Consider the following 72089-nt stretch of genomic DNA (forward strand, 5'->3'; position numbering starts at 1 on the left):
CAGTCTTTGGCTTGTTTTTGTCGTTAAGCCAAATCAGCATATGTGCATGTGACAAACCTCGCTTCCGAAATTCGATCACGTGCATCACTGTTGAACAAAGTAAATATTGATAAAACATTACTTTCCCTTGGAATATCGAAGTAATAATAATGTTGCAACATAAAAAGTATCAGAAGAGCGACAAAAGAAATGTTTCTTTTTGATAATGTCTATTAGCTGGTCAAGTTTAAGTTTAAAAACTCGAGCAACCACGTCGGGAGCATCTGCTACATCCACACCAGGCAAGTATTTCATCATCTCTTGAATCTCTGGCCATTTTGTGTTTGTTGTCATTGTTAAAAAAAGTGAAGGATGTCCAATGCTACGGCAGAATGCCAGAGAATCTTTGAAATACTGGGACATATAGCGCTTACAACCAGTATATGAAGCCGGTAGTATGACACATTTACCAACATGTGAAGGATCATTGTCACCTTTACGGACTGCTGCCACAACCTACCACCAAGATGTGGTGTTAAAGCTGATAAGACATAGGATGACGACAAAAACAAACAATTATTTCAGAATGATAATATGAGATACCATTAAGGAAAACATTAGATTAAGTAGTGGTATGAATATATTGTTACCTTCGTTTCGACGAATCATCAACTTTGAAGAATAATATTCTTTCATTGACACACACTCTCTAATTTTCCGTTCATCACCAATGTCATCATCATCAACCGGTGGAGGCCTTCTTTTGTTAATATTTTGGAGCTTTATTTCGGTGTGATAGCCATCATCCCCCCGAGGGAATAAAAGAGGGAATTGTAGTTGCATGAAATAAGGATCAGTTACAAAGACTCGCTTGAGGTAACCTTTTTGAGTCTCCACAACAGTATCCCTGCATCCAGATGTATCTGCATCAGCATTCACTATCAAACCTGCAACTCATTTGAAGGACCCAGAATGTTTGGATGACCATTTTCAGCTTGTGATGATATGAGAATCAGCTTGAACTCTTCTTGATCATTGTTTTGAAACTTTTGACGCGCGCTGCGAAAGTACCTGACCAACTTATTATTTTCGTCTAGCATCCTTGTAAGACCTTCAACAATGACTGGATCTATGTCATCTGGATTAGAACCAACTGCTGAAATTCTATTTCTCTGCTCGTTTTCTGACCCCTGATTTTAAAACAAAACGGTGCTCCACCTTTGTTTATCTTATGGTCCACCTTACCCCCACTTGAACACATTGCAAACATGCAGTTATAGACGCGGATGTTATGACGGAAGTGCTTGGATCTCGTCCTAGGTCTGCATACCCCATCCACATGTTGGAAGGTAAGTAGATGTTCTGCAGCAGGTAAGAATAGGTGATCAAGGCATGCTGATGCATTTTGACCATAACTCATATGATTTCTAGGAATTTTTTTTTATTACGAGTAGTTGTAAATTCTTGAATCATGTCGCCAACATCATCAGTTGGCTGAAGCACTTCGTCAAATTGTTTTAGTAAATCCTTCACACCAGATGTTGAGGCTCCAGGTGATGGTCTAAATGTTCTGCGCAAATATGTTATTTCAAGATGATGGTCGACGGTCAGTTTATAAATTAATTCCATTATGTTATACTTTAGAGAAGTACTATGGAGTATGAGTATCTGTTATACCGGATTCTTCCAAATGTGATGTCACCGTCGAAGATGAAAATGGAGTATGAAAACTGGATGTACTCGTGTTAAAAGCATTTGTGCGAAGACCTAATGAATCTTGGTCTTGCTTCCTCCTATCTGAATGGTCTACCTTGACAGTACTCGATGGAGTCCCAGTATCTGGAATTTAAAATTAGTCAATAACATATACAATTCAATCAAAAATAAAAATGCAGCATATTGAGGATATGCCAAAATAAGCGTATCAGCATGATTGGTTAATTAAGATGTTATCAACACACTTCAAGAAATGGGACATGATGCCGAATAGTAACCTGCTGTGGAGACATTGGCAGGTGTAGACTGGACTTTGTTAAAAAGATTATTAAAACCGGGAACTCGGCCGCGTCGTTTCTGGCATTTTTCTACATCCGATCTGACATTGGAAGTGGTTTGAGGAGAGCTGTCCATGTCAATTTGAAAACCCGTTTACCATCATGCATGAGAAAACTACATTTAGTGACATTATAGTTTACTCAGAGCTTTACGATCCATTTAAACAAATTAGAGATTAGATGTTCACCTGCTGAAGTGCCACTGGAATTATCGGGTGTTGAATGAAGATTGTTTTAGATATTGTTAATAGACGGTCACGACCGCGACGCTTTATAACATTGACATGACCTGCCAAAAAAATTGCTTTTGTAAATGTACACTAACAAAGTAAAAGGTTATTAAATTCACTGCCATTTACAGGAACTATTGAAAAAATTGACAACGTAAGAGTACATTAACGGGACTGAAAGGACTCAGGCTGCATATACGGTGGATTAAATAAATTATATAGTAGTAGTCTTTCTAGTAAATAACCTACAGCAGATCCACCCTCCTGAACAGGTGCAGGATTTAATTTGTTAATGACACTATTAACACCCGGTCCACGTCCACGTCGCCTTTGAGCCCTGTCTTTTCATCAGAGTTATTGATTTGAGCATTCTCCTTGTCATTGCTGACGTTAGAATGACAACCGGTGTTGATATGTCTGAACACGTTATCAAAAGCAGGACCACGACCTCGATGGCCTGTACCTAAATGCATACTGGAATAATGAATGGTCACATAAACACACTTTAAAATACACCATCTACAAAGGAATACAAAAACCTTTTTTTGGAGATTTTCCGGTGGCTTATGAATGTCCTGGTCTACTTTCAACCAACGCAGAATCCACACTTATGATGTTTGTATCAAGCATGCCAAGAGGACTTTTTTCGGTATAAATAAGGGGTGAAAAAATAATACATATCATAAGGACAATGTACTGCCTCTGCCGGATACATATACACTGTTAACAGTTTGCAATTTATGTGAAAACTGGTCTTACCCATGCTGTTTTTTATCTTAGCAGCCTGCATATTATTCAGTCTATTACGAAGGAACTCGTTAAGCGCAGCACCACCAACACGTTTCTTTGCTCCTGGAATCAATACGTGAGAATATATAAACTCTGCTTTATAACACATACCCATAGAGACTGGTTTTGTAGTAACACGCTATGGCCTATGAGCACAACATTATAATACAGTTTTGAAAATAAAAATACCACATGGCCTGTGAATGCGCTTATACCTGTTGAGTCATCTTCTGAAATTGTATCCAGACCTCGCTTCTTTCCTGTAAACCACGGTATGAACTTAATCCAACTTTCAAAAGAACTCACAACCGGAGTCATATATCAAAAAAAAATGAATCAAGCAAAAAGAGTATATATTCATAACCTAACTCTTAACACAACTGATTAAATAATGTTAGCATGACACTATATCAAACACCCGGCGTGGATGATTGTCGCTTTTTATGTGATTAAAACCATACCTGCTGATTGTTTGTCTTGCACCGCGACAATATTTGAGGAACACTCCAACGAAACTAATTTGGCTTCTTCACGACTTTGATATTATCATGAATTCGATGACAACGTGTTCAAGTGAAAAGCAATTCATAAACACCTATGGGAATATATACTTCATGACTGATAAGACCGGCATGTTACCAAAAGCCAAAATCAAACATATTTACCACCCGGATGTACTATGTGAACATTATCGACATAGAATATCGTAGGCATGAGAACACCGTATAATTTCGAACTGCAGATAAGGAAACAGGAGTCAGTTTAGCCTACTATGACGCACGTTAGTTTTTGAAATTTAGTTGGAGTATCGGGCAAATCATCCAGGTAAAAAATATGGGTAAAGAAAATGGGTAAAATGTAGCCCTTCACTAGCAAGTATTAAGAGTATATTGATTAGTTAAGAAAGGGATATTAACATAATTGAAAATTTCCTTATAATAAAAATGCACAAAAAAGGGCCGAAATGGAAAAAAAACCTTTATAAATTCTTTAAAAAAATTTACACTTCTTTCTTACCTAAAATATTTACTCAAATGCCAATAATATATTATAAAAACATATATCTCAATATTGTCTCACCAACATGAATTACAAACTTGTTCAGCCGAATTTTAACAGACAAAATTCCAGGTAAAAGCTTATACCTACAACGCATAGTAACTGTCAGGACAAAAATCAATCGCGGAAAATATAATATCTGACATGAATATTGGTGAAGCTTAGAAAAATAGTTTTCAGAAAAATAACAAATACTACGCTTTTCATTTACAAGGACTTAAATTATGAAAGTGGTACAATTTTTTTAAAGGATCTAAAGCTTTTCAACGACTACCCATTACATTTAGCCTTCATAAATTAAGAATCCCAAAATAGAAATTATAATGATAAACTATAAATTTTAAATCGTTCAAAAGCTTATAATTCTAATTCAAGATACTAAATAAAAATGTTTATTATTTCTCTCCGCTAAAATGTTGAGTAAAACTACACACGCAGACACCGACGTTAATATTATAAGAGCAGATGCAACTACAACAAGTTTAGGTGTTGTAGTCTTTTCAGTTTGTATACTTATTATATCATATTACAGGATTCTGCTTTAACCTATTCCGTACCAGTTGCATGTTCCTACTATCCACCAGTTTATTTTCTTCCCAAAATTTGCTTTGGGCATGTTTATAACTATTCGTAAGACAGTGAACTTAGGGAAACACACATTATTTATTACTTGGAATATAACGTTCATCATTACATAGACGCGCATATTACAATTTCCAGTTCATATCAGAGGCTTTACTGTTCGAAGTCACCCTATGCTCTAAGGCATAGGAACTGGAACCTGCACTTTCTTTGTAAACCGATTGAAGATGCATGCAACCTCACAGAAAAAACACATCCCTGATTCCAACCTATTGTCTACAAAGGGTTGGTCATCAAGCATGGCATGAAAAGGACAACCAATTTCATTGGGCACTTCAGCTACAACAGCTGACGGGGAAATGGAAGAAAAAACCAGTTCTATACTCGATACAACATTACCAATCTGGAACCTATAATGTGGAGATATGTGCATGTCAACAAGGGCCTCAAGACCGGATATACTAGTATGACGGCCATACATTATGCTAAGAATAAAATGTCCAACCTTGGTAAGAAAATCCCCGTTGTTAGCTACGTGAGTAAGAACAACAAAGTTAGCGTCAAAATCCCCGGCCATGCGGATTAGATCACGGCAGCGTGCGTAGACAATGGCATCAGCTACTCCTAGATCAACCCTAGAACCAATGAAACGATGAAAACATGCAATATCATCAGCGGTTCCCACACTCCCATACTTGTACAAAGATCGAACATGAAGGCTGTCCAACAACCGAATGATCATAGAGGACCTCTCGCTTCGCGATCATGCTTTCAGGAATGTGTAAAAAAGCTGCAAACCTGGAAGGTAGGAGGAGCTTGAGCAACACAGCAAGAATGTCAAAAGGCATTGCTTGCAGACTATTAGAACCAGAATCCATAACACCAGTTTGTAAGAAACTGAGAGCACAATGATACAATGCATCAAACATTTATATATATATAATATTACCCAACTAATTACTGATTATTAAGACAGGGCCGTTACAATGCTGCTTCACGTTCCCAGGCAAGATGGAGGAAGACCAAGGGTTTGTTTTTATTTTAATAATTCGATCAAAACACCGCACAAGGTAACTCACTTTAGAAGTGTACAAGTATACATAAATATATTGGTATTTATGAAAAAATATATATATAACAAAAATGCATAACTGTATTTGGACAAGAATATATATACATTTATATATCATGAAATAAAAATCATCAAAACACCGCACAAGGTAACTCACTTTAGAAGTGTACAAGTATACATAAATATATTGATATTTATGAAAATATATATATATAACAAAAATGCATAACTGTATTTGGACAAGAATATATATACATTTATATATCATGAAATAAAAATAAATATAATTAAAATTAGCATAAAAAGGATAATTGAATGAATCAAATAAGTTTAAATTTTTTATTGATGTTGTGTACGTATTAATCAAGCACTTATATTTTAATGTATGTAATTATGTTAAAATCACATCAAATATACACTATTTTTGTTATAGAACTAAAAACGGGGGTGAGCGATTCGTGCTTTGGACTGGTCTCGGTGCGAGATGCCTACGTATCTTCTGCGTGGAGAAGAATCAAGTCCAAAACGTAGTTCTAGTTATGAGGGGTAGAGCCCTTTATATAGGCGCTTCGGAGTCAGAAGTCGGATGGAAGTATGATTCCGTGTATCAGACTTCTTATCGAAGTATGCCTCGAGGCAAGAGATAAGATAGAACTCTTATCCTTTCGTTGCTGATATTTATCCGAACTCCGGGATGTTTATTTGTTAGAATCAGATGTATTATAGAACTTGTACTTGTAACTGGACCTACAATTGGGCCTCTATTAATTAATTACGAAATTAATACTTAAGAGTCTCAGGCCCTGTTTAACTGGGCTTTAGTATCCTTGGGCCTTTAATAATAATATTATTTCTGACCCATATCATTTGCCCCCCAACTTTCGATAAGTTTTGTAAAACTTTTCAAAAGTTGCTGAGTTCTTATTGGCTTTCTGAGCTCCTGATTCGCATATCATGCGAGAAAGCTAACTTCTGCAAATTCCCATCGTCCAAGGTCTGAAGTTCCATAAATAGCGCAAGGATCTCACCGATCTTGACTACTTTGAAATAATTCGAGAGATGACTTGAATTGACTGTAGAGTAAAGATAGCTCTGTTTCGTATCCTTCGGGATCGTACTTCATTTTCGATTGGAGTACCGGAAGACACGAGTCTTTCTTTCGAGTCGTTTCCACGATACCACGAGTCAACAAGTATTTTTCAAAATTACGTTTGTAATGGTACTTTCGAGTACTTTCGTATTTTTCCTGGGCTAAATTCCAATTAATCGAAATTTTTATGATGAAATTCCAATTTTCTAGAATTTTTCGAGCCTTTAAATAATTTTCAAAATATTTTTTTGAAATTAAAATCTCAATTTAATGATTTTTTCATATTTTTTGTCCTTGGGGAAATCGCACCAATCAGGTGGCTCCCTTGGCGTTGGTAATCCACGCCAAGGAGGTATCAATAGATCCACGCCAAGGAGACCCAGTTTCCTAGGCGTGGCTGGTCTTACAAGACCGAACAAAGGAATGCTCCCTTGGCGTTGGTACACCACGCCAAGGAGACATCAATGGATCCACGCCAAGGAGACCATGCTTCCTGGGCGTGGCTGGCCTTGCAAGACTGATCAAAGGAATGCTCCCTTGGCGTTGGTACACCACGCCAAGGAGACATCAATGGATCCACGCCAAGGAGACCATGCTTCCTGGGCGTGGCTGGCCTTGCAAGACTGAACAAAGGAATGCTCCCTTGGCGTTGGTAGACCACGCCAAGGAGACATCAATGGATCCACGCCAAGGAGACCATGCTTCCTGGGCGTGGCTGGAAATTCACGGCTAATCAAGAAAATGCTTCCTTGGCGTTGGGGATCAACGCCAAGGAGACGTATACACATTCCACGCCAAGGAAATCTTGCCTCCTAGGCGTGGTTGGTCATTCATGACTCAACAAGAAAATGCTTCCTTGGCGTTGGTGATCCATGCCAAGGAGACATACACACATCCGCGCCAAGGCAGTCCTGCTTCCTAGGCGTGGTTGGTCGCTAACTTGATTTTGCCGGATCCTGTGGGCCAAGGTCTATGTCTGACAGGCCTATATGGCTTAATTTCCCTTTTCTTTTTACTTAGACATCTCCAGATCCTTCCAGAACGATCGAGGCACTTCTGAAAAGTTTGAATTTCATGGGCTTCCCGCCTGGACAAAGCCCATTCACCGGCTAGGGGCCCATTTGACCACAAATAGACGGTAACCCTAGAGTTTACCGGCTGTTGAACCGGTTAGAGCTCCCTATATATTAGAGTGCCTTGGAAGTTCATTTCCCTCATTCACCAAAATTTTCAAATCTCGGAGCCCAAACACTCTCCCAAGTTCTCTCAACTATCTATAGTTTTTAGACGAGTTTCCCGGCGATCTTCAAGAAGATCCCAGTTTCCGGCCGATATTCAAGCAATTTTCCAGTTTCTGATCAATCTTCATCTTTTCTCCATCATTTTCTGGGTTTGAAGCATTCATCCGAAGAGCATCAATGGCGGACTCCAGTTCTTCTCAACAATCTCAACTTTCCCAGCCCTCAACCGCTCATCCTCGCGCGAACCGAGGTAAAAAGAAATCTCTAGTCCATGCTAGTGTTTTTTCACTTAGGGATTTACTTTCTGAATTCGGGGAAGCTTTCCCTAATTTGTTGCATTTAGAAGCATATAAGTTTCCTTCGAAATATGATCAAAAGGCCGTAGATACTATAGCTGTAGCCTTTGGGATAAATGGGCCATACAGGGCTGAGGCTCCAGGCCCAAATGACAGGTCTTGTTACCCAAAGCCCGGGGCCCTTAGGATTTATAAGGAAACTCCTTATGCTGGTTTTAGGTTTCCTCCGCCCATGTTCGTCTGTAGGCTCCTAGCTGAGGCCCGTATTTGTCCTACCCAACTTCAGCCCAACGGGTGGAAGTTTATTTACTGTTTTCTAGTTCAATGTAGAAAGCATAATTTGGAGCCCAGTGTAGCTGTTTTTAGGTATTTTTTCAAATTTGTAAATGCACCCAATGATGAGGGCTGGGTTAAAATTCAAAATAGAAATGTGGCCCGTAGCATTTTTGTTCCTGACACGGCCCCTGACTCCCTCCCAAATTGGAAAAAACAATGGTTTTATGTTTATATGGAGGGGGCCAGTTGGGAGGATTGCTTCTTTTCCAACTTTAGTAAGGCCGAAGACGGGCCCGTTAGGTCCCTCAAGTTGGGCTTAGAAGAAGAGGCCGCGATCCGCATCTTGATGGGAGACAACCTTCACCATTGCTCTCTCCTACTTTCCGAGGCCTCACTTCAAGCACATGGGCTTAGCGATTTAGGCCCAAAGGGTATCCCCTTTAATCCTTATTGTTATTATTTTTTTACGAAATTGATCATGGGCCGTAACTTATTTGCTCCTTTTTTATTTGCAGCTCTTGCCACTTTGGGCAATATTTTCAAGAAAAGGGAGACGGCTGCTTCGAAGACCGTTCCCGTGGAAAAGGTCCGCACTAAGCGGCCCAGGAAGGAGGGCGGTTCTCCCATTGTGGAGAAAGTTCCGGCCTTTATGGCCGAGAGGCCCGTTGCCATAGATGAGGATCCAAATCCTTATGTGGTCCAATGGGGCCTCTTGAACAAAGACACCATCGTGGGCGACACTCGGGCCGCCGCCGAGTGGTCCAAAAACGTGGTTACCCCACGAGATAGGGCGCATGTGGTCGAATCTTCTGACGACCTACAGATTGAGCTTCTCGGAGCCCAAGCTGTCGCCTCGGTACGTCATTTCTTCACTCGTTCTTAAACTTTGTTTATACTTACTCTTCTTATACTTAGCGCATATTTTTCTATCTTTATAGGTCAACACCTACCTTCAGGCGGCCCTCCATAACTTAAGGGAGGTGAGGACCGAGAAAACAATCGCCGAGCGCGATCGCGACCGATACCTCGAGTCTTCCACCGCCAACTTTGAACGCTTTCGCGAGGTGGAGAAGGAGTTGGCGGCCGAGAAAGAGAAAGTTCGGACCCTGGAAGCCGAACTAGATCGAGTTCGGACGGAGGCCATCGAGGACTTTAAGAAGTCCAAAGAGTACGAGGACTTGATGGCGGCGGAGTACGACGCGGCATTTCCTGAGACTTTTAAGAGTTGCTGGGAGGCCATCATCGAGGAACTCGGCTCTAAGATCGAGGGGGTCACTTTGGAGAAGTTCCCCGTCCCCCCGATCCCGGGGAAAACCTCAGAATCCTCGGAGGACCTCGAGGAAACGGAGTTCGGGGACTCCCATCCACTCGAGACCCAGGAGGAGGAAGCGCAAGATGGGGTTGATTCCCCCATGGCCGAGGATGTGGAGAAGGAAGAGGAGGTCCCCGAGGAGGAGGGGAAAGCCAAGGAAGGGGACGACATCTTTGATGATGGTCTACCCTAGATTAGGTGTTTTTAGCCCTGCGTGGCTTTAGTTTGTATATTTATTCGAATATTTATGTCAACCCTTCGGGGTTTAACTCCTTTATTTATTTGTCAACTTATCTATCGAGTTAACTTCTTTTATATCATGCTTTTAGCTTCGAGCTTTACTTAGCACTTTCAACTTCGAGCTTTTATCCATATGGATTCATACTTAGGATTTCTATCTTTAAACATGTAAGTTCAATTTAGAACTTGTGAACCTTTCATCAAAGACAGCACAAGTATAAGTAAAAATAACTTGGACAAACAAGTTGGATAATCCTCAGGACTTTATTATTATAGTAAATGAAATAACTATTCTTGGAAATCGACTACATGGCAGTGGTCAACATGACCTTATTTTGTGGTAACTATTAACTTCTGTTATCGCAGAGTAGACATCAAATATAATATATCTTTAAGTTGGTTGCATGCCAACTTCTAGGGACTTCAACTCCTTCCAAGGTTTGAAGTTTGTATGAGTGATTTCAAGTGGGACCACCGCCTCGGCTCCATAAGCCAGCTGAAAGGGGGTTGCCCCAGTTGAAACCTTGCAAGTTGTTCGATACGCCCATAGTATAGGGAGTATCTCATCGGCCCATGTCCCCTGGGCCTTCTCAACTCTTTTCTTCAGTCCATCGAGGATTATTCTATTGGCCACCTCAGCTTGTCCATTAGCTTGAGGGTGAGCAACTGAAGTAAAGCGTAACTCCATCGAGTAGTCCTCACAATAACTTTTAAACTCAGCGTTATTGAACTGAGTCCCATTGTCCGTAACCATGACTCGAGGTATTCCGTATCTGCAAATAATATTTTCCCACACAAATTGAGCAACCTGCTTGGTGGTTATCTTGGCCAGTGGTTTGGCCTCAATCCACTTAGTGAAATAGTCAATAGCTACCAATAGAAACTTCCTTTGTGCGCTAGCAAGTGGAAAAGGTCCAAGAATATCCATCCCCCACATTGCGAAGGGGATAGGAGTATTGATCGATGTCAGCATCTCAGGTGGCTGTCGCACAACAGGTGCAAACCTTTGACAACGATCACACCTTTTCACATAATCCTGAGCGTGCTTTAGCATATCTGGCCAATAGAATCCAAGGCGAGTCACTTTATGAGCCAATGCTCTTCCACCAAGGTGTTGGCCACATACCCCTTCATGAACTTCTCTAAGGGCTTCTCTAGCCTCATCCGGCCTCAAACATCTTAAATAAGGGATCACAAACGACTTTCTATATAAGACCCCCTCAATGAGTACATACTTAAGGGCCCTTACCTGTAATTTTCGTGCTTCATCAGCATTGGGCGGCAGATGACCGCTTTGTAAATACAACTTAATCTCATCCATCCAAGTGGCCCCTGTGTCAATGGGGGCAACTAACTTCGCTTCGATGCTTGGGGTTCTCAAAACCTGATAATAAACGCTTCCTACAATCCTTAGATATTTCAGCATAGTCTCCTCACGGGCTTCAAACTCACCATTCACTTGGAAGACTACAAGCTTTGAGTCACCACAGACCTTCAAATTCTTTACCCTCAAGGTTCTGGCTAGACCAAGTCCAGCTATCAATGCCTCATACTCTACTTCGTTATTGGTGGTCGGAAAGTCTAGCTTAATAGCATATTCCACTATAAAGCCATCAGGGCTTTGGAGCACAAGTCCTGCACCACTACCTTTTGTTTTTGAAGCCCCGTCAAAAAATAGTGACCAATATTCTTTAGGTTTTTCTTCCTTAGTAGGTTCTTCTACCTTGTCTCCTTGCCCCCCGACTTCCTGGTTGCTAATGGTGCATTCAACTAGGAAGTCAGCTAAGGCCTGAGCTTTAATCGCCGTTCGAGGTTTGTATCGGATATCAAATTCTCCAAGCTCAATGGCCCACTTGATCAATCTTCCACTAGCCTTAGGGCTATGTATAACATTCCGGAGAGGTTGGTCTGTCAGGACTTCTATCTTATGAGACTGAAAGTAAGGTCTTAACTTCCTCGAGGCCGTAATCATGGCCAAAGCAAATTTTTCGATCACTGAGTAATTGAGCTCCGCTCCATGCAGAACCTTGCTCACATAGTATACTGGTTTCTGGGCTTTGGATTCCTCTCGAACCAGGACGGCGCTTAGCGCTTGTTCCGAGACAGCCAAGTACAGATACAGGATTTCGCCTTCTACGGGTTTCGATAATAGTGGTGGCTCTGCCATATATTTCTTTAGATGTTCGAAGGCCACTTGGCTCTCATCCGTCCACTCAAAGTTCTTAACCTTCTTTAATGCTTTGAAGAAGGGCAAGCACTTGTCTCCTGACTTGGATACAAATCTTCCCAAGGCTGCAATTCTTCCTGTTAGTTTCTGAACATCCCTTACACTCTTTGGGGGTTCCATATCTAGGATAGCTTTTATCTTGTCGGGGTTGGCTTCAATACCACGCTTTGAGACCATTAAACCCAGGAACTTCCCAGAACCGACCCCAAAGGCACACTTAGCTGGGTTTAACATCATCTTATGCGTCCTCAGGACTTCAAAGGCCTCTCTAAGATGTTCGAGGTGATCCGCTTTGTTCAAGCTTTTCACCAACATATCGTCTACGTATACCTCCATAGTCTTTCCAATCAGATGTTTAAACATCTTGTTTGCAAGGCGTTGATACGTTGCTCCTGCATTCTTAAGTCCAAAGGCCATAACCAAATAACAAAATACACCAAAGTCAGTGATAAACGATACCTTGGGTACATCGTCCTTGTCCATCCGGATCTGATTATATCCGCTGAAGCCATCCATGAAGCTCAGCATCTCATGTCCAGCGGTGGCATCTATTAACGTGTCTATCCTTGGAAGAGGGAAACAATCCTTGGGACAAGCATCATTCAGATCAGTGAAGTCTACACACATCCTCCACTTTCCATTGGCCTTCTTGACCATAACAGGGTTCGCCAACCATTCTGGAAATTGTATCTCTTCGATAAAACCTGCTTCCAACAACTTATCGACCTCCTGTTTAATGGCTTCTTGCCTTTCAGGGGCGAAGTTCCTTTTCTTCTGTTTAATAGGTTTCCTCACGGGGTTTACATTCAACTTATGTGTTATGAATGAGGGATCGATACCTGGCATATCAGCCGCTGTCCAAGCGAAAACATCACGGTTGCTCCTCAAGAACCTCACAAACTCTTGTTTCAAATCTTCCTGGAGTAGTGCTCCAACATAAGTGACCTTTTCGGGTTCTTCTGTATACAATTGGATTGGAACCAAATCTTCGGCAGGCTTGCCTCTCCTTTCCTCTTCTTCTCGGACATCAAGGTCCTCTATAGGTAATACTTGCCCCCCGGCTCCTCCAGATCTTAATGCCCCAATATAACAGCTTCGGGCCATTTTCTGATCTCCTAATTCTACTCCAATTCCGTTCCTAGTCGGGAACTTAATCTTCATGTGGTAAGTAGACGGGATTGCCTTAAAAGCGTGTATCCCGGTCCTTCCAAGGATGGCATTATAGGTAGACGAAGCTTTAACAACCAAGAAATTTATCATGCATGTGGCTTGTCTGGGTTCGGTACCCATAGTTACAGGGAGTTGGATCATGCCTTCAATCTTGGTTTCCACATTGTTGAAGCCATATATAGGCATATCCGAGAGTGTGAGTTGATTATCGGAGTATCCCATCTTTTCATAGGCATCATAGAACAAAATATCCACCGAGGCTCCATTATCAATGAGCACTCTTTTTACGGACGAGTTCCCGATCACTGGTGTAATTACTAAGGGGTCATCATGGGGAAATTTTACCTTCTCGAGGTCGACGTTATCGAATGCCATTGCATAGTCAATTTTTGCCCGCTTCGGGGGTTCTCCAACTATACTCATTACTTCCCTCGCATAAGCTTTCCGTGAATTACTTGAAGTACCAGCAGCTGTAGGCCCTCCGGAGATCACGTTAATCACAGGCCCTCGAGGCTGGGTTCTCTTATCATCATTGTCTCTTCCACGGTTGTCATTGTCTCGATAATTTTTGTCTCCATCCTTGGTGAATTTGGACAACTTGCCTCTTCGGATCAAGAATTCAATCTCATCCTTTAACTGCCGACAATCATCGGTCTTATGTCCTGTGTCTTTGTGGAAGCGACAATATAAATCTTTGTTACGTTTCTCCGGATCAGTCCTTATAGGCTTCGGCCATCTAACACTTTCATCCTTCTCAATTTCCAACAGGATTTGACTCCTCGGGGCGTTAAGCCTGGCATACTCAGTGAATCTCGGCCCCAGCTTCTTTTTAGCGGGCGATTTTTCCTCATCTTCCTTCCGGGAGTACTTATTCTCAGCATTATACTCCGTGTCATTCCCACGCTTCTTGAAGTTGGTATTCGGTCCCTGATTGTTCTGGGATTTTCTCAAACTTTCCTCCGCCTTTATATACTTTCCGGCTCTTTCTTGTAGATCGTTCATATTGTCCGGAGCCCTCTTGGCTAGAGATCGGCGAAAATTGTCATCGGTGGTGCCTTGTTGGAGTGCAATCATGGCTACCTTCTGATCAAGGTCTGGGACCTTCAAGGCTTCTTTGGTAAAACGATTCATATACTCCCGGAGTGATTCGTTCTTACCTTGGTGCAAATTCATTAGAGAGGCAGAGCTCTTGGCATGTGTTTTGCTTCCAACAAATTGTCCTATGAAAGCCCTGCTCAAGTCAGTGAAACAAGAGATAGAATTGGGGGGTAGGCGACTATACCAGTGTTGAGCCATCCCACTCAAGGTTTGAGGAAAAGCGCGGCACTTGATTGCTTCGGTGACGGGTTGGAGCAAAAGAGCGTTCATGAAGGTCCGAACATGATTAGCGGGGTCACCCGTGCCATCGTAAGCTTTAATGGTTGGGAGCTTGAATTTTCGGGAAATCCTTGCACCCATGATTTCTTGCGTAAATGGGGGTACCGGGTTATCAGGATCGCCTGCTGGTAGCAAGTGAATTTGATTCATCACGGTTTGTCGGGGGTTTTCATCCCTAGATTCTGGGGGTTGCATCCTTGCCTGGTCTCTTTTTAACCGTGCGATTTCCTCTTCGTGGGCCCGGATCCTTTCCTCATAGGTTATTGGCCCCCGGGGCTCATTAGTCTCTTGCCTATGGCGGCGTCGACGGTGCCGAGTATGATCGGTTTCTCTCCTCCTTCGAGGGGGGGTATCACGCTCTTGCTCCGACTCCGAGGAGTCGTAATCAGTTACGTGTACATAGTCATCACCCGTGCCTCCACGAGTGGTTGTCGTGACTGTTGAGTAATGCGTGCCGGCGTCGGTGACGGTTGCAATTACTCGAGTCAGAGGGGGCAGCGAGCCAAAAGTCAGGGGAGTAGTAGTTTGAGCAATGGTCGTACCAAGCGGGAGGGTGGTAGTTACAGGGGTTGATTCAGTCGAGACCCCGGTGGTGGTTCGACTGCGTGGAACATGGATTTCAGAACGTGGTCCGGTTGGGTTCGTCATGGTTGTTGTTGTTTTCCCACAGACGGCGCCAAATGTTATAGAACTAAAAACGGGGGTGAGCGATTCGTGCTTTGGACTGGTCTCGGTGCGAGATGCCTACGTATCTTCTGCGTGGAGAAGAATCAAGTCCAAAACGTAGTTCTAGTTATGAGGGGTAGAGCCCTTTATATAGGCGCTTCGGAGTCAGAAGTCGGATGGAAGTATGATTCCGTGTATCAGACTTCTTATCGAAGTATGCCTCGAGGCAAGAGATAAGATAGAACTCTTATCCTTTCGTTGCTGATATTTATCCGAACTCCGGGATGTTTATTTGTTAGAATCAGATGTATTATAGAACTTGTACTCGTAACTGGACCTACAATTGGGCCTCTATTAATTAATTACGAAATTAATACTTAAGAGTCTCAGGCCCTGTTTAACTGGGCTTTAGTATCCTTGGGCCTTTAATAATAATATTATTTCTGACCCATATCAATTTTAAATATACAAATTAAGTAGTGAATGAAAATTTAATATAAGTAATACATAAACTTAAATATAAAATAACATAAAATATCTCTGGTATTTATAAAAAGAACTCTCATTACAACCTTCCTTAGGACCATAATTTAAGTTGACACTATTCTCCATACCGAACCACAGGATTTTTTATAATAAAAAATAAACAACATACTAGAATAGAACATTTCATCGCTATAAAATTTGACAAGGAGGATAAATATATTGCCATATACTATCCTCTGTTGACGTAGGCCTGGGATTAGGTAGAAAGTAATCTACACTAAAAATTTATTATGTGCTCTTTGAATCACTTGACAAGGTTTTTTAAAAATTTTGACTTGCAACTTGGTTAGTTCAGTTTGCAGCAGGAGGTTACATACATAAATTTCATTGCACAAGTTCCATGAAAAGGAACACCGAGGGTGACAGAGGAAGAAGAAAGACCACCGAAGAAAAAAGACACGGAGGGAAGGGGTTTATCGAAGATTTCCAGGTTCGGACGCAGGTCTGGAGGGGCGAATATGTCTTTTTAAAATAAAAAAATTTGTGCAAACATAAATCAGGCAAGTTTGGAGGGGTAAATATGTCTATTTACGCTGAATAAATTTGCTCAGGTAAAAGACGTGTTCTCGTATGATAGATATTGTAGATTAATTAACACAGATATTAGGGATTTTGGATAATAATAGAATTAGTGATAGTTAAATACCCTATACACATGGATACTATATGATTAAGGAGTTAAATATCAAAGTGGTCACTGTAGTAGAGGTCATGTATCACTTCGCTCACTCATCTTAACGAGGTATCATCTCAATTATTAAAGTCACAACAAATATCAATCAAGTACCTCCAATTTTAGTTAAAGGAGTACAAATATTATTTATAGATTTTTACACATTGTTCTTGATTGCTACCACAACCAAGTAAAAGGTTATGACTTCTAATATTTATGAAAATATATTTAGATTTTATCAAATTTGTTTACTATTTATTTTTTATTAAGAGAGGGTGAGATGTTGTTAACCATTGTATGTGAAATGGTTATGTACAGGCCCTTATTCTTAACTTACAATCGTTATTAGGTTGGGTGGTTCATCTTGAATTAACAATTGAAAATTACATCTCCTTAATAAGATATAATCAGAACTATGATTAATGATTGGTTTAAATTTTCTGATGTCTCCCTCTATTTTGATAATGTCTAGGACTAAGACTATATACTTTAGAATATATGAACCAAGTCGTATGAGATGATCGATGTTAAAAATAATTATTTTTATGCCAAAGTCTGATCCAGACCAGTTTTCGGAGATCGGAAAATTAAATTGCAGAGTTCTAAAGTTAGGCTTTATTGCTGAATTCTAAAATTTAAAACCTTTGGATATATGAATCCGTTTGTGATGAGCCAATATGTTCTGAAAACCTTGAGAAATGCTTTATATAAGTTACTAGTAAACAAAGAATCAAGGATTCTAGGTCTGGGATGTGAAAAGGTTGCATCAACAGACATGGGAAAAATAGTTGCAGTAGACTAATGGCCGCGACATGGTGATTTGGAGATAGCTAATTATATGTTGACTATTTCTATTTAAACTCAAATTTTGTACCAAAGTTATTTAATATATATACTAACTATCTGCAAATTTAGGTGAGTTATTGTAATCTTTAATATCTTTTATGATTATTCGATTCATTTGTTTTTATTAATTTTGGAAGGAACTTTTATAAGAACTTAGAGCTTTCAACTGATAATTTTGACGAAGTTGTAGACAATGATGATATTTATAATTTTTTAATAGTATTCACTACAAAGAAAGGTTTTGGGAAGGCTTCTTAAGAAGATACATGTTAAAGATCTCCCGAAACAATGGAATATGTTTTTCACCACCATCTCACACATGTTTGAACCTAAGACTGGTGGATTTCTCAACACACTACCTTCAATCAAAAGATTGGGACTGCCCTTGCGAATAACTCGAGAATAAATCATGATCACCTGATCATGACGGAATATCTCAAATGCATTAACACTAGTAAAGGAGTGTGCATGGGTCCTAGATTCTTTCAACTCATTCTGAACAACCTCTTGACTGAACAGGAAAGGCATGCCTATGCAAACAATGAAGTCACTGACTCGGCATTTCTTACCACAGAGAGCTATCAAATGCTGGAGGGGAATACAACTAATGGAAATAGCAAGATTGTGGTACTCACTGACCACTTGGAATAATATTTCCAATCTCTTCAAATGGCAACACAACTTGGACAAGCTGAAGCACAACCTGAAAAAGTAATTCCTGATGAACCAATGATTATTGCAAAAGCTGTCCAGGAAGTTCCAGAGGAAGAAGCTATACCTGAGAATCAGCCTGAAGAAGAAGAGATAATTAAAATATAGGCCGAAGATTTTATGCAGAACAGCACTCCTGACTCTGGAAGTGAAACTCAATTGGAAGCTCAAACTCCACCAACAGGTCAACTAGAGAAAAATGTGTCTTATGATGATTTATTTACTGACACTTACACCCCAGGTAATCTATCAGTTAAAATTCATATTGATAATATCACTTTTGACTTTGTTTGGTTAAATGAATTGTTAGCTTATGAAAATCCTATTTCACATGTCAATGGACCTACAAACCCACAGGTTAATATCCCCAACACAGATCCAAACGTACACTTTCGTAGCAGAATCATCTAATCCCTTGAGCCTAAAAAGAATTTTTTTCTGAGAAAGAGGTAGATAGTGCCTCTAGTGCACTGGATAATGATGTTTCTAAAACTAAAACTCTGCCTCCTACTGAAACCAGGAGAACAAGAATTGAGGCAACTACACCATCTTCTTTTGTTACAGTACCTCCACTTGATATCATGCCACTGCACAGTGAGTTAGCGCGCACAACTGAGAAATTAACGGTTGCTAACAATCTATCGTCCATGTTAGAGAGATAGACGAGTGTTATAGATCCTATTAAGGATATAGAGGAGAATTTGAGAATAATATAGGAGAATTTAGGAGATGAATCATATCAAGAATTTGAAGTTTTAGAGTGAAAAAAATGAATCGATGGAGAAGTCTGATAGTTGATAGAGGTAGAGCAAAAAGATGTGCAACACTGTAAGTTAAGATGTATTATGTATACATCAGTACACATGTGACATATGAATGTAAAAAGAAATGAAAATAAAAAAATGGGAGGTCACGTGTACTACCTTTAATACCTGTCCATCCGCCACTTGCCATGAGTATGGTCGACATAACTAAAGTTAGTTTACAGAAGATGCGAGATGAAAGATGGGATTCACATATGGACAAATTCACATCTTTTGCTGTTAAATATAGTGTTGAGGTTCCAAATATGCAAGCAAATTATCTTGTTCCACGAAGGAGGATATATAGAGGTAATAGCCCTCAAGTAACACATTTTCATCATTTTCGAGTTGAAGTTTTTCAAGGCGTCAATCAGTTACAAGAACTTCAAAATAGATTTACCGAGGTAAGTAAGGAGTTATTAACTTGCATGTCTTGTTTCAATCCTACAAATCGATTTGCTGCATTCGATAAAAGTAAATTGGCACGGCTTGCAACACATTTTATCTCAATGAATTTTCAAGTACCGAATTGCTATACTTTGAGCATTCACTTGAAAATTTTATCAATTCTGTTAGAGAAGATGATAGATTTTGGAATTTGAAAACTCTTGTTGAACTTTCTATGAAACTTGTTAAGACAGGAAAATATATAACTCATGAAAGTGTCTACTTATTGTTGAAGTTAGTGTTGATTCTTCCTGTTGCAACAACAAGTGTTGAGAGAGTATTTTTTGGAATGAAACAAGTGAAAGAAAAATTACGCATTAATAGTATGGGAGATCAGATGTTAAATGATCGGTTGCTTACTTATCAAGTGAGGGATTTGTTTTTGAATGTGAAAATGGATGATATCGTAGATAGGTATCAAAACACGAGAAGTCGTAGAGAACAATTATAATTGTTTGAAGCATTTCTTTTGGTTATTCTACAAATCAAGCTTTTTCTTAATTTTATCTACATATATTAAATGTGTGACACACTATAGATGACATCCTATATCCATCACTGATCACATGTACAGTCTTATCAGCTCATTCTCAAACCACTAGCCACCTTCACCCTCGCCAAGACCACTAGCCACCTTCGCTCTCGCCAACAACAAATAACAACACCATCAATATCAAACCATCAATGACATACCTACACACAAATAATTATATATTGTATTTTTTTTCTTTGTGATATTAAATAGGTCTCCTAGAGACATTTATGTTAATTGAAGTTGATTTAAATTGTTTTTTAAGTTGTATTTGTATTTGCATATACGGATTTTAAGATTGCATATCAAAACAGAGAGTACGTTGAATTTTTCGTAAATATTACTCCCTCTGTCCCAAAATAAGGGTCGCTTTAACTTGTTGCATGCAATTTAAGATGTAAAAAATACATACTTCTACATATTATTTTTCAAATTTTCTTTTTTTTTAATAAAAATATAGATGCTAAACTTTTATTCAAAAAGAAAATTTTGAAAAATAATTTGTAGAAGTATGTTTTTTTTACACCTCAAACTACGTGGAAAAAAAAATCAAAGTAACACTTATTTTGTGACAGAGGGAGTAGTAGAGGCTTAGAAGTGCATGCTGCGCCTTTTTGGGCATTACCGAGGTTATAAAAATCGGAAATGGGATTGACTTGGTTTTGTTCCGAAGAAATGAGTACTCTAAAATCAGGGAGCACTCGGAATGATAATTACTCGAACGGCTGTTCAGATATTAATAATTTTCATGTTCTAAATTCATTTTCAAATCAAATTTTAGGATACAAATTACAAGTGTCTAAACTTGAAACTTAAGTATATTGATTCTTATATAAGAATATGTTATATATTAATAATAATTATCTAATATTATTAACAATTTATTAATAAATAATATTATTGACAACATATTAACAATAATTGAATTCACAGTTCAAGTATATATCATTCTCTTGATACTATTTCACAATACAATAAAAATAAGTTTTAATAATTGATGCATCTATGTTTCTGGTTATTGTCCGTATTTTACAGTAAAAGTCAACTCGAGTTTGACTTAGAGTACTCAGAATCAAATCGAGTTTTAACTGACTTATTACAAAATTATTACTCCCTCTGTTTCATAATACATGTCCACTTTTGAACAAATCACACATATTAAGAAAAACTAACTTTTGTAGAAAACCTTCATTTATTATTGTATTTATTGCATTGACGAAGTATAATATGTGGGATATATTTGATCTAGGAAATATAATTTGGTAAGATGTGGTATAAACTTCATCTAAGAAATACAATTATTGACTACATTGCATTGAAAGTTGAAAAGCGACAACTAATTTGAAATTATTTTTAGTTATCAAAAGTGGACATGTAATATGAAACAGAGGGAGTAGTATTCATTCCACCTAGGGCTGGCAATATCAGACACGACCCGAACCCGACTCGAACTCGACCCGAATTCGCAACCCGATTTACTGAGACAAAACCCGAAAGTGACTCGAAAATCACACGAAATGGACCCGACATGACCTGAAATTAGAATTTTGTTTCTAATAACTTCAATTTTCAGTTTTATTTAGTTTTAAGTGATTTTAATTTGACCCGAAATCAACTCGAAATCGACCGGATTGGTGACACGAACACGACCCGTTATCCGAAACCGCCACCCCCTAATTCCACCGTGGGAAAGAAGACAATGGACAACTTGCAATAGAAATAAAGATCAAAAAACGCGTCGGCTGCTCAAACTCTTAAGCACTCGAGTTAGTGTACACTTTTGACTTTGACCCTTAAAGCCTTCCGCAATAACTAGCCTTGTCCCATGGGGGCTGGGCCGCTGGGGCTCACTCATTTCTTTTGTTTTATTACTCCCTTCTTCAGTCATTTTTATACAACTTTTTATTAATTTATGTGTTTTTTAAATTTTTTATAAAATATGATAACTCTATAACTATTTTTAAAAAAATTTAATTTTAATAAATATTTAGATGGTAAACCAAAAAATTATTTCATAAAAAGTTTAAAAAATGATGCTCAATTCTTTGTTCAAAGATATACTTCTCGCCAGACAAAAGATATATCAATATCGATTTGATTACATCCTTCTATAAACAAATAATTAATCTTAATTTTTTAACAGAAATCAGTTAAAATATTCTATCATGTAATTTAAATAAAAAAAATCTACAAAAACTTATTTAAATTATATGAGAAATATTTTAACTAATTTTAAATTACTGAATTGATTTCTCGACGAGCCCACCACGAACTAATTCCGGTTACAGTTATTTGTACGTTTCTTTAATAATATGATTTTTCATCAAATCACAGACTCTCTCGATTTTCTTATTCAAGTAAGTCTATAAATAACAAACACATCTCCCTACCATTCATTCACAACCAAACAAATGCCTTATCTCACTCCACTTCTCTTCTCATTTTTCCTCTTCACATCTACATTTCTCTCCCCAACTTCTGCTGCATGCCACGTGGACGATGAAAGCGGGCTCTTATCTTTCAAGTCGGGCATAACATCCGACCCGTCGGGTCTTCTCACTTCATGGAAAAAAGGTACCGATTGCTGCACTTCATGGAATGGTGTGTCTTGTGATCAAGTCAACCGGGTCAATAGTTTATCGATTTACGGAGATCTCGCAAACTCAACGAAGTATTTATCCGGTACCATTTCTCCCAAACTCCGTAAACTCAAAAATTTATCCGCATTTTCTCTAGTGGATACCCGAAATATATCGGGTCCTCTCCCGGGTTTTTTGTTTCGGATACCCAATATCCAAATCATTTATATCCAAAATAATAAACTTTCCGGTCATATCACGAAATGGATCGGAAATTTGACCCAACTCGTTGCACTCGGATTGAACGGCAACCAATTTACAGGAAATATTCCAGTTTCACTCTCCAAGTTGACCGAGTTGAGCCAGCTTTTCCTTCAACAAAACCAATTTTCCGGCAAAATACCCGAAATTTTTACTTCTCTGACGAAAATCAGCTCTTTAAATTTCTCTTACAACAAATTTTCGGGTAACATTCCGCAAACATTAGCGCACTTGGCACCACAAGTAAGGTATCTAGACTTGAGTCACAACCTGTTGACCGGTCAAATACCTAGCTTTTTCGGAAATTTTAAACCTCTCGACACGCTCACACTCTCGCACAACGGTCTCTCGGGAACGGTGCCAAAAACTTTCGCGAATCTCACAAAAATATTTAATCTCGACCTCTCGTACAATCAGCTCGTTGATCCATTTCCGGAACTTAAAGTGATCGGAATCGACACGATAGATCTCTCGTACAATCGATTCAATCTCGTTCAAATTCCTAGCTGGATCACTTCGTCCCCAATTATATCATCCCTCAAGTTAGCGAAATGCGGATTAAAATTCAAGTTACAGGATTGGAAACCGAAGACAGTGTATTATTACGATTACATCGATTTATCAGATAATTTAATTTCCGGCAGTGCAGTGAAGTTAGTAAATTCCACCGAGTATTTGAAGTCATTTGCGGCATCTAACAATCAACTGAAATTCGATTTCGGGACTTTAAAAATCCCGAAAACGCTGAAATCGCTTGATTTGTCGAAGAATTTATTGTTCGGGAAGGTTCCGAAGGAGATATCGGGGTTGGAGAAGCTGAATGTGAGTGTGAATCATCTGTGTGGAGCTATTCCGGCGAATAAGTTTCCGGCGGCGGCGTTTAAGGATAACGATTGTTTGTGTGGATCTCCTTTACCGCCGTGTAAGAAAGTGTAGCATTGATTATGCGTTGCATGAGTGTTTGTTATGAATGGATCACTTTTTCACGTGACTGATAGTAATGAGATAAGATTTGAATTATGTGACTACCCGATCTTGAAGTTAATAATGGTGGTGTTTGGCCACGGCTTTTAAGCCGACTTCTGGGTTTATAAGTTAGAAACACTTATTTCGTGCTGTTTGTGTAATAAGTTAAGAAGCATTTATAAGAAGCTGAGAATGCTAGCTTTTGTTCATGAATTCTGCTTATTTCCCAAACACTTTAATCACTTGTAAAGTCTTAATGGATGTTTGGCAACATGGCTTCTGGGCTTAAAAGTCTGGAAGCCCACTTCTACTTTTTTGCTGTGCGTTTGGCTAACGATCGGAAGTACTTAAAAAAGCAAAAGAAGTTAGAGAAAATAAGCTAGGAAATGGAGCTTTTTTTCAGGACACAACTTCGGCTTCTTTCAACTTACTCCCCTTTGCTTCCTGCTTTTGTTTATTTATTTTTTCCTGCTGTTACTTTCCAAATATTTAAATGTGACACAATTTAGTCCTTTCGAATCATAATTTCACTTATTTAAATTATTGATCGTGAAGTCTGCTTAAATCTTTTCATTTATTTATGAATTATATCTTTAATACTATCTAAAGAAATAAATAAATAAACTTATAATAAAATAAGAGACAAAACAGACCAAAAATCTTTTTTTATACACAATAGATATTAATCTGATCTAATATTTTCATCAACTTTTCTTAATTTATTTCATAAATTTCAAATAATTTTATTACAAAACTACAAAACTATATCAACTTAAAAGTTAAGTTATCCAAACACTTAAAAACTTATAAGTCACGGTATCCAAACACTTATAATAGCTTTTAAGTCCCGACCAACTTATCACTTCTAATCCACTTCTTTACTTTAAGCAATAAGTTACTTCTTTTAAGTCCAGCCAAACGGCCACTAACTTGTTTCTAACTTCTATTTCACTTCTTTACTTTAAGCAAGAAGCAATTATTTTAAGTTCAACCAAACGACCGCAATATAACATCTTCATTTATATTTTGTCTCGCTGTATACTTGTGGAGTTGTGGGCCGGCATACTTCTCATGAAATCCAATTTACGAAATTTAAATTCTAAATACTATTTGAGATAGTAGTTTGTTACACTCGTATTAAAATATCGTTATTCTTCAATCTCTTTAGATTGTTAGGGTCTGTGGAATAGAGTTAGTGCACGTATTTTAAAATTTTTATGTAGTATAATTTCACAAATATTTTTAAAAAATTAATAAAAATTTCATAAACTATTTATTTGACACAGAAAATGAGATTAAATATGAGTTTCTGAGTACTAAATGTAATACTAGATACAATATATTGTCGTATCGCTTTTGATTTAAAAACATTTGTTTCACTTTCAGCCGGTCACTATCTATTTTAAAATGGCAAAAAATGAAAGATGAAAAGAAAATATAAAGTAATTCACACATGTTTACAAGTAGTTCATAATATCCCAATTTACGAAATTTTAATTCGGAATAATTGGGATAGTCTATTGCACACAAAACATTTTATTGTTCGGTCTTTTTAGACCGTTAACGTTTAGAAAATAGATCGTGCATGTTTTTTAAAACCCCTATATAGTATAATTTCGTAAATATTTTTAAAAAAATTTCAACCAAAATTTCACAAACTGTTTATTTGACACATGAAATGAGATTTTTTTTGCCACAAAATAAAAACACTTTCATTAATCAGAACAATACAGTCGAGACAAACCCCCAACTGCAGATACAATCAGGTTGAAAAACAAATAACATATTAGCTGATTTGTTTCTTGATTGTTTAACACATAAAATTTAAAAATTCTGAAAGTTAAAAATGAAATAAAAAATATTTCAACTAAGCGATCCAAATTGTATCAACATCACAGAAAGCGGCAACATCACAATTGACCTTATCATATAAAAGTCATTGTTAGACCAGTGTTCAGAAACCCTAATATCATAAATTGAGATTGGAAGAGCGGCACTCCAACTATCTACATGCCGGATACAAGCTATAGACATACCGAAAGTGTAAACTCCTAACGGATGAACAATATTTGATAAAATGAGATTAAATATGAATTTCTTCTATATTTAATTTGATATATTAGAGATATATGACTGTCAATATCAATATTATATTTGCACTCGTTATAAAATAATTACAGAATTGCCACCATGAGATATTTCGTTAAATAAATGATTAAGATGGATATATTAAAAGTCTTGGATGGGATCTCTCGGTTATTAAGGTTCTCTTAATAGCGAGGTTCTCCCTCGAATATTTCTCTCTCTCTATATATATAATATAATTATTTAAATAACATTAGCCATCACTTAGAAATTTATCACATATTCACTTAAAATTGAATATATAAGTATACATGTGTATATGTATATAGTATTATATATATATATATATATATATATATATATATATATATATATATATATATATATATATAGGGGAGGGTTCTGGTACAAACTTACAAACTTACAAACTTTTTTTGTTCAACACATATATAACTTGAGTTCAACATATTTTTAACATATTTTGTTGAACATCTATTAAAATAGTGGTGGAGAAGTACATAAACCAATTTTTAAATGTAAGAACTAAGGTAAACATGTTATATAACTAATATTTATGTTTCTAGTCCCTACCCAAACCCCAGAGGTATAGTTTAAACATCTTTTTAGGTATATTCAACACAATGATAATTAGTGTTCAACACCCGATGTTGAACCCCAGTTATAAATGTGTTGAAAACGCGATTTATTTATGCGTTATTTTTAAAAACTGTGATGTTTTTTGAAGAATTTTCAACATGGATACTTTATATAACTAAGGATTAACACGATGGAAGATTAAAAAAAAGTTTGTAAGTTTGTAACTTAAAAAGTTTTTATTTGATCCTATCCCTATATATATATATATATATATATATATATATATATATAGAGTCATGCTCCAGTGAGAACCAATCTTATGGTGAGATATGAGATCTAATCTCAGCCACTCATTTAAATACATTATATTCATCTCTCACCATTCATTTAATATTTTAATATTTTATCATCTTCTAATTCAACTACCTATCACCTTCAACCACCGCTGACCACCACCACCACCTCCGGAGACCACCACCACCTCCGGCGACCACCAGAAAATCACCGCCGGCACACATAAAATCACCACCAGAAAATATAAAATCACTACTGGAAAACTAAAAATCACCGACAGAAAACCAAAAATCAACGCCAGAAACCGAAAATCACCACACTTCCACCATCTACAAACCACCTCCACCACCCCCAAATCCGAAAAACCACCAACTATAAAATAAAATCACCACCAGAAAACTTAAAATCACCGCCAGAAAACCAAAAATCAACGTCAGAAAATTAAAATCACCACACCACCACCATCTACAAACCACCGCCACCACCCTTCAAATTCGAAAAGTCGCCAACTACAAAACAAAATCACCGTCGGAAAATCAAAAACACCACAAAAACCCCGAACTAATCTCAACCATACATACATCCTCCATACAAAATATCTCAGATTTGCTACATACATGTTGGAGGGAATGAAGGATGGATATTGAAGGTCGGAGTGGAGAATGAAAAGTAGATGAAGCTTGAGTCGGGGGATAAGCGAGAACCGCCGCGGTGCATGTACGGGGGAAGAGGTTGGAGACGAAGGTCGCGGTGGCGGCGGAGCTCGACATAGACGGGGGCGGGGGTGGGGATGGAAGCAAGGGCGCATGTATTTGAGATAACAAATCTGGTGTTTGACGGTGGGTGGGAGGGCGGCTGGCGATGAGAGGTGATGGAGGGGAGACAATCGATTGAGAGAGAGAGAGAGAGAGAGAGGAGGCAATGGGTGGGTGGGTTATAAAATATGTGGATGTGATTTAATTTAGGGATAAAAATGTGGGATTGAGATTAGATCTCATATCTCACATTAGTTGGGGTTCTCATTTGAGCACTAGCCTATATATTTAATCATATATGCATGTGTTTGTAATTGTATATACACAATATATACGTACACGGACGTCACTGATTGTCGTGAAATCGAGAGCGGAGGTTGTGGTGTTTAAGACTTTATTATTTTACTTTCTTTTATTTTTATTGAACATTGATAGGGTTTTGACTGTGTTATAAATTAGTAGGTGATTCGAAAAACTTAGCTAATCGACTGATTAGTCGACCGATCAGATCACAATTTCAACATTTAGCTAATCGACATAGTGAGTTGACATCTCTTTACCATTTCATCGGTTAGGCGTGACTAGTCGATCAAGATGACAACTATGAGTCAATATATCATAAGTATATCACCCAAAAAAATTTCAAATTGTGAATTTGGTCGAAATTTTAAAAAAAAATACCTTTTGTATTAATTTTCATTTGAGTTAAGTCAAAAATTTGAATTTTAAATTTACGATTTTTTTTAATAATTGATCAACTTTTGACTAATTATTGTTATGAAATAAATATGTGGATGACTTTTGGCTCTTTGATTTCTCCCATGACCTTTGGCTTTTAGTTTTCTCCCATTGATACTTGAAACTCTTGACCTTTCATTTGTATTCTAAAGGCCTATATAAAGGCACTTGTATGTATTGAGAAGGTGCAAGTAATACATAGATGTTATCACATTCTCTCCTCTCATATCATATACACTTCTCTTGTATTATTTACATAACACGTTAGCAGCACGATTTGCTCTCGTTCTTGTTACTTTGATGCCACTTCTTATGTTAAGAAGTCCAACACTACAACGTTTGTTTGTATCCAAATTTAAGTGGTTAAGGTTTGCTCTTGTACAAGATTATAAGGTATGACTTGTCCTTATTATCAAAAGATCGGAGTTCCCTTCTTTCATTTCAAAGTAAAGAGTTTTTGGAGTGAATTATCTGAAAATCGGCCATGACTATAAGATTATAAGATACACATCTTTATCATCTTCTTCCTTTTTTTAAAGTAATGTTTTCATTCCTTATGTTCGACTAGTGCTTGTTCATATTTCTCCTAAAATTCATATATTTCTTTAACAAAGAAATTGAATATTTTAGACTCCCCGAAAAGATCATTTGTACGTTTACCTAATATTTTTCCAATTCCTCTCTTTATTATGTCGAATTATGAAATAGGCTTAAGTTATTGATGTGATTTTGGAATTGGTACTGATTTTAAAAGTTTAAATTGCATTTTAACCGGGTTCTGAGTTTTATATTATTTTGGTATTCTGTAATTTATTTTATTGTGAGATGGCTACATCTTTGTTTTTGATGAATCTTAGCATTTTCAAAGATAAATGAGCTATTTAAAACTTTTGTGATTTGCATATTTTCTTGTAGATTATTTTGGATATTACATATTGTCCTTTTCATGCTTGGTAAAATATGATGTTATTAATGTACCTTGTGTTATTCCTGGAATATGATAATGCTTTGAGTTCAATACATGTAATTTTATTGGTGATGTATCTTAGCGAAAGTTTAAAATTTTAATGATGAAAACTTGTATTTGTGTGTTTGTTATTATACCTTGGTAGAACTCCTGCAATTTTTTATAATTGGTGTGATTTATGTTAGAATAATTCAACAAGAAATGTTTATGCACAAAATATGTTAGAATTGATTAATTCTACAAGAATGATTTATGCTAGATTGATTTATGTGATTTGAATGAGACAACTTGTGACACATTTACATAAATCTGTTAACTCTACCATTATACCTTTCGCACATGTTAGAATGTTTGTATCATGCATTAATCGAATATTTGTGAGATACTTATTTTTACTAATAAAATCAAAAGTTATTAGTGACTCACTAATCCAAAAGTTGTACATGATTAATAGATAGTAAGTCGTCCTAATCTTTAAAAGGTCATGAGTCATATGTGCTCCACTTTATCTTAAAAAATGATTGTTCTCAAGTCATTATCTATTTCATATGAGTTTAAATTGATAGTTAGCTTTATTAATGACTTGGCTAATTTTTTTATGAGAGAGATAAATATTGTTAGGTCCAGATATGATTGTAGAAGGGGGGGGGGGGGGGGGGTTGAATACAATCAGTACCAAATCGTCGCGGAAGTGAATCTGATTGAATATGATTTGTTAATCAGATTATAATTAATTAATATAACAATGTTTGACGTCGTTATATAATTAAAATGGTTCAGTTTTAATGTCCACTAAAGTTCGTAGAATAAATTTGACAGGGTATATTCTAGATTTAGTGATTAAAACAACCGGGTTATCAAAGCACAGAAAACTGTGGATATAACGATCAAGCAAGTTACGAACAACTTGAAAGCTTTACAAATGCTTTGATTTACAAAGTGAATGAACACTAGAAAATGAAGGATGCAATGCCATATTTATAGGCAAAGCATTTGTACTTGTAAGACAATTGAAAGACAAGACAATTGTAAGTAGCAAAGACAAAGTAGCAAGGGCAAGACAATTTCAGATTGCCTTGCAAGCACAAGACATAGCAGAAAGACAATTTTAAGCCTAGCAAGACAAATGAGAGCTCGGTCAGACAATCTCAATTCGGTCAGACAATCAAGGATTGTCTTGCTGAACTTCATTCGGTCAGACAATCAAGGATTGTCTTGACAGAATGCATTCGGCCAGACAATTTAAGATTGTCTTGTAAGCAACCAGTCGGTCAGACAATCTTATTGTCTTGGCAGAGCATTCTCGGGCAGACAATCAAAGATTGTCTTGCTGATAACCAATCGGTCAGACAATTGAGAATTGTCTTGTAAGCTTAGCTTCGGTAAGACAACTTGTATTGTCTTGGCAGTTGATCCAGGAACATTTCGGTAAGACAATTCTATTGAGATTGTCTTGCCGAATTTTATCAAGACAAAACAGATTGTCTGGATGCCAAAGTGTAGGTGATTGAAATGTAATTGTAGATTATATTTAAATAGAAAATTATCCACTTAATTAATTTAATCATATAAATTCATAAATTAAATTAATTCGAGAGTGAATTAATTTAACAAATAAATTACATAATTAATTTAATTATTTGAGAAGTGAAATAATAATCTATTAAATATTAAATCACCCCTTCTTCAGTAGAATTGCTTCTCGTCTTCTTTAAACATTAATAACTCCGTCTTGATCAGTCGAACGAACGAATCACCAACTCTGCTTGACTTCAAATATTCAATTTGAATAACTGATACACAGATGTACTGTCTGGTTCATCTGTATCTAGTTAAATCAAATACTCTTTGTCAAATAAACATTGAGAGATTGATTTGTTCGTCGAGTCTTCGTCTTGTAAGTACTTCTTCATTAACTGGAATCTTCTGATAAAATAAAGTATAGAAACTTTATATCTTCTGAACTCCTGGACGTGCCACAAAAGATTATTTGTGCACTGAGGCTTGAACATATTAATGAACTTCTTTCAGTGGTGTGCAGCAGCATCCTGGAATTTATCTGACATATAATTCCCATAAATCATTTGACTTTCTTCGTACGGATTCCGTTGACTTGCTATTTACTGAGCTTTCTTATCTGAATTGAGTTGTACCTCTTTAAATATAAATAGGCTGAACATATGCCTTTCAATCTCCCCCTATTTGTTTGTTAACATAACATGCAAATTTCCTAGAGGATAACTCAACTAACAGATAAGACAAAGATTTAAACAATGGAATGTAAATAGCAAAGGTTTATGGCTTGCATTGAACATTAAACCATATTCATAATAGATTACAAAAGGATGTTCCTTGAACATATCTAACAAAATATCCTAATCAATCTATTCACTCAGAACGAGTGACTTCTCCTTCTTCAGCATCTGAACAGTGAATAATTGGAGTAGAAGGCTCATTCTGAGTAGGCTCTTCAGCTGCAGTGGATTCTCCACGCTTCTTTCTTTCACGAGTCAATGAGAGATAATATTGAACCTCAATATCCACAGGGTCTTCGATGAAATCTGCTGGCTGAGATTGGTTGATATACTTCATCTTCCTGAAGTATTGCTGAATATTTCTCCTTGTACAGTAGTTCACAATCTCAGTATCAGCATCAGCTTTGGCCTTAGTAGCGAAGCCCTTGGTACGTAGAATAGTAGATACAAGAACCAACTGACTCACATCATACTTAAGAAGATGTTGGTGGTCCAGGTAGAAGGTTCCAAATTTTCTCTCGTGAATGAACTTGACACAGTAAGGCTTTCTGACAACTTGTGGACTGTTATGAATAGCACAATCCATAAGTTTGTCACGAAGGAGTTCATTCAGATTTGAACTGCGTCTGATCTTGTTACGAATCACCCAGATTTCAGTTAGAGATAGAAACTTGAATAAATCAATTGAAACCCTGAATGTTCCGTTTCTCTGAGTAGAAATAATGATCTCCCATTCATTGAGAAGATTCTTGACACCAATAGTTATATATTCTAACTCTAGAGCAAGAGCACGCATAAACATATCTTCATTAGGGTTAGCCTCTCTCAGGTCATAAATGAAGGATTTGAATTTACCATCATTGAAAGGTTCCCTTTGAGGTCCAGAGAGGATTTGCCTTGCAATATCCCAGCTTTCACCAACTTTCCTGGAGATATCCTCTCTCTTTTCCTTGCACTTAGCATCCCACAGTTTCTGTTTCTCCAGCTTAACCAACTCATCAGTTGTCCTCTTTTCATCTACCAGTTTCTGCAGTTCCTGAAGCTTTGCTTTGCTAGCTTCATGTTGAGCTTTGAACATCTTGACCTTTTCCATGTGCTCAGGATCTACAGACTGATCTTCATTGAAAAGAAAGCCTTCCTCGAAACGACCTTCTTCCTCAGCTTCAAAATAAGCAGAGTCAAATGCATCATCATCATCAACATCCTCAGGAATGTTGTCATAATCCTGATTAGTGAAGATGTTCTCAGTTTCAGGCATTTTGCCTTTAGACTTGCTGGCTTCAGAAGAGTCCTTTTCACTTGCTCCTTCTCCACCCTTATCACTCCTATCAGTATCTCCACCCTTGTCACCACCATTGCCACCACCACCAGCATTGCTGTCATCCTTATCTTTGTCATCCTTATCCTTCTCCCCCTTAGTTGAGGGATCCTCTGGAGTAGACTGAGATGTTGACGGATTGATCTTTAAGTGTTGAACAACTTGAGCCAAAGTTTGCTCCAAGTTGTCAAGCTTCGTCAGACAGAGCTCCTGAGTTGTATCAAATTTGTCCATCCTAGAGTGAATACCCTTGACATGAGCATCTAGGTCCTGTTTGAGGGAAGAGAATGAAGGATCAACAACCTTTTCTTGTAGAGTCACCAACTCTCCACTTCTGAATCTTGCGTTCTCAGCATTCAACCTTTCTATCTCAGCCCTCAGAGCAGCCATTTGTTCCTGTAACAGATCTGTGTTGGTGTGTGCACTCACCTCACGAACACTCAAAGATTTTTCACTATCCTCTCGTGCATGTGTTTCGCTCGGTGTTTGCCTGATTTCACTCGTAGTTTTCACACCGTCACCAGCACCTGTATATACAACCATAGTTCCCTGAGATGGAACTGTAGGAGGTGAAGAAACAAATTGTCCTCCGAATGCCTGTGAAGGCGGATGTACTTGCAGGTTGCCAAGTAGATCCTGATCCAAAAAGAAAGAGTGATCAGAAAGATTTTCATATAACATGTTTTGAAATTCTGTGCTCTCTCTAAGTGAAGAATCAAAAGACACAGGTTCAGTGTTTACTAGCGTGAGTGCCAGTTGTGTGCTTGACTCTTTACAGGATACCGCGGTCGGACGGCCAATTTCAATAAATGCATTCTGTGGAGAGAATGAATCTAGAGACAGTATATTTACCATGTCAGTGTCCAAATCCTTTTGGGAGGAAATGGATGCGGCTGCAGTTGTCTCCGGTTCTGCCACCCTTTGCTTCTTAAGAGACAGAGCTGCGGGTTCTCTCAGAATTGCACTCCCACTCCGTTTCCGGGCTACCTTTCGAACAACTGGTGTAGAAGTAGTGTTGTTTGAAGTGTTTGAAGAAGAATCAGTAGTTGAAGTGGAAACATCAGCTTGGATATGAACCTGGGTGTTGACAGGTTCAATGCTGGGAGTCTGGAAATCAAATCCAATATCACAATCAAAATCTGCAATATCAATATTAAAGGTATCAGTGAGATTAGAAAGTACCTGAGCTACCTGTAAATCAGCCCTGAAGTCCTGTAGGGCAGGATTGATAGCAGAATCAGCAGGCAGTGGCTGAGAGGTTGATTGAGGTTGAGGTATGGTATGTGTATGTGTAGGTGAAGGTGTTGGTTCAGATTGAGAGGGAAGAATGGAGGCTTGTTGGTCTGGGAAGAAGTTGTATTGTGGAGGGGATTGGTGTTGAGATTGGTGAGGAGAATTGTAATCAGATTGATGAGGTGATTGTTGTGGTGAATTGTAAGGAGGGTTGTAGGGAGAGTAATGTGAGGATTGGCTGGATGATTGGTAGTCTTGGAGGAGTTGAAGTGGTTGATTGATACGTGGAGGTGATTGTTGTTGTGGTTGTTCTTGTTGTTGAGCTTGTTGTTGTTGTGGTTGATACTGTTGCTGTTGTAGTGGTTCTGGAACTTGTACAGGCTGAAAAGGAACGCTGAATTGCTCGAGCATGAATGGAGTCACCACTAGTGGTACATTATCATGCTTTTTCTTGTTGACCAGCCTAGTTTGGATCTTGGCACATGTCCTCTGAATAGGAACAACAGGAGAATCGACGTACATGTGCCTATCATCAGCATTCATCTTATCATCCATAAACAACATCAGGAATCTGGGGTAGAAGCATTCAACTTTGTCATTCCTCTGAATTGATCTCTGTGAAACAGACCCCATCTTCCTTATGATCTCCCTCAGCAATATCTTCCCAAAGTTGATTCGACGGTTGTAAGCTATGCTGAATCCAAAGATCTGCAGCATTGAAGATATATTGCCAAAGTTCTTTCGATTAGTGGGAGCAAACACTTTGGCAAGGGTGTCGAAGAACACATCCCATTCAGCTTTCAGATTTCCCTTTGACATCTTCGGAAGAAAAATCTGACCTTGATAGTGAATATCCTGAAAGAACTGTCTCAATTCATCCTCAGAGGGATCTGGCTCAAAATTGTCCCTTGGAAGTCCTAAGATCCGGTTCACATCATCTACAGTGATTACAATCCTCTTCCGGTTAGGTAGATCCCCTATTATCTTGTAGTTTTCCAGGGTTGTAGAGTTGACAGCATTTGAGTAGAAGTCAAAAAGAGGTTGCAGCTTAATCGGAATATCTGCAGTCATTGCTGTACTGACTAAACTCTGTCTTGAAAGGAATCTGACCCAAGTCCGGAATCTATCAGAGCAATCATCAGGGTTGAGGCTGGCACAGTAGTTAGTCTCAGCAATCACAAACTCTCCGGCCATTTTTAATAATTAAAAATTGAATTAAGCGAGAATTTTTCAAATTAAATGTGAATTCTCAAATGTCTCGCAAATTTCAACTATTAATTAAAGCTTAATTAATTAATTAATAATTCGAAATATTAGAATAAAATCGAATTAAAAGTTAATTAATTTAAATGGCACTTAATCAATCCTTTAAGTCTCAAAAACTCAGCAACACACCAAACAACCCCTTAAAATCGAAAACCCCAATTTTCACTAATTCCAAACCAAACGCAGCCTTAAATCAAAACTCCAAGAACCCTAACTTGATTTCAAACCCAAAATCCAAGCTAATCAACTCGGTCCAAAAATCACACAAGCAAAACAGAGGAATCGATTCACAAACAGCCACACCAAACAGAGTTTGAGAGATTCCAAGCAAGAACAGTCGAGGTTCGAAATTCCGATCAAAAACCGGCAGAGTTCCGGCTGAAATCGAGTGATTAGGAGTAACACAGCAAGCGTTTAAGCTTGAAAACGTGATCAAAGCAAGTTTTTATCGATTAAACTTGAAAAACGGAGACCGATCGTGTGTGTAACAGTGTGTGTATATGCGTGATGGAGAAGATGAAGTGGAGGCAAGACAAAACGAGATTGTCTTGCTCGAATTGTCTTGAGACAATTATATACAAGCAGCAAGACAAACGCTGGTTTAAGTCTCGGTAAGACAATTTAAGATTGTCTTGCCGAGATTTTAATCGACGCAGGCAAGACGAGTGTCAGTAAGACAATCATAATTGTCTTATTGATACAAACGGCTGTTATAAAACGTGCTCGGTAAGACAATCAAATTGTCTTGCCGAGTTGTTTGAAACTCACAGAAAAACACGGTTCAGCAAGACAATCTAATTGTCTTGCCGAGCCAATCAGTAGACAATGCAATTGTCTAACAGAAAAACAAATAATAATCAAAATAATATGATTTTTGATTAATTTAAAAGATAAAACATTTTGCAATTAAAATCAAAAATTTATAATAAAAATAATACTATATATTACACATATATTTTGTAAATTTCAACTTTAATTAAATATAAATACTTATGACTTTAACTTTAATTCAATAAAATGAATTAACTTAAAATCAAACATTTATGCTTAATTAATTTTGAAAAATACAAAATAATTACAAATAATTATCTAAATGCTTGGGGAATATTACAGGGGAGTGTATGAGCACTTAGAAAATTACAGACTAATATACAAACATGCATAATTATTAAGAATATTATCAGATAACATACAGAAAATCATATAAAATCTAATAAAATAGATATAATTATACAGAAAATTCACAAAAATATATAAAAACATATAATGCATATGAAAATTATATACCAGAGAACTATGTCATATTTAACATCCCTAACTCACAAACCAGCTTAGAGAAAGTGGATTCATCCAGTGGTTTAGTGAAGATGTCAGCAATTTGCTCAGTCGTGGGTACAAAATGTAACACCACTGTACCATTCATGACATGTTCTCGTATGAAATGATACCTGATATCAATGTGCTTGGTTCTTGAATGTTGAACCGGATTGTTGGAAATGGCTATGGCACTTGTATTATCACAAAATATGGGAATTTTGTTTACTACAACACCATAATCATTCAGTTGGTTCTTGATCCACAAGATCTGAGCACAGCAGCTACCAGCAGCTATATACTCAGCTTCAGCAGTAGAAGTAGACACGGAGTGCTGCTTCTTGCTATACCAGGAAACCAACCGACGTCCTAGAAATTGACAGCTTCCAGACGTACTCTTCCTATCAATCCTGCATCCTGCATAATCAGAATCTGTATAGCCGGTTAAGTCAAAACCAGTATTCTTAGGGTACCAAATACCTAAACCAGGTGTACCCTTAAGATATCTAAAGATTCTTTTGACGGCTATAAGATGTGATTCCTTAGGATCAGCTTGGAACCTAGCACACAAACATGTTGCAAACATGATATCTGGTCTACTTGCAGTAAGATAAAGTAGAGAGCCAATCATACCTCGATAGCTTGTGATATCAACTTTCTTACCAGATTTATCCTGGTCAAGCTTTGTGGCAGTGGCCATGGGTGTCTTTGCCGGTGAAGAGTCTTCTAGATTGAACTTTCGAAGGAGATCTCTGACATACTTGGATTGGCAAATGAATATTCCATCTTCCTTTTGGCTTACTTGAAGACCAAGGAAGTAGGACAGCTCACCCATCATACTTATCTCATAGTTACTCTGCATTAACTTAGCAAATCTTTTGCACAAGTTATCGTTAGTAGAACCAAATATAATATCATCAACATAAATTTGTACAAATATCATATCCTTATCATGCAATTTATAAAAGAGAGTTTTGTCTATGACACCTCTAGTAAAATTGTTTTCAATTAAAAACTCAGAGAGAGTGTCATACCATGTCCTTGGTGACTGCTTGAGTCCATAGACAGCTTTGAATAGGAAGTATACAAAATCAGCAAACTCTGGATTTTCAAAGCCAGGGGGCTGTTCCAGATATACTTCTTCTTCTAGCTTTCCATTCAGAAATGCACTTTTCACATCCATTTGATATACCTTGAAGTTGGAGTGTGCAGCAAATGCAAGAAATATTCTGATGGCTTCAAGACGAGCAACTGGAGCATAGGTTTCATCATAATCAATTCCTTCTTCTTGTGAATAACCTTTTGCCACCAGTCTGGCTTTGTTTCTTACAACAATGCCATCACCATCTAACTTGTTACGGAAGACCCATCTAGCTCCAATTGTAGATTTTCCTTTTGGTCTTGGAACCAGGGCCCAGACTTCTTGTCTCTCAAATTGATTGAGTTCTTCTTGCATGGCAAGAACCCAATCAGGATCAGCAAGTGCTTCTTCTATTTTCTTTGGTTCTAGTTGAGATAGAAACCCAGAGAATAGACATTCATTTGTCGTAGCACTTCTAGTCCTTACACCAACATCAGGATCACCAATAATCAAATCAAAGGGATGATCTCTGCTCCAAATCCTTTCCCTTGGAAGTTGTGTCCTTGATGATTCAGCAGTATTATCATTAAGCTGAAATGTGTGACTAGTTGATCCATCAGCTCCCCCTGAGTTGTTGCCAGGTTGACTTGATGATCCACCACTGGCATTAGTGGAATCTCCAGCATTATTGCCATTTCCTCCACCATTGCCTGGATCATCATCATTGTTGTCATCTCCTGTTGCAACCTCAGGTGGAACATCATCATCTGAATCAGAATCTGAATAGTTGTCAAACTTCAGAGATTCAGATGGATCAGTAGATTGTATACTTGGAAGTTTAGTGTGATCAAATGTAACATTGACACTAACTTTTACTGACAGAGTATCAATTATAAAAACTCTATAAGCATTATTTGTATAACCAACAAAAATTGCTTCAGAAGCCTTTGGCTCAAACTTGTTCAAGTTCTCTTCACCATCCTTGAGAACATAACACTTGGCTCCAAAGACATGAAGATGTTTGACATAAGGTTTCTTGTTGTTATACAGATGAAATGGAGTTTTCATATGATCCTTGTTGATCAAAGTTCTATTCTGGGTATAGCAGGCAGTAGACACAGCTTCAGCCCAAAAGTACAGAGGAAGCTTTGCTTCAGCAATCATTGTCCTTGCAGCTTCAATCAGTGTACGATTCTTTCTTTCGACGACTCCATTCTGCTGAGGAGTCCTTGGTGCTGAATACTGCCTTCTAATTCCCTTTTCAGAGTAAAAGTTGATTAGAGTCTGATTTTTGAACTCAGTTCCATTGTCTGATCTTACAGCTTTTACAGGAACACCTTTTTCCAACTCAACCAACTTGATATGATCAATTACTGTCAGGGGAGTTTCATCCTTGGAAGACAGGAAGTAAACCCAAGTAAATTTCGAGAAGTCATCCACAATGACTAAGGCATATCTTCCTCCATCAATAGATGCAACATTCACGGGGCCAAACAAATCCATATGCAACAAATGAAGTGGATCTGTAATGGTATTGATGGTTTTGCCTTTGTGAGATGCTCTCTTCGCTTTTCCTTTCTGACAAGCTTCACAAAGATCATCAGTTGAGAATTCCAGGGAAGGCAAACCTCTCACTAGATCTCTCTTGACAAGAGAGTTCATGGTTTTGAAGTTGAGGTGTGAGAGCTTCTTATGCCATAACCAACTATCTTCAGCTGACGCTTTGGCGTAGAAACAGTGAACTTCGTTTCCTGGGCCTGAAGACAAATCAGCTACGAATATATTGCCTTTCCTTATGCCACATAGTGAAGGACGCTTATCCTTGATATGTTTAATGATACATATCTCTTTTTCAAAATGAACATAATAACCTTTGTCACAGAATTGACTGACACTCAGGAGATTATGTTGAAGTCCTTCCACTATTGCAATATCTTCTATGATGATCCTTCCAATTTTGTACTTGCCATATCCCACAGTACGACCTTTGCTATTATCAGCAAAACTGACTGTAGGGCCAGCTCCTTCTCTTATGTCCTCTAGCAGGGATTTATTGCCAGTCATGTGCATTGACGCTCCACTGTCAAGCACCCAGGTAACACGAACAACTCCACTGGCACCCTGCAAAAGACAACTTGATTAGACAGTCTTTGGGACCCACACTTGATTGGGTTCGGCAGTCTTAAAGAACTGATTTCTATTAGGTAATACAACAGAGCCTCTTGGACTGATACTTGGTTCAGACTTGACTGAACTTACTTCCTTAACAACCGCCTTATAAACCTTAGTTTTAGACTTTGGAACATAAGTCTCCTTCCTAACATGAGTAGGACTAGCAGTCTTTGATCTAGCATGCTTGTTGTTTGTGTGTTGTCTAGGTGATGTGTTTTCATTTTTGGCATGCAAATTTTTAAAATAAGCAGACATCAAATTGAAAGCACAAGTCATACAATTATCAACACTACAAGATTTATGACATGCATCAAAAGCAGGAACATCAGAAGTATCAGTCATAGTAGTAGGAACATCAATAGATTCTACTCTAACCTTGTTATCAGATTTAAAGTTCTCAGTAGAATGACACCTATTGTTCTTGTTCTTACTATTAACAAAATTATTGGGCTTGTTGAATTTAGTTCTCTCAGAGTTGACACCCAAACCAGCTTTAGGCAACCTAACATTGCCTTTCACTTTAATTGGTTTCAGGTTTGTCAGAATCTCATCTCTCATCTCATTACTCTCTTTCATTTTAAGGTCTTCCTGTTTTAGTTCATATCTAATGACAACAGGAGTCTCTAAAAGAGGTTCAGCTTCTGAGGTTTTAAACAAAGGTTTAAGGGAATCTTTCAAAACAAAAGGAATCCCTCTCTCTTCAGCACTCTTCTTAAAAGGAGTAATGTTGCTAGCCTTACCTACAGATTTGTTATAGTCAAAGCCTATTCCAACAGTTCTCTTGATCTCTTGTTTATCATTAAGTTCTTTGACTATCAAGGAGGCATCCTTAAAGGCTTTACATTTCACTTTCTCTTCGTCTAGCTGAAGTCTTAAGGCAATCTCACCTTTCTCTAGAACTTTGACTTTAGCACATTGTAATCCTAAGTCCATAGTCAATTGTTCTATTTTAGGTTTTAATACTTTCATCTCATTCATTTTAAAAGCATGAATTTCTAAGACTAAAGTATCAATTTTAAGATTAGCAGCTTTCATCCTTTTAATAGCATCATCTCTTTCAAGTCCTAATTGCATAAACAGTTTAGGGCATGTAGGATCTACCTGAAAGCTTCCAGCAGGAGGAGGTGAAGATGATCCAGTAGTAGCCATGAAAGCAACATTCCCTAGCTGCTCCTCTTCATCACTATCTGTATCATCCCAGCTTTTGCCTTCTGCCAGATAAGACTTGCTTTTGAAACTTTGACTTCCAGAAGTACCATGATGCTTTCTAACCAGTGCATCATACTTCTGCTTCAGCTCATCATACGAATCTTTTCTTTTTCCTTGAACCTTGGGCTGTTTGCATTCAGTTGCAAAGTGTCCAGGTTCACCACAATTGAAGCATTTGAACTTGCTTCTGTCCACCATCCCAGTCTTATATCCTCCTTTGCTTGTAGAAGATGAATAGCCTCCCTTCTGAAACTTACTAACAGTAGGTTTGTATTTATAGGAAGGGTTCTTCCGGAATCTCATGTTTCCAAACTTCTTGGCAAACAGTGATAGAGATTGATCTTCTAACTGTTCAAGCTCTTCCATTGTATAGAACTCTTCGTCACCACTGGTAGAAGCAGTCTGACCCATCTCAGGTACAACAAATTCCTGAGTAGTCTCAGAAGGAACAACAACATCCTTCTTCTTTTCTTCCAGTACAGGTGACTCAACAACTAGAGCTCTCGAATGGTTCTGTGTTTTACCCCAGCCATATCTCTGTTTACTCTGAACTTGCTCCAGTTCATAAGTTTTCAAAACTCCGTAGAGTCTTTCCAGAGAAATCTCATTCAGGTCTCTGCTTTCCCTGATGGCAGTGATTCTGTGTTCCAGATGTTCAGGAAGGGTTAAGAGAAACTTCATGTTGACCTCTTTCTTGTCGTAGAATTTCCCATTCAGATTTAAATTATTTATCAAATTATTAAGTCTGATAAATACTTCTGAAATCCCTTCACCAGGATGGGAACCAAACTGTTCATACTGAGCCATCAGTATCTCTTTTTTGTTTTCCCTAACTTCCTCTGAGCCTTCATTGATAATCTCTAATGTATCCCAGATTTGCTTGGCGTTCGTACAATTTACAACAGCATTGTACATCACTGGATTTAGAGATTCAACCAAGATTAGTTGAAGAGCATCATCTAAGTTCATCTGATCACTCTCTTCGTCTGTGTACTCAGAAAGTTCTTTCGGAATGACCTGATGAGGTATCAACACACCATCCTCTTCGTGTGCTAATATGACCTTCATCGGAGTAGTAACACCTTTGTCCAAAATCCCGATGTATTTTCTGTTCGCAGTGCGGAGGAATAGGAACATGTGCCTCTTCCATAGGCCAAAGTGTTCCTGGCTGAACGGTGGGATTTTGATGCTACTGATCTTTTGTGTACTCATGTTTAAGGATTTGAAATGAATAGTGTTTGGAGAGATTTAGATTTTTGAAAGAAAAATATTTTTAATCAAAATTAATTTTTGGAATAAAATTAATTCGAATAAAAAATATTTGGACGTTACAGAGTGTGTATAGGATCTGATACGGAAAAATGGTATCAACCGCTCTGATGCCAATTGTTAGGTCCAGATATGATTGTAGAAGGGGGGGGGGGGTTGAATACAATCAGTACCAAATCGTCGCGGAAGTGAATCTGATTGAATATGATTTGTTAATCAGATTATAATTAATTAATATAACAATGTTTGACGTCGTTATATAATTAAAATGGTTCAGTTTTAATGTCCACTAAAGTTCGTAGAATAAATTTGACAGGGTATATTCTAGATTTAGTGATTAAAACAACCGGGTTATCAAAGCACAGAAAACTGTGGATATAACGATCAAGCAAGTTACGAACAACTTGAAAGCTTTACAAATGCTTTGATTTACAAAGTGAATGAACACTAGAAAATGAAGGATGCAATGCCATATTTATAGGCAAAGCATTTGTACTTGTAAGACAATTGAAAGACAAGACAATTGTAAGTAGCAAAGACAAAGTAGCAAGGGCAAGACAATTTCAGATTGCCTTGCAAGCACAAGACATAGCAGAAAGACAATTTTAAGCCTAGCAAGACAAATGAGAGCTCGGTCAGACAATCTCAATTCGGTCAGACAATCAAGGATTGTCTTGCTGAACTTCATTCGGTCAGACAATCAAGGATTGTCTTGACAGAATGCATTCGGCCAGACAATTTAAGATTGTCTTGTAAGCAACCAGTCGGTCAGACAATCTTATTGTCTTGGCAGAGCATTCTCGGGCAGACAATCAAAGATTGTCTTGCTGATAACCAATCGGTCAGACAATTGAGAATTGTCTTGTAAGCTTAGCTTCGGTAAGACAACTTGTATTGTCTTGGCAGTTGATCCAGGAACATTTCGGTAAGACAATTCTATTGAGATTGTCTTGCCGAATTTTATCAAGACAAAACAGATTGTCTGGATGCCAAAGTGTAGGTGATTGAAATGTAATTGTAGATTATATTTAAATAGAAAATTATCCACTTAATTAATTTAATCATATAAATTCATAAATTAAATTAATTCGAGAGTGAATTAATTTAACAAATAAATTACATAATTAATTTAATTATTTGAGAAGTGAAATAATAATCTATTAAATATTAAATCACCCCTTCTTCAGTAGAATTGCTTCTCGTCTTCTTTAAACATTAATAACTCCGTCTTGATCAGTCGAACGAACGAATCACCAACTCTGCTTGACTTCAAATATTCAATTTGAATAACTGATACACAGATGTACTGTCTGGTTCATCTGTATCTAGTTAAATCAAATACTCTTTGTCAAATAAACATTGAGAGATTGATTTGTTCGTCGAGTCTTCGTCTTGTAAGTACTTCTTCATTAACTGGAATCTTCTGATAAAATAAAGTATAGAAACTTTATATCTTCTGAACTCCTGGACGTGCCACAAAAGATTATTTGTGCACTGAGGCTTGAACATATTAATGAACTTCTTTCAGTGGTGTGCAGCAGCATCCTGGAATTTATCTGACATATAATTCCCATAAATCATTTGACTTTCTTCGTACGGATTCCGTTGACTTGCTATTTACTGAGCTTTCTTATCTGAATTGAGTTGTACCTCTTTAAATACAAATAGGCTGAACATATGCCTTTCAAATATTCCATATCATTCTTATCTATATACATTATGTATGACCTCGCCTCTAGTCTTTACCAATGTATCTCAGATAATTATATGCTACACAGATCTTTGTTTGTCCATATTTAATCTTTCTATTTCAAGGACACCTCAAATTTTGAGATAGTCTAAACTTTTTATATTATGGTTTGATTGAGATGGCTTATGTGCACACACTATGTCACTTGTATTAAGTTGTCTTGCTCACATATTAAAGAATATTACATATGCATGATTCAAAGTTCAAAAAAATGACATTATGTGATCTCCATGTGGAATTCTTGATAATTGATAGCATGTTAATATCACTACTTGCCTCATATTTATAGTTGATTTAAAATTAGCGTTGGTAAAAGTGTTTTTTTTTACCATAAGTTAAACGATGTTGGTATTATCTACAACACTTATTTGACGTTGTTTTTAATAGATTGATTGTATATTATTGCACCTAGTAGTTGCACGTAATAACAACTAGAAGTTGTCAATATATAATAAAATTCTTTTATCATCACACATTGACGTTGTGTTTAATTTTTGTGAAATTTCTAATGGATATTAATCATATTTTTCATAAATATAATTTTGAGCGAGGTCTATAAAATAAATGTTGTGTGTTTAAACACTTGATTACATGCCAGAAGAGTGATATAGTAGAATAATATTCAAATCACGAGTTTATCCTAGATGATATAATATCCCTGAAGGATGGTTCTATATAAAGAATAGTATAATATTTGGATATAATAGATTTTAATTGAATAAATATTATATTGTATCCCGTAGATACAGTATTATGAAATTGATGAAATATTTGGATTGTTAAATTCATGAGTTGATATTGTGACTAAATGTGATTTACTAAATTTGAAATATTGATAAAAGTATTATGTATTGCAACAAATGACATCGCACCATAATGTGACAATATTAGAAATTTAGAGGATATCAACCATGATAGTAGCAATGGTCATGTTATTACAAATACTTTAAGTCATATTTTTATTATGTGTATAAGAAATATTTCTCTTGATTGATATAAAGATGACTAGTATCAATACTTCATATCTAAAATGAGTCATCCAAAGGGGAGGATTATATTGGATGCCTCATTATAGTTTTTCTAAATATAAGATTCGGGAAGAGAAAGTATAAAGCTCCGGAAGAGCATGTATAAGGCTCTCGAATGTTACTCCAGAAGAGCATGTATAGTATTGATGCAATTATTCTCTCCTAAGAAAATTGAAGAATGAAATTTATATAATTTATTGCATTGAGATATCAAGTGCCTTTAGATATTGAGTCTATTTCATGACACTAAAAGTATTTTGAAGAAAAATTCTCCACTAATTTATAATAAGCATAATTGAAATTGATTTTGAAGTAAATTAGAAGTTTACTTATAAGTTTACAGTTTGGCCTGACTAGCTAAGCCACCTCGATTTAATAAAGGTGCGAATAATGATTGATATTTTATATGGACTTTTGTTGAAGAACTTGTAGATTCTTCTTCTTATCAGTGATACATATATTATTTGCTTATAAGGGAAAATTGATCACCAGCAAGGATATAATTGTGATTTATCATCTTTGAGAATAAATTAATGAAGATATGGCATGAGATAAAAATATCATATTGTTGAACAGTGAGATATTTTGTGAAATATATGGTTGTATACAAAGTTATTATCAACTCGCAGCCTGAAGTATGCGAGATTCATTATTTGGAATATATATTTATAATGCTGGTGCATCTCATAATGAGTATATCCTCCATAAAAATTACTGATTATTTTGTATCCAAATTTATCGATTCGCATCATCATATAAACAAATTTTCATAATCTCTCCCCATTTAAACAAATTATTTGGTAATCACAGATTTTCCACCACGTTAGTAAGATCGATTCCTCAATTGGATATATATTACATATGAGTGCATTTGGAATCATCATTATGTATTTGTTATGACTTGATTTAATGAGTTTGTTTTCCCAAAATCAGGGGAGAAAATAAATAGCTGGTGAAAAAGAAATATGAGAATGAGTTATCATTGCCTCATCTTGATCCTCAAAATAAGGAATATGACCCAGAAGTTCATAAGATAATTCATTTTGATGACCAGAAAATAGTGACTATGTCGTAAGCACCGGCTACATATGCTCCTATGATATAAATGTCGCACAAGGACAACCTCAAGATACTACTATGTTTAAAGAACGCTTGAAGCGAGATAGACAAGTTGGTTCCGTATCTTATACAAAAAGGTGAAAAGGAGCAATAATTGATGATGGCTAAATTGATAAATCAATAATTTTTGAAGGATCTCTAGAAGAGATTATAGACATGACAGATTAGAGAAAATAAAAGTAATGAAAACTATTGAGATCTCGATATATTATGTCTTGTCCAGAATAAAGTGGAACCATAAATCTAATCGACGTCGATGATATTTATAGAACTTGAGGTTATTAATAATAATGAGGATCATGAAGCAGAATCTGTTAGAAAATATTTATAAAATTGGCCAAAGAATAAATGATATAATTGAGGCAATTATAAAGAAAAATTATTTGGACCAGTAGTCCTCTCACACCAGAAGTTGTGAAAGTGGTGCGCCCTACGAATCATTATCTCTTAAAAAAAATATAGAGAAATTTTTGAAACTGCAGTTCACACACCCAAAGGTGTTAAGTCAGTGGGATATGAATGATTATTTGTGCGAAAACCAAATGAAATTATAGAAATGTAAAGCCCAAATAATTGTATGATAACCTTGTGTTGGTTATGAAGAGTAATAGTACTTGTGGTGGAAATGATTATTTGATTGCGAATTAATCCCGCAATATGTGAAGGTTCAGTTTAAGTTTTATACGACCCACTTGACAATAATCATCCTATAAGGATCTTAACTGCCAGAAGCAGTATAACAAACTCTCGAGAACTATACTCTCTCAAATGGAAAAGGGATTCGGGACAAATACGCGTTATCATTGTATATCAAATTATAGGTGACAACTCATAAAATCTCTGGCCAGAGCAGATGGAAACTAGAATGTGTTTCTAGTTAACATTGAATTGAGTTGCACCTGATGTTATATTATGTGATAAAGTGTTTTTTGATGTATATATTGAAAGGAGAATTGCTCTTGGATAAATGATATAGTGTCATATGTGAATCCCAAAAGGATTATAAATACACGATAGTACACTAACTTTTGTGAACACTTGAAAGAAATTCTTGGTCCTGAAGTACCGTATCTAAGTAAACTACAACCTGTTTTATCATACACGTTTTACATAATTATTTAAAGCAAGTCTCCGCTTTCGATTAGTGTTCATTGTTAAGGGATTGCTCGCTCTAAGGCGTGTTAATTCTGAAGTACAAAATGATAATTTTATTCGATCACTGTCAACCTATATAATCTATAAAGTTTAAAGCTAATTTTGCATGCATAAAGAAATAAGGGATCAAAAGTTGAATAAATTATAGTGGAGATTTTCTTTTGCTATGAATTTAATTGTTGCAGGCAATTTTTAAGGAAGAGCAAATGCACGCTGCATTCTTTTTCCTTTATCCATGGATTTTTCCTGGTAAAGTTTTCAACGAGGCAGCATCACGTGCAAAGAATGATGATTAAAGGAATCCAACAGATTTTTTTCGCAAAGGCACTTCTCGCCACTCTTTCGAGAAATTAGTACACATAACCGGGATGTGCAGACTTCGAGATATTTGCTAAACTCATGCTGTGATGCGGGGGAGATATAAATAATATGTTTTGTACAACTCATGTACTCTTTTTCCTTCACTAGGGTTTTTTCCCACCGGGTTTTTCCTAGTAAGGTTTTAACGAGGCATGATGTTGATACAAGTCATCCAAGGGAGGAGTGTTAAAAAATAAATATGTGGATGACTTTTGGCTCTTTGATTTCTCCCATGACCTTTGGCTTTTAGTTTTCTCCCATTGATACTTGAAACTCTTGACCTTTCATATGTATTCTAAAGGCCTATATAAAGGCACTTGTATGTATTGAGAAGGTGCAAGTAATACATAGATGTTATCACATTCTCTCCTCTCATATCATATACACTTCTCTTGTATTATTTACATAACAATTATAATATTATACCGATTAATTAAATCTTTGACTAAATTTCAAAAAACAATTTTGATCCAATCAACACTTAGCCAGAAACCGAATTCGTGCAAACGTCCATTAAATAATCATTAATTTATTGAACACTTGGAAAACAACTAAAACAAGTGCACTCTTTTTCAAGTTGAAGCAACCAGCATTCCAAATCGGAAAATGAAGAAACTTTAGACTAAAATAGAGAAGGCGTCGGCCAAGTCTAAACCACTTGGTCAGTGTACACCCACTTTGACTCGTAACAATCCATCTATAAATAACAAACACATCTCCCTGCATGACATCCACAACCAAACAATGCCTCATCTCACTCCGCTTCTCTTCCCTCTTTTCCTCTTAACGTCTGCATTTATCTCATCCTCATTTGCTACATGCCACGTGGACGATGAAAGTGGACTTTTAGCTTTCAAGTTGGGTATAGCATCCGACCCGTCAGGCCTTCTTAGTTCTTGGATAAAAGGTACCAAATGCTGCACTTGGGAAGGTATATCTTGTGATCAAGATAGTCGGGTCAATACCTTGTCGATTTACGGAGATCTCGCTAACCCAGCAAAATACTTGTCGGGTACCATTTCTCCAAAACTCCGTAAACTCAAAAATTTATCCTCATTTTCTCTTGTAGATACCCGAAACATATCAGGTCCGTTTCCGGATTTTTTGTTTGACATACCTAATATCCAAATCATTTATATCGAAAATAATAAACTTTCTGGTCATATCACGGAAAGGATCGGGAACTTAATGTTAGGTCCAATCAGACGTAGAAGGGGGGGGGGGGGTTGAATACGTCGTACCAATTTCTTCGATTTAATTTAATTGCGGATAATCTTGTTTCAGTCCATGTTAAATCAATCGTAAATAAATAACTCCATCAAGTCGGGGAATATTCTTGTATTAGAAATAATCCTCGGGTGCTACAAATTCCAACACAAGTGTCGGCTGCAGAGACTACAATCACTCTATTACAAACTCTCGATAAAAACGATATTCTAATTTAACTCTCGAGAATGTGTATAGTGTGTGCACTTACAAAGTATGTAGTTGTTTTCAAATGAAAACATCAACCTCTATTTATAGGCTTTCCAACAACTAACCATGGTTAACGAGTTCGTCCTGGACGACTTGAATTCGTCCTGGACGGATTCGATTTATAAAAATAAATCTAACTCCATAAGGTAAAAGTGGCGCCTGAGGTATACAGTGTGTATATATATATATCAAAGTTGCGCTTGATATATATATATACACATATATTCAAATGTTGCGCCTCCTTTACTTCACTGTATTGCCTTAGACAGAATTCTAAGTACAGGGTCAAAGTTTGCGCTTCATGAAAGTCAAACATGGCGCCTCAATACTTCACTGATGCTACTGTTGATTTGTACTTGGAGAAATTCTTCAAGGAGTGAAAGTTGCGCCTGTATTATGGTGAGAGTGAGAGGCGCAACATTTGACCTGGAATGGTCAAACGTTGCGCTTGACTTCACAATGCTCCACTGAGCCCCTGTAGAAATGACTTAGTACAATTTTGAGCAAGAAGAGTTTGCGCTTTGACTTTCCAGTTAATGGTTGCGCCACAGTGTGCCCATATTTGAGTACTTAGTAAATTTCTAAGTGTTTTAAGGAAGGTTGAGGCGCAAACTTTAACTTAGTCAAAGTTTGCGCTTCATCAGTGATGATGCTTCCCTTGTGATGAACACTTAGACAATTTCATTAGGCTTCCCATTTAGCAGGAATTAAATATACATATATATATATATATATATAATTAATTGTGTTTAATTAATTACTTGAATTATTTAAATTCAAATAATTCACAATTAATATATATATATATATATATATATATATATATATATATATATATATATATATATATATATATCTAATTGAAAAGTTCCTTTGGTAAATCATTCTGGAGCAGCTCGATTGACTTGATCAATTAATTCGTTGATCGAATCCATTGAAAACTTTCGTACGTCCTGACGTCCTGTGCACTGGTCTGGTTCACGAACGACTCGAACTGAAATAATTCTTTGAATCCTTTGCTTGATAATATACTTGATCAGTCATTCCGGGTTAGGTGTTGCTTCGATAAATTTGATTATAAATAATCAAATTAAATATACTGGAATCTTCTGGTCTTTGATACTTGATCTTCAGGCAATCTTGATAGCAGAGATACATTGAATTTTATTCTTCACTGAGGCTTGAACATGTTAATGAACTTCTTCCAGTGGACGGATGCTTGTCTCGGATATCTTGATTGTCTTTGTCTGTTCGTATCGAATCTCCAACCTGTAGATTCCTGTATTATACTTACGTATTGTTTCCTGTCTTTTGTTGTGTTGAGTTATCGTAATTACATTTACGTTACATTATGCTTTACACTTAACCCAACTGATTGCCCTTGGTTTGAATGGGAACCAATTTACAGGCAATATTCCAGCTTCACTCTCCAAGTTGACTGAGCTAACCCAACTTTTCCTCCAGCAAAACCAATTCTCCGGTAATTTACCCGAGATTTTTACATCTTTAACCAAAATAGGCTCTTTGAATTTTTCCTACAACAAATTTTCTGGCAATATTCCACAAACATTAGCACATCTAGCACCACAAATAGGCTACTTAGACTTTGGTCACAATTTGTTGACAGGTACAATACCTAGTTTTTTCGGAAATTTTAGAACTCTCGACACTTTATCACTCTCTCACAATAGTCTCTGGGGAACGGTGCCAAAAACTTTTGCCAACCTGACAAAAATATTTAATCTGGACCTCTCGTATAATCAGTTGGTTTATCCCTTTCCAGAGCTTGAAGTTATTGGAATTGACACGATCGATCTCTAGTACAATCGATTCACCCTTGTTCAGATTCCTAACTAGATCACTTCCTCGCCAATTATATCCTCACTCAAGTTGGAAAAATGCGGAATAAAAATTAAATTACAGGATTGGAAACGAAAACAGCATATTATTATGATTACATCGATTTATCATATAATAAAATTTCAGGCAGTGCTGTGAACTTGATTAATTCTACAGAGTATTTGAAGTCGTTTTCAGCTTCAAACAATGTTAGAAATATGTGATGCTTGATGATGCAAAATAGTTTTATTCTTACTTGGATTAAAATAAAGTGTAGCTGATCAATTGATGGCATGCTAAGTCAGTATCAATTGATCAGATTCACCCATCAATGGCTGATGAGGTACTGTAACAAAGCTGGAGCATCTTAGCGATTGATACATAGCAGAATAGTGTACTTTTAGATTAGCAATTGATCTATCAATGGATGTATAGATAGGGTGACATAAGTGTAAATATTTGAAGTCATATCATCTGTCCAAGTGAAGTGAAGATCGATCGCCAGTCACAAAGTATCAATGGCTAATTAGAGGAGCTCATCAATCGCTTTATTAACTCAATTGGTAATTCAAGAAGACTGTCAATCGCTAATTTGAAGAAGGCCATCAATCGCTAATTCAAAGAAGTCTATCAATCGCTAAATCAAATATTAGCAATTGATGATCAGCAATTGATAGTTACAAGTCAAGTAAAGGACAAGGAGCACATGGGTTGATGTGACAGATGCTGCACCAGTTTTGGAAGCTAAACTCAAAGCAGTTTAGTCAAATATTGAGAACCTTGAAGCCTACCATTTCTGGCAAAACAACAAGAATTTCAAGCTGCCAAATGCTGTATCAAGGCCAAGAAATTCTATATTTGTATAGGCTAAAAACTGAGTAGGACAATGCTTTTACAGACTAGTTTTGTTTGGAGTAGTATATATTCACTTTGTAATTCATATTTCAAAGTATCCATACATTGAGAACTGAAGAGCAAAGCAGTAGAGATAGTGAGCAAGAGATTGAAGCTTCTGCTCTTCATTCTTTTGCAAGCAGCCAAGTATTTTTACTTGGAAGGTTCTTAATATAAAAATCTCTCAGGTGGATCAAACAATCCACCTGAAATTTTTAAGACCCTTGTTCTTTAAATTTTAGTTTTAATTTTTAAAATTCTCTTGTAGTTTGAATATAATCTGTTAGACAAAAGTTTGTTAAAATTTTTGTAGATTGTATTCAATTCCCCCTTCTACAATCTAACTTATTGTTTGCATTGTCTAAATAACAATTGGTATCAGAGCCAGGCTTCTAACATACAAGAAGTTAAAGATCCTACAGACAATCAACAATGGGCAAAAGAGATGATGGAGTAAAGATCCCTTTTCTGGTTAAGGAGCATTACTTTCACTGGAAAGTAAAAATGAGGATGGACCTTCTCTCCCTAGATTCAAGCTACATCAACTGTATTGAAAAAGGTCCACATGTTCTAGTCAAAATCAACACTGCCTTGAGACTTGATGGAAGTGAAGGTGAAGACATAGAGGTGCCCAAAAATCTCTCTGAGTTCACAGAGGACGATGAGAAGGAAGTTCATAAGGACAAGAAAGCCATGAACATTCTTTTCAATGGTATTGATGATGACATGTTTGATAGTGTCATTAACTGTCCTACTACAAAAGAAGTATGAGACACCATTCAAACTCTCTGTGAAGGCACTAATCAAGTCAGAGAAAACAAGATGTAGTTGTTTTTTCAACAATATGAAAGCTTCCACTCCAAATATTCTAGAGAAACTCTGAATGATCTATTTAACAGATTTCAAAAACTGTTAAATGGATTAAAGTTGTATGGAAGAATCTATATGGTTAAAGACTCAAATCTCAAGTTTCTTAGAGCTTTACCTAGAGATTGGAAGCCTATGACTGTTGCCTTAAGACAAGCTCAAAACTTTAATGAATATTCATTGGACAAACTCTATGGTATTCTTAAAACTTATGAGCTTGAAATTGAACAGGATGAAGTACTGGAAAAGAACTCCAAGAAGGAGAAAAATGTGGCACTAGTAGTTGAAAAAGAAGAGGAAGAGGAGGAAAAGCCCCCAAGAACTGCAACTTCTAATGAAGGAAAGAACAAAGGAAAAGCTGTTGAAGAAACTGAGGAATCCTCAACTCAAGATGAGCTTGATGATCTTGATGAGCATCTAGCTTTTCTTGCAAGAAAATTCTCTAAACTCAAGTTCAACAGAAATGCTGTTAGCTCTAGACCTTTCAACAGAGGAAATCAATCTAAACCATCTAGCATGGTTGATAGATCAAAATTCAAGTGCTATAACTATGGTCTGGCTGGGCATTTCTCCAATGAATGCAGAAGACCCCCTGCTGAGAAGAAAGGATCATCATCTGAAAGTGTGGATTACGGAAAGAAATATTTTGATCTACTTAAGCAGAACAAAGAAAAGGCATTCATAACTGAGGATGGAGATTGGGCAGCTGATGGTGAAGACTCTGACAATGAGGAACATGTCAATCTTGCCCTGATGGCAATTGGAGATGAAGCTGATTCCACTTCCAACAGCAATGGACAGGTAAAAACCACCAACACATCTGATCTTACTAAGTCTGAATGCAAACAAATCATTGATGATATGTCTAAAGAAATTTACAATCTTAGATCTAAAATCTCTAACAAAAGAAAATGTTAGAATTAAGGGGACTAATGATTTGCTTGCTGAAAGAAATGGAAAACTTGAGACTGAATTAATCCAAATGGATAAGTTCAAAAAGTCTATTGAGATTTCCAAGGATGAGTTGTTGGTTGTTCTAAAAAGAGAAGAAATCCTTAAGAAGCAACTGGAAAGGGAACAAGAGATAATTGCTAAATGGAAGGACTCCAGGAATGTTCTTGAGAACATGTGTTCCACTCAAATTCTTGAAGAATCAACCAAGAATTCCTGGAAGAAGAACAAAAAGTTGTTAGATGAATCTGATCTCTTAGTGGATAGTGATCATCCATCGATAGATACTCCATCAATGGATGAAAGCTATCCATCGAAGAATCAAACAGCAGATGATGAAAGCAAACTCAGGAAACTGGATAAGAAATATGGGCCCATCAATAAGTTCTTTGTGAAGGAATCTGGTAGTTCCAAGAAAAATGAGAAAGAAGGAATTGGTCACAATGCAGAAAGAATGGAGGCTGGAAAAGGAAGAAGAAGAGCTCTAGGAATGGGAAAGTTGGAATCAATAGAAGAAATGATTACACACCTGACAAAAATGCTGTTAGAAAAACTTGCATAAAATGTGGTAGTGTTAATCATCTTGCTGTTAACTGCAAAAATTCTTTAATTGATCATTGCATGCCTAATCCTTTGATGAGTGCTCACTTACCCTATATGCATATGTCCCTAATGCCCCATTCAATATGCTAACATGCAATTCATGCCTAATCCATATTTTGGTGCTTTTAACATGTCTGCCATGCCTATCCATCATGATAACATGAATCATGCACTTGTCAATCAATTTTCTGTGAACTCTACCAATGTTGGTTCATCTAATTCTGTTGTGTTACCTAAAGCCAAGAAGCATAACTTTGAGGATGAAGTTGTTTCAAAACCTTCTAAATCCAAGGAGAATAATGCTTCTAAGCCAAAGGTGGGTTCTAACAAATCTGGACCCAAGACTGCTTGGGTACCAAAATCAACTTAAATTGTTTTGGATCTGTGCAGGGAGGAAGAAAGAATCTTTGGTGTCTTGATAGTGGATGTTCAAGGCACATGACTGGAGATTCTACCCTGCTCAACAAGTTTGAGGAAAGAGCTGGCCTAAGTATCACCTTTGGAGATGACAACAAAGGATTCACTCTGGGATATGGCTTGATTTAAAAAGGAAATGTCATCATTGACAATGTTGCATTGGTGAAAGGTCTTAAGCACAACTTGCTTAGCATCAGTCAACTGTGTGACAGAGGACATCAAGTTTGGTTCTCTATAGAAGCCTGTGTTATCTCTGACAAGAAAGATAACAAAGTGGTTTTAACTGGAAATAGAAAAGGAAATGTCTACATAGCTGACTTCAACTCCACCAGTGCAGATTCTCTCACTTGTTTGTTCAGCAAAGCAAGCCTGGATGATAGTTGGCTATGGCATAAGAAGCTATCTAATTTGAATTTTAAGGCCATGAATGATCTTGTGAGAAAAGATCTTGTTAGAGGACTACCAAAGTATGAATTTACCAAGGATGGACTTTGTGATGCTTGTCAAATTGGAAAGCAAAGAAAGTCCTCTTTCAAAAGCAAACTGAAATCCTCAATCAACAGGCCTACATATGGATTTGTTTGGACCAGTCAACATCATGTCTATTTCAAAGAAGAAATACCATATTGTGATTGTTGATGATTTTACAAGATTTACTTGGACCTATTTTCTTCATGCCAAGGATGAAGCAAGTGAAATCATCATCAATCATATTAAGATAGTTGACAATATTGATCCTGTAAGGAAAGTCTCAAGGATCAGAAGTGATAATGGAACTGAGTTCAAAAATTCCACAATGAAGAGCTTCTGTGAAGAAAAAGGGATTCATCATGAGTTCTCTACTGCAAGAACTCCTCAACAAAATGGTGTTTTTGAAAGAAAGAACAGAACTCTTATTGAAGTTGCTAGAACAATGCTTGAAGAATCAAAGCTACCAACATATTTTTGGGCTGAAGCTGTCAACACAACATGCTATACCCAAAATATTTCTCTGATAAATCAAGCTCAAGGAATGACACCCTATCAATTGTTTAAAGAGAAGAAGCCAACTCTGAACTTTCTATATGTCTTTGGTTGTGAGTGCTTTGTACTGAAAATCAAGGTGAAAATCTTGGAAAATTTGAAGCAAAGGCAGATGAGGGAATTTTTGTTGGATATTCAGTTGGAAAAGCCTACAGAGACTATAATCTAAGACTAAACATTGTTATGGAATCTATTCATGTCATGTTTGATGACAAAAAGATTCAGGGTCTTGAAGATGAAGGCTTTCATGATATTCTTCAATTTGTAAATGAATCTGAAGTAAATGAGGATCTTGATAGTGATGATGATACTGGAATTGTGAACACTGGAAGTAGCATTCCATCAATTGCTAATACTAATGGTAACACATCGATCGCTAAAACAGCAGTTGATCTATCACAAACCTCATCCAATGATTCATCAATGGCTAGTCCATCATTTGCTAATAGCTCATGATCCATACACTTAGGGGAGATTCTCAAAATGATCATATCCTAACTAATGAGGCCAGCTCATCAAGATCAAATCTTCCCCCTCAAAGAAAATGGACAAGGGATCACCCCTTTGAGCTCATTATTGGAGATGCAGCTGCTGGAGTCAAAACACGAAGAGCCACTATTGATGAATGCCTGTATAGCAGTTTTCTATCACAGGAAGAACCTAAGAAGGTTGAAGAAGCTCTTCTTGATCCAGATTGGATTTTAGCTATGCAAGAGGAGCTAAACCAGCTTGAAAAAAAAGTATGGAAGCTGGTACCCAGACCAAAAGACAGGACTGTAGTTGGTACAAAATGGGTATTCAGAAACAAGATGGATGAAAATGGCATTGTGACAAGGAACAAAGCAAGGCTGGTTGCTAAGGGATACTCTCAATAAGAAGGAATAGACTATGATGAGACATTTGTTCCTGTAGCCAGACTTGAAGCAATTAGAATCTTTCTTGATTATGCTGCACATGCCAATTTCAAGGTCTATCGAATGGATGTCAAGAGTGCCTTTCTAAATGGTGAGCTAGAAGAAGAAGTCTATGTGTGTCCGCCACCTGGTTTTGAAGATCCAAATTTTCCAGAATTTGTTTATCTTCTCTTGAAAGCTCTCTTTGGACTAAAGCAAGCACCTAGGGCCTGGTATGACACTCTTTCACAGTTTCTTCTTGAGAATCATTTCACAAGAGGTACTGTTGATAAAACTCTATTTTATAGAAATGTTAATGGTTCTAGTATACTTGTTCAAATTTATATGGATGACATAATATTTAGGTCTACAGATGAGGTGCTTTACAAAAAGTTTGTCAAGCTTATGCAAAGTAAATATGAGATGAGCATGATGGGAGAATTGACATACTTTCTTGGTTTGCAAGTCAAACAAGTTAGTGATGGTATTTTTATTAGTCAAACTAAATATGTCTATGACTTATTGAAAAAGTTTGATCTAGTAAATTGCTCAACTGCTAAAACTCCCATGGTCACTGCTACTAAACTTGAATTTAATACTAAGGAAAATAAAGTGGACATTTCAAGTTATAGAGGCATGGTTGGATCACTTTTGTATTTAACAGCAAGTAGACCTGATATAATGTTTGCCACTTGTCTTTGTGCTAGATTCCAAGATGATCCTAGGATATCTCATTTGATATCAATTAAAAGGATTTTCAGATATCTCAAGGGTACTCCAAATCTTAGTATTTGGTATCCTAGAGATTCTGGTTTTGACTTAATTGGTTTTTCAGATGCTGATTATGCAGGATGTAGAATAGACAGAAAAAGCACAACAGGCACTTGTCATTTTCTAGGAAATAAGCTGGTTTCTTGGTTCAGCAAAAAAACAAAATTCAGTTTCTACATCAACTGCAGAAGTTGAGTATATTGCAGCTGTAAGCTGTTGTGCACAAATCTTATGGATGAAAAATCAACTGGTAGATTATGGTTTAAAAATCTCCAAAACTCCTATCTTTTGTGACAACACAAGTGCTATAGCCATAACTGAAAATCCAATACAGCACTCAAGAACAAAGCACATAGACATCGGGTATCACTTCATTAGGGAACATGTGATGAATGGAACAATTGAACTCCATTTTGTTCCCAGTGAAAAGCAACTGACAGATATCTTCACCAAGCCACTTGATGAATCCACATTCTCAAGATTAGTAAGTGAACTTGGTATGTTGAATTTCTCCAGTTGATTTTATTTACCTTTAATGCAGCCTGTGATGTGTAGTTCATTGGGTAAAATTTTGCTGAAGTCAAAATGACTCCTATCAATCGCTAATAATTAGCAATCGATAGTTGACTACACGTCACTGGATAAAGTGTAGTTATCTCTTTTATTATATCAATGGCTAATTTTCTTTATCTCTCAGCCATTGATATATTAAAATATCAACCGTCATATCTAAGTGTCTATTATCGATCGATATATACTTACATTTGTATATATATATCGATCGGTGGCGCTTAAGCTCTTTTGAAACGGTAACTACATTTGCTTTTTACTGGGACTATAAATAGTTTGCCTTTAAGTGTATTTTACTTTTCACCTGCATTTGCAAACTCTTTAACTCTCTCTTCTCTCAACTTTTTGAAAGCCCTAATCTTTTCCCAAGCTCTATCTCTTCAATGGCAAAGAAAACTGAGGCCTTTCATACTATGATGGACTTCATCAAAGAATGCAAGTGCTCCAATGCTATGCTCCATGCTCCAACAATCTTCTGTGAGATTGTTGAGGAAATGTGTACTTCTGCCAGGTATAACCCAGACTCTAAAACTTTGTCAGTCATGATTAATAATGTAAATTATGTTATTGATGGTGAAGTTGTTAGGGCTGCTCTTAATTACCTATGAACTCAACTGATAGGGAGCCTAATGCTAGTGAAATCCTAAGTATGCTTAGATTTATGCATTATAATGGTGATTTATCTAACTTAGGACAGATCCTTAGGCGTCATATGCGCAAAGAGTGGAGTTTTCTATGTGATTCTTTTATTAAAGTCTTCTCTGGTAAAGTGTCTAATGATGATGCATTTACCATGTCTATGCAAAACTTGTTTCATATGCTATTGGCCGATGAGTACTTTAATATTGGTGAATTAATCTTATTTGAAATTGTTGCCAAGATGGGTCCTCATGAAGGGAGGCCCAAAATATGTCTAATTTTCTCGATTCTTGATGATTATTGCTAACCATCTTGTCAAGAACTTAGTAATTGCACAGCCAGACAACATTCTATATTGCTGGGTGCAGAGCAAAAGGGTGTGTGGTGATCTGATGAGGATACTTGCCAATGACCAAGTACCCTTGTCATTACCATCACTCATGCAGGTATCTTCTATTCCTGCTACTTCTTCCAATCCCCAACTTTCTTCTACTTCTAGTGCAGCAATGGAAGTTGAACACCCCCAACTTCCTACCCAAAAGGCACCAGTTGTAACAACTACTTCACAACCAGAGGGGAGTGTGAAGGTGGTGAGTGGTGAGGGGAGGGGTGAACATCAAAGAAGCCCCCAGAATAAGGAAAGAGAGGTAAGTGCAAACAAGCCTAACCATCCCACATCTTCCCAAAAGGATGTGGTGATTAATATGGAAATTAGCACATCTCTGGTGACATCTTCCCAAAAAGATGCCACTATTGAAAATAGCTCTCCTCCAAGAGCACAGAACAAGAGGGAAAGGGACACAAACCAAACACCTCCCAAAGCCTGCTTTAGGAAAAACAAGAAAAGGGCACTAGAATCACACACTACTGTACAGGCCACAATCTCAGATTTTGTGCCAGTACCAACTCTATCTTCTCAAATTCAGTTTGATGTGATTCTATCAAATGTGGAGTCACAGCCCCTTCCTTTTGAAACACAATTTCTGGACTCAGACTTCCAAATGGGGGATGTTGATTTACTGTACAATTTCCCCAAACCAAATTCCCCAACTCTGAACTTGGAGAAGCCAACTTCTGAAACTGATGACCATCTCTCTAGAGATTTGTTGGGTCATCAGTCTATTCTTTCTAGAAATTCTAGTGAATTTGTGGAAATACCAAAATCACTCTTCACAGATTCTCTAGTAATTTCAACAACACCATCAACTGCTATTTCTTCTACTCAATCGATTGATATTTCTCATCAATCGATAAATGCAGTTTCATCAATGGCTAAGCTTAACAGCAATCAGCCATTGATAAGTGACAATGTGCCATCAATGGCTATTGATGGCCATTGATAGAAGAAGTCCCACTAGCAGCTGACATTCAACTAGATCATCTTGCTGTCACAAGAGCTGCTGGTGAGGAACTTATTATTGTTACTGCACTTTTAGGTTTGAAAGATAGTGAGATTAAGGAGAGGCTACCTTTAGAGAAGGCAAAAGGAGAGGCTGTGAGTGAGGGACTGGGAATTTCTTCCTCTCAGGAAAAAGGAGAGCTTGTGTGTTCCACCTTAGATGGTGAAGGTGAGTGTGGGGTGAGCCAGGCTGAGACCCTGATGCAAGAAAAGAGAGATACTGAGAGAAATGTAGGTACAGAAGAAATAAGGATGGAACCTGCTGTGGACCAATTGGATGCTTCTCAATTTGCTCATCCTATTCCAGCCTATCAAGTTATGGCTGGACAATCCAATGTCCAAGTAGAGGAGACCTTGGGGTTGCTTCACACATCTGAAGCATTGGAGAGGGCACAAATTGCACATGTTGTTGTTCCTAAGGGCATGCTCTCTACTCAGGGTGATTCAAAGTATGATGACTCCCTTGCTGACGAGGATGATGATGAAGAAGAGGAAGTAGCTGGTCCTTCTGAGGTACCTGATTGGGTGTTCAGCCAAAATTTCAACCTTGGTGACACCAGGCTGGAGATCCTAAAGCAATATAAGAAGGCCATGGCATGGGAAGGTGATGAAGATTCCATGAAAAGAACTCTATCCATGTTTGTCAAGGACAACTTGAGAATTCACAAATCTTATTTTGATCAAGTCAGGCAAGAGGTAAATGATCTTCACACCTCTATCAATATGGTCAAGGATGACAACCAGAAAAATCTGGAGGCCAGGATCTCCTATGACACCATGTCCAACATCAGGTCCAAGCTTCATCAAGATTCCCCCCTTGCTGATTCTATTGATAAGTTGGATAGAAGAGTTTCCACTGTTGAACATCATATCAATCAAATTCTTCTCAATCAATATCAACAACAGCAATTGCTTATTACTCTGTTCAAGGCTCAGAATATTCCCATACCTGAGTTGCTTGATGCTCACAAAAATGGGGAGAAGTCTGCAAATGCTACAGCTACAACTACCTCAACCTCTACAATAATCATTCCTCCAATCTCTACAAAATTCACTACACCATCCACAACTGCCCCATCCACAACTACCACTGTTACCTCCATAGCTCCATCTTCAAGCATTCCTATAAATCCTACATCTCTTCCATCAATCTCTACAGTACAAGTGCCTACAACTAAGGGGGAGCCATCATCTAAGGGGGAGCAACTTGTTCTAGTTTCAAATTCTAAGGCTCCTCCAGCTTCAAAGAAAAGACAACCACCTAAGAAGAAAGCAAAAACTGTCACAAGCATAAAATGTCAAGGTGAGCCATCTGCTGTTAGTGAGTTTAGGGCTTGTCTAATTGATCCTCCATCTCCAAGGAAGCCACATGTTAAGAACAAGTTAGCTGAAGATTTTCCAATTCCAAAATCAGACAAATCTAAGTTACTTGGTCTTGCCATTCATATGGGTAAATTTGGCAAAAAATGGGATGAAACTGAGGAAGAAAAGAAAGAAAGAGAGAAAGCTGAAAAGGAAAGAGCTGAGCAAGAGGCTAAGGATATTGCAGAATGGAAGCCTGTTAAGCCAAAGTTGGTTGTCGGCAAATTAGATCAAGATTCTATATGGAGATCTGAATTTGCCTACATCACAAGGAAAAATGAAACAATCTGTGTGTCTCCTGGACACCCCTTGTACACTAAGGCTAAAGAAGAACAAGAAAGGAACCAAGGGGCTTCTACAAATAAAGATGCAGATATTTAAAGAATTACTCCACAATTCATGGAAGAACTTGATGAGGAAATTGGTGATTTAGCTGATGAAGAATCCAACATTGCTATTCAGCAACAAATCCTGGATGAAGCCAAGAAGAATTTGGATAAGAAGGCTAAGAAGAAGTCTAGAGCTGGTGTGAAGAAAAAGGTACCAAATCTGACTGTGGAGTATGAAGAAGAAACAGTCAAGTCTCAAAGACAAGATCCACCTCCTACTTCTACTATTCAACCAGAAATTATCATCAATCCAGAAGAGCTCAAAGAAGAGCCAGTAGAGTTTGACATCACATCCATGAACTTTCCAAAAATCTTTATAACTAAAGAGGATGAGCTGGCAGATTCTTTGAGGCCAAAGAAAAGCAACATTGGAAGCAAAGCCAAACATATGTCTGGTCATATCAAAAAGAAAAGAGGAAATCCTAAAAGATATGATCTAGTTGGACCAGTTCAGGTCAAGTCTCCCTCAAGAGAAGTGGTGGTTCCTCCTGTGCCAGAAATTATCAAGGTACCTAAATCTACTTATGCCTATGCATTTCATATTAGTGAACAACCTCCAATAGAGTTGTTCCTAGATGAATTGATATCTATAAAGGCCTTGACAAGAACCAAAAGATACCCAGAAAGGCTGGAGTTCCACTACTCTTTACAAGCAAAAATTCCTTGGCCACTAGAAAGGATCTTGGATCAAGACTACAACATTCTGAAATTAGTATACATGAAGCTAGACTCCAGGACATCATTTGCTCTCTCAATCAGAAGTGAAATTCTTAAAATATTGAAGATATAAGGAAGAAATGGAATGAAACTTCTGATTTACCTTTAAGGCTGTCACTTCCTGATACTGGTAGCTGCATTCACAATCATCCCTCAAGATTATGACCTTCAGAGATGATCAGGGCATTAAAAGATTTTTCAGGTTAAAAGATCATGCTAGAAATGCTGATGTGGATACCCTGAGGGCTATGCAGAAAAAGCTTGATACCAAGATCACAGAAGAGGCCAAATTCATTGAAGACTTGCAAAGGGAGATAAACAACAAACTGGCAAGGCAAAAGAGAAATCACTAATGAATATCTGCTCAGTCTAGAGGAGCAAGAAACCAATCATTGTAAAACTCTTATCTTTCAGTTATTTAATTCTCTTTTTAATTCAATGATATTTGTTTTCTTTATTGTGTGTTTTGTAATCATCAAGCACCTGAAATTTATATCTGGAATTCCTACAGATATAAATAGTGGGAGATTGTTAGGAATATGTGATGCTTGATGATGCAAAATAGTTTTATTCTTACTTAGATTAAAATAAAGTGTAGCTAATCAATTGATGGCATGCTAAGTCAGTATCAGTTGATCAGATCCACCCATCAATGGCTGATGAGGTACTGTAACAAAGCTGGAGCATCTTAGCGATTAATACATAGCAGAATAGTGTACTTTTAGATTAGTAATTAATCTATCAATGGATGTATAGATAGGGTGACATAAGTGTAAATATTTGAAGTCATATAATCTGTCCAAGTGAAGTGAAGATCGATCGCCAGTCACAAAGTATCAATGGCTAATTAGAGGAGCTCATCAATCGCTATATCAACTCAATTGGTAATTCAAGAAGACTGTCAATCACTAATTTGAAGAAGGCCATCAATCGCTAATTCAAAGAAGTCTATCAATCGCTAAATCAAATATTAGCAATTGATGATCAGCAATTGACAGTTACATGTCAAGTAAAGGACAAGGAGCACATGGGTTGATTTGACAGATGCTGCACCAGTTTTGGAAGCTAAACTCTAAACAATTTAGTCAAATATTGGGAACCTTGAAGCCTACCATTTCTGGCAAAACAACAAGAATTTCAAGCTGCCAAATGCTGTATCAAGGCCAAGAAATTCTATATTTGTATTAGCTAGAAACTGAGTAGGACAATGCTTTTACGGACTAGTTTTGTTTGTAGTAGTATATATTCACTTTGTAATTCATATTTCAAAGTATCCAAACACTGAGAACTGAAGAGAAAAGCAGTGGAGATAGTGAGAAAGAAATTGTAAGCTTCTGCTATTCATCCTATTGTAAGTAGCCAAGTATTTTTACTTGGAAGGTTCTTAATATAAAAATCTCTCTGGTGGATCAAACAATCCACCTGAAATTTTTAAGACCCTTGTTCTTTAAATTTCAGTTTTAGTTTTTAATTGTCTCTTGTAGTTTGAATATGATCTGTTGGACAAAAGTTTGTTAAATTTTTTGTAGATTGTATTCAACCCCCCTTCTACAATCTAACTTATTGTTTGCATTGTCTGAATAACAAACAATCAACTGAAATTCGATTTTAGGAGTTTAAAAATTCCGAAAACGCTTGAATCGCTTGATTTGTCAAGAATTTGATTGTTTGGAATGGTTCCCAACGAGATATCTAAGTTGGAGAAGCTGAGTGTGAGTGTGAACCATTTGTGTGGTGCTATTCCGGCAAATAAGTTACCAGCAGCGGCGTTTAAAGGCAACGATTGTTTATGTGGATCTCCGTTCCCTCAGTGAAAGAAAGTGTAAGTAGTTAATTGTCGCCTCAGTGTTAGTTATGAATCAATGTGACAAAATAACATAAGATTTCTAGTAGATTTGTATGTAACAGGATATCTATAAATAGATAAGTCCTCAAGGCAAATATGAGGCCCTTTTATATGCACTGCCATTCTCAAGCCTCCAAATTTCATTTCTATGCCACTACCACTTGCTTTAACACAGTCACCTGTTGTGTAACCTAATGATCCAGTCACTTTGGGTGCTGGAGGCAGCTTTTATTTCAAATGTCTGCTGATTCACCTTCTCATTCAGGAAACCAATTTCTCCCCAAAACATTTTCCACCTCTTTCATTTTCAAGCCCTCTCCATCCTTCGCCAGATTTTGTTTTAATGGATCAGGTTATTCCACCCCTACATAATACTCATATATGTAATCTATGACTATTTATGTTGCTGGTTGTTAATATTTTTCTGAAAACTCCACAGCCAAAGAAAGGGGTTAGTGTGGATCGGTTAATGCTTGATCGGAGCTGGGACAGATTCTCCCCCCTTTCTTCTGTGTTGTCCTGTGCTAAAACACTTGATGGATCTTCTCATAAAGGTGTGTACACATTTTAATAGAACTTTGTAAATGTTTTTATTAAAAGTCTAGGTTATAATCTTGCAGGATCTTTGGTCATTTCTAACCAACATGTATGTAGAGTTGTTCTTGTTTTAAAGGTTGACCGTACCGGTCTAGCTGCTGGTTGTGATACATGTTCAGGTGGTACACATCCTAGAACTCCTCTCTCTTATATATCCAACCATCCTTTTTTGTCCAAAAGACAGGTTCTCATCTGTTAGTCCCCCTTCACTTTCTGGTTGTATGGCATATATATCACATAATTTATCTTTTATTCAATGTATATTTAGGAATCTGTTGCGGTTTCTCAGCTTAAAGCTCCTCTGCAGACACCTAAAGTTTTATCTGATGAAAACTGCCAATATCCATCGCCACGTGAATCACCGTCATGTACAGAACATATTATTTGTTACGTACTATAAGCATTGTTGTTATATTTTAATGACCTAACTTTGATGTTCACTTCTCATCCAGTACGTCATGTTAATTCAGAGCGTCATTCTATCTGCCCTCTCTCTACTAATTGTGAACGTGAAATAAATTTTGATGAAGATGTTCCTCTTAGGCAAATACTGTCTAGTTTGAGGACAGGTCTAAAAAAATATTATTGGTTTCTAATTTTTTGGTCTACAATGGGTTTCAGTATATGTTGCGTAGTTGATGAGTTGTTTTGCTATATACAGGTAGGTTGAAGGAGAAAAGCCTTAAACGGAAAGGGCCTTTTATTGTTGACCAAATAAACAAGAAGTTGCATTTCGGTCCTTAGAAAGTAGAGATGCCACCATATAATGTTGTGGGATATGAGGACATTGGTAAGTTTTTGGTCTATGACGTGTACCTCACATAGTCCTCTACTATGAGATCTCACACATTATGTTTTATAACTTATTGAGAGAGTTCTACAATAGTGGGACATGATTATAATGACGAATTTTTTTTAGTGATGATGATATGCTTTTAATGTAAACTAGTTATTACATTCATTCATATGTAAGCATATACACAATTTTGTTAAACTTTTCTTAATTTTTTAACGCAAATCCAGATTGTGATGATGATGAATATTGGCAACATTCTCGAAATCTCAACTCCCGTTATGATAAGAACTTTATGCAAGGTTGGTAGTAGAGTGACATTTTTTCCCACCATTGTAAGCCTTAAGATTGGTGTATAACTCAAGTTTAAAACTTTCAGTTCCAAAGTCATATGCCTCATTGGGAGCACCAACAGCTCGCTATGAGAAATGTAATGCTGTCATGTGGAGGGAGGAGCATTTCGACAAGCACACTGTTCATGGGATTCCAAAATTCAATTTATGTTGTGGTGATGGAAAGATAAAGCTTGAACCGTGTCCCAGAACATCATCCTACATGTGGCAGCTATACAATGACCCTAAGAAAGGCCCTATCTTCTAGCAATGTTCTATAGTTTATAATAGTATGTTTGCTTTCACGTCAACCGGTGGTTACGTGGACAATTCTTTTGATTAAATGGCCAGAACCACCATCTTTTTGGTTCTTTGGTACCACAAGATGGGATGCCTCCAAATATCTGTCAATTATACATTTATGATACTGTTAATGAAGTCTCAAACCACATGTGGGTCTGTAATATCCCAGATTTTCAGAATTAGTTTATTAATATATAAATAAGTTTTTGAATATTATTATTGGCTTTAATTGATTTTTTTCTAATAAGATGAATGGTCTGTGTAGTATGAGTATAATTTTGATATGGAAATATAAGGTTTAAACAGATTATGCACTCTTCTTCTGGGATTTCGTATATTTGAACGACACGAATTTTTCAAAAATTGTTTATCATTATGAAAGGTATTTTCCTAGAAAGAAAGGAATAAAGTTTAATATTTTATTCCAGTTTAAGGTGTTTTCAAAATTTTATATTTAAATTCCGAGTTATTGTGTTATCAATACAGGGTTGTCTTTTCAAAATCATATTTCATATAATTGATTTTAAGGATTTAAAAGATTGCTATGTGAGTATAATTGTTACATGGCTAAATGTTGCATGTGAAATTGTGAGTTTAATTAGTTATAATAATTAAATGTGAATATTGCATGAATTTTGGTGTAAATTGATTTTTTGTAATTAGTATTTATATGTGCCAGAACTGTGAGTGTAATTATTGATATCATCAGAATGAGTCATATGTTATTTAGATATTTTCAAATGATTTATAAATGGATATACGAATGTCCTTTCAAAACTCATTCCAAATATTATTTCCGAGAATACAGAGATTTGTCATGCAAAAGTTAGATGGTTGATATGTGAATATATGTATTTCGTGATTAAGTGTTATGTGTGTAATGGTCGTATAATTAGTTATGGTTATTTATGAATATTATATGAAAATTTGGTAAATTATATGATAAATAGTTTTCTATTTTGATTGCTTATATATGTTGCAATCGCGAGTTTTCAATTTTCATATTCTCAGAATAAGATATGGAACATTTGGGTATTTTCCTGATAATTTATGAATAATATGTGGTATTTATATGAATTTTTGTAAGATTTGTGTTATCTGGTTTATTGAATTGACTGCTCTTATGTGTTCGGATTTGAGATATTTCAATTTCCATATGATCAGGGTAAAATATAGTTTATTTGGATATTTTCATATCGATTTTGGGTTTGCTACGTGATTTTATAATCGATTTATGGATTTAATCTCGTTTAATTATTAATTATATTCAAATAGTTATTTAGCATTTTAAACCCCGTGGACGTTCGGGAAAATTTCGCCATTAGGCTTGTTAGGCCGAATTAACTCACTATATCGATGAGTATAGTGATCACAATCATTAACAAACGCTTCAATAAGAGAATAACTTAAACAATCTCTTATTCACAAATCATAGTAGCTTACAAATAATCTCTTAGCGATTTATAACTTATCACTAAGAGCTGCTAGGTTACAAGAATAATATCCTCGATGTTCTAACTCTTTTAGAGTAAACCCTAAGTTGTGTTTATATACACAGTTTCATGATATCTACTGATTGATTTACAATTATCTGCTTCCTAAAATATTCTAATCAGTAGCTATCTTTCTGCTGTCCTGATTTGCTCAATCTCCTTGATATTCGCCTTCCTTGTTTATCCAGATCCTTTCCTAGAAATCAGCCGCCTGCAAACTCTGATCTTCGTTAAACTCTGATCCAGCTGGCAGTCTCATAAACTCTGATTTCCAGATAAACTCTGACATTTAATTCTGCACACTAAACAAGTTAGATACATGTGACATCATCAAATATGTAACAATCTCCCCCAACTTGTGCATTAGCAGAATGAACAAGTTATATATATATATATATATATATATATATATATATATATATATATATATATATATATATATATATATATATATATATATATATATATATATATATATATATATATATATATATATATATATATACTGATGATGTCAAAAACAATCAAGAACAAATGCATAAGATAATTAATTTTCAAGACTAATTACAACATACAGTTGCAGCAGAACTATCTATCAGATTAACCTATATCCATAGCTTTCTCTGACAAACTGGTTTATCAGATTTTCTTCTTTCAGCTTCAAGGTCTGTATCATCTGGGCTTTAACATTCTTGAGTTCTTCATTATCTTCCCCAGTCTGATAGATAGCTGCTCTCAAAGCATTTAACTTGCTTCTGGCCATAGCATCTCCCAATTGAATGACCCTAGGTCTGTCTGCATCATTGTTATAACCCAAAAGTCTGGTTCCAGCTATAGTCTCCATGACAGAGCTATTCTTCTGCATATCAATCTCAGAACCATCATCTTGAGCTATCTTTGGAGTGTATTCTTCATCAGACTTTATCCCATAGAATCTTCTTTTCTCTTGGATAGTCTTCCTCATCAGATCAGACCATCTCTGAGTAGCTTCATTCTTAATTTCCAGCATGTAGTGAAAGTGTTCAAGCTCCCTCAGAGATTTCAGCAAAAGGTCAGCTTCTGAGATTCTATAAACTCTGCCAGATTCCAGAAATACAGTAATCTTCTCTTTTTCTGTTGAACCATCATGTGTATCCATGAGAATCTGCACTGATTCTACTTTGTCCAGGTCTTTCTGAGTGACAGCTTCTCCTACCTTCTCAGTCAGAGGATATGGATCTCTGAAAGTGATTGCTGCACTTGTTTGAATTTTCTCCTTTCTGTGACCCAGACCAGTTGTATCACGTGCTTCCTTTCCTCTGGTTCCTTGAGTTCTGATTTTTGCAAGCATTGAGCTTTCCTTGTACTGACTTGTACCAAGGCTTCCAAACAAGCTCTTCTTCTTTGGTTCAGCTTTATCAACTTGAGCACTGTCAGAGGTTGATTTTAACCAAGTAGCTTTCTCTTTGGCTATCATTGTCTGATCTTCTTCCTGAATTTCAGCTTGAGCAATGTCAGAGGCTAAATTCTGATTTGGAGAATTTTGATCAACAGACTCTGGTATTGTAGCAAGAGTTTTAGCAGGTTCTGATTCAGTCTGCTTCCTAGATGGAACACCATCAATGACATTTTTTTCTTTATCTCCTGAAGCAGCATCAGACTTTGCTTGATAAACTTTTGGTTTGTTGATGTCTGTATAATTCACTTCACTAATCACTATCCCTTTTCTTCTTGAAGATGACAATTTCTTTGAAGGATCAGTGATCTGTTTTTGCTCATCAGACTTTGATTTGCTGATCTTCTTCTTCTCATCAGCTAATCTCTCTTCTTCAAGTCTGATAGCTTCAATTGAGACTCCTGGATTCTCTTTCTCAAACAAATTCTTTGCAACTGCTTCATCAAAAGCTAGTTGTGTTGGAGCTCTGAGAATCTGGATTTCAAGCTGCAATTAATCTCTCTGAAAGAGATTTTGATTCTATGTCTGCTAGAGTCAGAGGTTGAGGAACAACAATCTCCTTTTCTTGAGAAGTAGGTTGCCTTGAGCCTTTATCAGAAGAAGAAGTTCCAACCTTATCTCTTCTGCTTTCCTAAGCCTGAGTGGACAAAACAAGTGCTTTCCTCTCAGAGTTTAAATCTCTTAAATCTCCAGCTCCCTTTCCATCTCCTTCCTTATCATCATATGGCTTTCTGTTTATTGGCTGGTCATCTTTGCATTTGTCTTTCATTACTTTCTCCCCCTTTTTGACATCAGCAGAGGTGAGAAATTGAACCAGCTGAGCTACTGATGAGCTCAAGTCAGCTAGAGTATGCTGCATTGATCTTTGAGTAGATTCAATGGAGGTCATTCTGTCTTCCACAGATGGAGTGTGAGATATAGCTCTGCTGGCATACATTGACTCTGGCAGTGGTAGTTGCAGGCTCAGAGACTGGAACTGTAGAATGTGCGGGAATATCCGGAGAATGAGAATAAGTGGAAAGAGGAACTGAAGAAACTTCCTCATTATCATCAACAGCAGAAATGCTCAGAGTATGAGTGACCAGAGCTTCTGTACCCTCCTCAGAGTTTGCAGCACAAACATCCTCCTGAACAGGAGCTGCAACAGGGTCTTCAACTGGAATCAAAGATTCCTGATTAAACTCTGTAGGAACATCAGAGGTAGGCACAGGGTCTTCATGATGTGAAGGAGAGGATCCTAGAAGGTCAGGTGATTCAATCTGAAGCTCAGGAGTTTTCTCTGATATAGGCATATCAGCTGCTGGTGTTTGCAAGGGTACCTCTGACTGAGCATGAGAGTCAGGAATTAGTTCTGACATTTGAATGTCAGCTGCAATAGATTCGTCAGCTAGAGGAACTACAGTGAGAGGCTCCACTAGCACAGGATCAGAGATTGTGACCATCTCAAGAGGATTAGCCACTGATTCAACAGGAAGATCCACAGTCAAATCAGTGATTGAAGTTGGCTTTATCTTTTTCCTTGGTCTGGAGACCAGTTGAGGTTGTACTGGTTCATTATCAGAATCAGAGTCTGATATCCTCTGCAAAAATCTTCTCTTCCTGGGTGGAGGAGATGGTTTGGATGGGGATTTGGATGATCTCAACACTCTGGTTGGTGAAGGTGTTACAACTGGCCCCTTTTGGGAAGGACTAGAGGTTGGTGGTTGGTCAGATTTTACAACTGGCCTTGTTGGGAAGGATCAGAGGTTGGTGTAGCTTCTTGTGGTTGTTGGGAGGAGGATGGAATATTCTCATCAGAGAATAAAGGTCCATATTTATCTGGCATAGCCAGCTTCAATTTATCCTGTACAGTGACAGGAATAGCAAAGACAGGAGGTTGGGATTTCTTACTATCCTTTTTCATCAAATCAGTAAAAGCTCGTTTAGTGATTTTGAAAGGAAGTTCAGTATCAGTCTCAGGAATAGGGATCGTAGGAAACAGTATGAGAATATCAACTGACAAAATCTAGCAAAATAAACAGTATTCTCATCCTCTAGTTTTCTATCACCAATAAATCTCAGTATAGATGGAGCAATATCAAATTTGAGATTATGGATAAGAGAATACCCAATCTGCTGACTGAAAATAGGAATAGCATCGAAATTGCTGCATTTGTCCCCAAAAGCCCTGGTTATGCAGTCATGGAAGAAGCTCCACTCCTTGCAGAGATGTGGACGCTTGAGCTCCCCCATTTTGTCAGTGCTACCAGAGTATCCAAAGAACTGCATCATATCCTTCAGAGTTTGAGTAGAGACAGAGCTGTTGAACTTGGAGTGCTCTGGAAGGTGAAGAGCCTTTCGAACTGTCTCAGGAGTTATAAGGTACACCTGGCCCTCATAAGTATAGGTTAGGGATGGTGATCCATGTTCACCACCATCATTGTATCGTGCCGAACGCCAGAGAGTCAGAACTTGACTTGGAGAAATAATCTCTGGCTGAGTGAGAGCATAC

The 72089-nt window shown here is 37.0% G+C and overlaps 1 protein-coding gene and 1 long non-coding RNA gene across 2 annotated transcripts; one reads left to right on the top strand and one right to left on the bottom strand.

Moving 5' to 3' along the window:
• Positions 1–1298: 1298 nt before the first annotated feature.
• On the bottom strand, positions 1299–3107 carry LOC108216964 (uncharacterized). The gene is made up of 4 exons (XR_010291512.1): positions 2222–3107; positions 1974–2101; positions 1657–1818; positions 1299–1549 (listed from the first exon to the last, which is right to left on the bottom strand). It is a non-coding gene; the product is annotated as an uncharacterized LOC108216964 (long non-coding RNA).
• A 19493-nt stretch (positions 3108–22600) lies between these two features.
• Positions 22601–24233, top strand: LOC108219462 (receptor-like protein 30). The gene has a single exon (XM_017392927.2). The coding sequence runs from the start codon at positions 22630–22632 to the stop codon at positions 23992–23994; it is 1365 nt and encodes a 454-aa protein (XP_017248416.1). The 5' UTR covers positions 22601–22629; the 3' UTR covers positions 23995–24233.
• The last annotated feature ends 47856 nt before the right edge of the window (positions 24234–72089 follow it).

Source organism: Daucus carota, chromosome 4 (genome assembly GCF_001625215.2).
Source record: "Daucus carota subsp. sativus chromosome 4, DH1 v3.0, whole genome shotgun sequence".
Taxonomy (NCBI): Eukaryota; Viridiplantae; Streptophyta; class Magnoliopsida; order Apiales; family Apiaceae; genus Daucus; species Daucus carota.

Coding starts and splice junctions, on each gene's coding strand:
- LOC108219462 (XM_017392927.2), top strand. CDS start 22,630: ATGCCTTATCTCACTCCACTTCTCTTCTCATTTTTCCTCTTCACATCT.